Below are 65,509 nucleotides of genomic sequence, written 5' to 3'. Positions count from 1 at the left end.
ATAAATCCATCTGACACATTTTCTCTGTTTCCTGGTAAATGAATGAGCTCGTCTCCGTCAACAGCAGCAGCTGTACGGATGTTACACACAAATCGGTGACCGCATGCCTTGCCAAAATCCAGCAATCTGCTTTTGATGGCACTGGTTTGGTTTTGTTGCACTTGTGCAACATGGCAGAGATCGACAGAGAGACAGAGAGTATATTCAGTATTCTCATCATATATGGATTTATTGGAGAAGGAAGATATGTTTGGTGAATCCCAGCACTGCTCCACAACACTCCGATAGGCAGAAACCTTGGTGAGGGGATTACGTAGGCTGTGTGATTCCTCACAAATGTGTTTTAATCTTCAGTAACGCAAAGGTATATTTATATAAGGTTAACAGAATACCTTTCTAAATGGTAGTACTCCTGTAATGTTACCCAACACTGCTTGTAATAGTTAACATGAACAGTAGTGATAACTAAGGCCAAACGGAATCTGCAGGTTTTTTTCTGTTTTTCTGCTGTGACTCCGGAGGAAAATCTGCGTTTTGTTTCTCTCTTTTAAGGTTTTAGACAGTTATCCAGGACTATAATCAATGTGTTTAAGAAACAGTGAACATGGACACAGTACTATTCTACTCACTGGAGAGCCTTCAGTCCAGAGAACTGCTGCAGTGCTGGACCGTTTAGGCTGTTGAAATGCAGGTCCAGTTCTTGGAGATGGAGGGATGGATGAGAACGTAGAGCTGAGGCCAGAACTTCACAGCATCTCTCCGACAGCCAGCAGTTCATCAGTCTAGATAAAGAATCAAACATCAGATATTACATTATGCCTGGATAGTCATCTGTTCAAGACGAATCTGTCTGATATTTCATATAATAATATATCCCGCTCTTGGCCTGTTATAGCGCCACCAACAGGTGGAATTTAGCAAAACACATTTTTGGAACAAAATGCCTCAAATCATCCAATTGCCATCAAAGGCATAAGAAGAAATGTCACCCTTTTCACATTGGCCTATTATAGCGCCACCAGGAGGCCACAACCTGACCTGGCCTGGTAGAGACCTGTGCCCCGAGGGGCACTTTATCTAGTTCAACATGCTGTCAATCATATTCACACTCTTCTAATAAGGTCTCACTACTGTATTCATATAACATTTACATTCTGCTAAATTAATCTGACCTGAGAGTCTCCAGACAACAGTGAGGGCTCTTCAGTCCAGCACACAGCAGATCCAGTGAAGCAGATCCAGATTCCTGGCTCAGGTCGTTGTAACTCACGTCCAGATGTTTTAAATGTGAAGGATTGGAGCTGAGAGCTGAAGCCACAACTCCAAAGTGTGCCTCACTGAGGCCACATCCAACAAGTCTGTAAATACACAATAAATACATAATCTGACATTATTTAAACAAATCATACAACAGGTATAGTTCCGACCAGACAATCTGATTGGTTGGAAATAGGCTCTCTGGCTGTGCTCAAATTAGCACGACAGCTACCAGCTCAGCAGAGCCTGCTAAGCTATAGTGGCTAGGCTATCAGTTTGCAAGATGGAGTGCTATACTCTTGTACCTTTTACTGTTTTGTATGTCTATGGAGACTCTAATAGACCCCCAGGTGTTGTGTATGTGTCTATGGAGTTAACATTACTCTAATAGACCCCCAGGTGTTCTGTATGTGTCTATGGAGTTAACATTACTCTAATAGACCCCCAGGTGTTCTGTATGTGTCAATGGAGTTAACATTACTCTAATAGACCCCCAGGTGTTCTGTATGTGTTTATGGAGTTAACATTACTCTAATAGACCCCCAGGTGTTTTGTATGTGTCTCTTAAACCCCAGGGGGGTCCAGGAGGGGAAATCAAAAATTTCGGAGTTGGAACCTGTTGGAACCTCACTACTGTATTCATATAACATTTACATTCTGGTAAATTAATCTGACCTGAGAATCTCCAGACAACAGTGAGGGCTCTTCAGTCCAGCACACAGCAGCTCCAGTGATTTCTTGCTCAGGTTGTTGTAACTCACGTCCAGATGTTTTAAATGTGAAGGATTGGAGCTGAGAGCTGAAGCCACAACTCCAAAGTGTGTCTCACTGAGCTCACATCCAACAAGTCTGTAAATACACAATACATACATAATCTGACATTATTTAAACAAATCATACAACAGGTATAGTTCCGACCAGACAATCTGATTGGTTGAAATAGGCTCTCTGGCTGTGCTCAAATTAGCATGACAGCTACCAGCTCAGCAGAGCCTGCTAAGCTATAGCGGCTAGGCTATCTGTGTGCGTGCGTTCCTGCCTCTGTGTGCCTGCGTGTGCGTGTGTTACTAACCTTGCTTTTTTGAAGATCCTCACAGCTGGGATGAGTCTCAGTTGCCCCGCCCAGTCTGTGTTGTATGTGCCCAGGTCGAACTCTTCCAGAACCTCCTCTGACATCTCCAACATGGAGGCGAGAGCTGAACACTGGGTCTCAGAGAGTTTCTTCCCTGAGCTGCTCTCTGACTCCAGGTACTGTTGGATCCCCTGACTTACTGACGGGTCGTTCATCTCCATCAGACATTGGAAGATGTTGATGCATCTGTCAGGAGAGAAGTCGTCATCATTCATCTCCTTCAGGTTGTTGATGGCTCTTTGGATCTCCTCTGGACTGTTCTTTGTCTGACCCAGCAGGCCTCCTAACAGATTCTGGTTGGACTGCAGTGAGAGACCATGAAGGAAGCGGACAAAGAGGTCCAGGTGGCCACTCTCACTCTTCAGGGATTTTTTCATGGCTCTCTGCAGGAAGTCATCCAGGGTCATTTCTTCTTCTCCTCCCAGGAATGTCTTCAGTACCTCCTTCTTCTTCTTCTTCTTCTTCTTCTGTGTGAAACAGTGGAACAGGTAGACTGCAGCCATGAACTCCTGGATGCTCAGGTGAACAAAGCAGTAGACTGTTTTCTGGTAAGAAGCACCGTCTACTCTGAAGAATGATGTGCACATGCCTGACTTTAGCACGGCCTTGTTCACATCAAGACCACAGGCTTCCAGGTCTTTCTGGTAGAACAGGATCTGATCTTCGATCAGTTGGTTAAATGCCAACTCGCCCAGCTTCAGAATGAACCGTTTTTCTGCCTTTGTGAGCTTCTCTTTTCTCTTTTTCGTCATCTTGCCTGATTTACCATACTTCTTCTCCATCTGCTTCATCATAGCCATCAGGAATTCACAGTACATCTGAGCCAGGGTCTCAGGGAGCTGGTCTTCCATGTTTCTGTGCTGCACAACAAAAGCAAGGATCCAACAGAAGACTGGGATTTCACACATAGTGGAGAGGATCTTTGATTTCTTGATGTGTGAGATGATTAAGCTGGTCATCATGTTGGCCTTGTCCTCATCATTGAAGATCTTCATGAACCTCTTCTTGAAGTACTCCCTCTTCTGGTCATCTGTGATGAACCCTCTTATTTCTGTCATCCTGTCAACAAGGTTCAGTCGATCAGGGATCTGATCCACTGCTGCAGGCCGTGAGGTGATCCAGATGCGAGCGGAGGGAAGCAGTTCACCCTTGATCAGGTTTACAATCAGCTCCTTGACCGGCAGGGATTCCTCAACATTCGTGATGATGGAATCTTTCTCGAAATCCAACGGAATCCTGTTTTCATCGAGCCCATCAATCATGAACATGACTTTGCAGGGACATGTTTTGTAGTTGTTTGACTCCTGCACAATTCTGAAGATGTCATTCAGTGCTTCTTCCGTAATCCCTCTGGTTTCCTTGACACATTCGTGAAGTAGCTTCGCCAGAGAAAGGCTTTCTCCCTCGAGAAGATTTAACTGGCGGAACGTCAATGGGAACACGAGATGGGGGTCTCGGGGGAAACGGTCCATGGTCCAGTCGTGAATAAATTTGTGTAAGAGGAAGGATTTTCCAATTCCTGCGACACCAACAGTGAGCACTACTCTTTCATTTATTCCAGAATTATACAATTCCCAGAGTTGGATTGGTTCGTCCAGTCCTGCCCTGTTCATCTCCATCTGTCTGACCTCATGATACCTGTGCATGCTTGTGAAGCTGGTGTTTATGTTGTAGATCGGGACACAGACGTCGTCAAACTTCATCTTGGACTCATTGTCCAATTTTACACATAGATATGTGTCATTCATCTTGTTCTGAAGCGTGCGTTCGTAGCCTGCTATTTTCACCAACAGATCTGTAATGAACAAAGCAATTCTTAAACAGCTTCAGGAGAAAGAGATCTGCCAGATCAAGCTCTACAAAACAATATAACATTTACCACTTCAATCTTTCTTTTCAATAACATGTTTGTTAACAATGTTGTTAAACTCCAAGTCTGGCAGAATTAACTATGGACCTTCTGATTCCCAGAATGCCTCTCTACCCATTCAGATATGTCTGCCCCTGTTTCCATGACCATGTTTCTTAGACCTTTCTGCTGTGATAAGACACTTATTGTCAGCTCACCTTCAGCAGCGGCAGATGCAGCTTCTTTATGTTGTGATGGAAGAGACTGAGTGGACCTGCTGTGGAATGAAAAACATGTTATACTGACTATGAATTCATCTACCAATCCTATAGATATACTACATGTTATACTGACTATGAATTCATCTACCAATCAAATAGAAATACTACATGTTATGCTGACTATGTATTCATATACCAATGTCGCAATGTTAGCATCACAATGCGTGCTACATGTAACGTTAATATCACAATGCGTGCTACATAACTAAAAAGTGCTAAAAACAACACTGCTATTTTAAAAGGATCTCTGGCTAATAAGACTTATACGCCTAAAAACATTATACTTGCCCTCTATAACTAACCAGGGATCCTTTTAAGAATCAGGATCAACGTGTACATTATCTTGTTATGATGTTAAAATGTACATTAACTTGTATTATCTTACAGAACTTCATAGAAAATTAATTTAAATCACAATTACTCACAGATCCTCTAGAAGGAAATTCTCGTGTGTCTCAAGACATTGGTGGAAAATGTCTTTAGACGTGCTGGAGTTCAGGAGCGCATAGAGTTCCCTCATCCTCTCCTCAATGGTGGACTTGGACCTCACTTTATTGTAGTCCTCTGTGGTGATGATCGTCTTCTCAAGGAGCAGATCCAGGATGGGATTCACCCTGGTCACTCTCTGAATGAGCGCTGCCCGGTGTTGGTCAACAAAGTGACCCGCTGAAGATAAGTGGAATGAACATTGGTTGGTAGTTGTTGTTGTTGGTGAAACTGCCAGTATTTCCCTCCACATTAATGTCTTCTTCCCTCTAAGACCCCCTTTACACGAGAACGATGTTCATAAGAACGGCAGAAAAACGTATCGCTTGCTGGGGTCCGCTTAGATGAGAATGGCGTTTTCCAAAACACAACAAAGTGAAACCACCTATCAAAGAGTGGAAGTCTTTGTATTGTGGAGTCGCGCTCGCGCCCCCCCCCCGACAAGGTGAGTGCCCCCAAAAGGGAGAGAAAAAGAAAGTTAACACTGTGCGCCGACTAGAGCACACCTCCAGGGAGGAGCTACCTACTAGAGCACGCCTCCAGGGAGGAGCTACCTACTAGAGCACGCCTCCAGGGAGGAGCTACCTACTAGAGCACGCCTCCAGGGAGGAGCGCACTGACAGCGCTCGTCTGTATGTTTTTCTGTCCTGAACTAATGGAACTCTCTTGCAGTGACAAGGAGACCGCCAAGGACAAGAATCCTATTCTGTTCATTATTGTGCCCTCCCAGGCTTACAGTACGTTGAGTCTGACTCTCATTATTGTGCCCTCCCAGGCTTACAGTACGTTGAGTCTGACTCTCATTATTGTGCCCTCCCAGGCTTACAGTACGTTGAGTCTGACTTGCTCCGCCCGTCAGTCAGTCAGTCAGTCAGTCAGTCAGTCAGTCAGCCAGCCAGCCGGCCAGCTGGTCAGCCGGTCAGTCAGCTAGAAAGCCAGTCAGTCAGTCAGTCGGTCAGTCAGTCAGTCAGCCAGTCAGCCAGTCAGTCAGCTACACACACACACACACACACACACACACACACACACAGTCAGCTCACCTTCAGCTGCTCCTGTAGACGTTGCACTTGACATTGGTGGGTCAGCGGCTGTAGCTCCATGCTGGTCTGATGTCAGAAAAGACAAAAGTCCAAAGTAAGAGCTTGAACAGATCTACAAGCTCACACTATTAAATATAAAAGGTTTTAAAGTTAAATCTGACTTCCCTAAGCCTGCAGTGCAGACACCCTGTTACATGTATTTTTCAGAATGGACAAAATTATTATAATTTTTCAATACAGAATGAGATCATATCGACATCGGTAATATCGGTTATATCGGCCATAACTGCAATGAATTATATCGGATGTCGATATCGCCCAAAATGTCTCATCGGCACATCCCCAATAGAGTCAATAATCAGTTTATAAGACATCTATTCATAGAGTCAATAATCAGTTTATAAGACATCTATTCATAGATCTATTCATAGACTCAACACAGCTGAGAACAGTTGAATCAGGGGAGGATTATCCGACGATCCTGTTGGGCCCAGGCCCTGCAGGGGCCTCTGAGCTAGGAGGGGCCTCTGAGCTAGGAGGGGCCTCTGAGCTAGGAGGGGACTCTGAGCTTCAGCCTCTGTGTGTCACACGGAGGCTCAAGCTCAGCCCCCCCCCCCCCCCCCTAGCTCAGATAGCATAGAGATGATTGTCTCTATGCTATTATAGAGACAATAATCAGTTTATAAAACATTATCAGTTTATAAGACATAATCAGCTCACCTTTAGCTCTGCCTGGAGCTTTATGCTGGAGATGAACATAAAAGAGAACAGATTAGATGAGACACACAAACAACTGAGGAGGCCTTTCTATTCTTTTTGAGGGGCGCTGGCACCTCCTATGTGTCCAGCTTTGAGGGTTTGTGTAAACACAAACATTGTGTAAACACAAACATTGTGTAAACACAAACATTCTCTTAATCCAGAGCGATTTACAGTAAGCAAGAACGGCATGGTAATACATCATACATACATACATACATACATACAATAGTCATCATGAATCATATACATAAGTTAGGAAGCTAACAGTGGCTTGCACCAGGCTGGGGGCGGGGCCGAGTCCAGGTTGACTAGAGCTAAATTCCAAGACCGCAACTTTCACACTCGCTCACTCTCCTCGCGTCCTCCACTCGCTCCTCGGCTCCGCCCCCAGCGAGGAGGAGAGGAGGAGAAGAGGATTCGATGCGAGGACAGAGTGGTGGTCGAATTTTCCTCTAGAATCGGGATGTACTACGCTGTCATTTCAAAGCGACGGCACATTCCGCGATCACTAATGACGTGTATCAATTAAATTCAATTCGAAGGTCTTTATTGGCATGGGATTACATACGTTTACATTGCCAAAGCAAAAGTGGTGGAACAATACAGTGTCACACAGCTGGATCACTGGAACTCCGAACAGAGCCGTACAGTCTACAGAATAGACAATTCATCATTTTGTGCATGTAACCGAGGCCAATGTGTATGTATTGGTAACATGTGCAAGGCAAGGCTATTTATTCCTGAAATAGTGAATAAGCGCCAGGATGCGCACACGTATAAATCACCCCCCCCCCCTCCTCCGACGGTCTTTGCAAATAACGGACAATATAACAGGAATTAGGTATAGTCTCTCTGACTTACATATTCAGTTCAGTCCACATATAAATAAATACATTTTTGTCACCGTCATTCATAGCAGTCTGTGCATTCAGGCATGCACAGAGAGAAATTAACTATAGCTTTTGAGGTGCGCACAATATTATAGCCGGCCTAATTTATATATCCTACTTTTATTATGTTTAATCACACAACGCAATAAAGCCAGTGGCTTGTTGTGGTCCTTTCACTTTCACATAATTATGTAGGCTAGATAGGCTACTTTATCATTCTGAAGCTCTATTCATTCAGCGAAAATGTCTCTCTTCAACAAACAGCAAAGCTTTTTAGTGTGTGTGTGTGTGTGTGTGTGTGCACGCACGCACAGTGTTCAACAGTGTTTTCTGTGCCACATGTGGAGGAGGTGGACTTATGTCACTGGAGAAGGAAAAAAACATGTACACGTGATGCGGAAATACGCTGCGAGGAGACAACATACCCCACCGAGATGTACACTCGCTCTATGCGGTCTCGGAGAGCCCACTCGGCTCCTCCACTCGCCTCCTCGATGGAGCACTTTAACAATCGGAACGTTAACCATTTCCGGATCACGCTGGAATGACCCCGAGTGACCGAGTGGGAGTGAGCGAGTGGCCGAGATTTGGGGTATTGGAATTTGGCCTAGGGAACCAGGCTGGGGGCGGGGCCGAGTCCAGGTTGACTAGGGCACCAGGCTGGGGGCGGGGCCGAGTCCAGGTTGACTAGGGCACCAGGCTGGGGGCGGGGCCGCGTCCAGGTTGACTAGGGAACCAGGCTGGGGGCGGGGCCGAGTCCGTCCGTGCATTTTTTTGGCTTGGAATAGAATGTAGAACAGTGGTTCTCAACCAGTGGTCCGGGGACCACCGGCGGTCCTTGAGGGGGTTCCAGGTGGTCCTCATGCAGCTAAATGATGGAGAGTTGGTAACCAAATGGACCCTTAACTCTTGAGAGTTTAAAATGAATTAATTTTCAGGGCAAGACCCCGTTTAAAAAGACATGCATATACTGACCCCCATGTAATGCCTCAGTATTATTTGTATAGCGTAAACTCAACGTCAACTTAACTCTGAGAGTACAAATTTCGCACTTGAGTCCCGTGACCGGGCCATCTAGCTCTCTGTCTCCCCCGCTGACATGCCCTCAACCACGGCTAAGTTCAGCCTGCTGCAGAGCCCTGCTCACAGGTTGAGTAGCAGCACTGCACCGGGGTAAAATGCATATCCGTCTTCAAATATCCTATGTACCACAACATCAGCGACGTAGAGTCTGTGGGGGCCACGGGGCCATGGCCCCCATGAAGAATCCTAGGGCCCCTTTCGGCCCCCATGAAGATTTTCGTGGACATTTTACATTTACATTACATATTTTCTGGGAATTCCGAACATTTTGGACCTCTCCGCCGGCAATCTGAGAATCCCATCGTCAAATATTCGGGAAAACAGCGCCTCCCCTGTTGTTCCTCAGGCAACAGTCTGTCTTGAGAGACACCGGCCGTCCAAGAGGTGTTAAAAAGTGCTAATCGGGTTTCTTTTGTAGTTGTTCTTGAGGCGTGACATAAAGGGCGCGTTCGGAAATACCACACCGGAGCACACTCGCCTATTAGTTTGCATTGCACAGTGGGCTCAGTGCGCTATTTCCGAACGCGCCCAATAACACTGATCAAGAATTCACCAAAGAGACCTAACCACAGACTAGTGAGACTACACACTGACTCGAGAAAAGACCCATATCGTCCAAAATAGGCTGATCAGTCGCTGTCTGTGTATAGGCTAATTCATTGGTAAAAGTATGCTAAAGAACTCATTTTTAGACCATTTGGGAAAGAAATAAATAAATAAATCCGCGGCGGCGGCCTCGCTTAGCTCGGCCGCGACAGTCCCCCCCCAACGCAATTCTGTAGCCTACCCAAAGGTAAAACGCACCCGCCGCCAGCTATGATCTCTCTCTCTCTCTCTCTCCGTATCTCTCTATATCTCCCTCTCTCTCTCTCCCTCCCTCCCTCTCTCTCTCTCTCTCTCTCTCATAATAAAAATAATATAGGGGAGGATGGGGGAAGATGAACCGTCGGGTAAGTTGAACCACCCCCTGTATCTTTAAAACTACACACATGAGTTGTCATGTGACCTCAAAATCAGGACACACCCACCATTTCAACCTGACTGTGAAGATGAGAGACACATGGACAAAGTGGAAAGTACATTTATACACAAAAAAGTGTTTTTTGCTGGTCAAAGTAAAAAAATAAACTTTTCTGGAATAATCATTTTTATATTAAAGCAAAAGCACCCAGGTCTAAACTTATATATCATGCATGTTGGTGATATACCAATGTATAAAACCCATGTGAATCATTTAGCTAAACATTATCCTGGAGCATTAAGCTAGCCATGTTTTGTCAAAAAGTGGCCATGGGGCAAGTTGAACCAATTCCTTGGGGTAAATTGAGCCAATTTTCTTAATGTGAATCACCATTCATATTTTTGTATTAAGTATTAGATACTCAAATTATACTGAATGACCTTTAATTTGGATGTTTGCAAATGTTTGCAAATTTGCTATATTGTATTAACAATATTGCAAATATTATAAGGTTCTGAATAACAAACTTTATTTAATTGTCTTTATATTGTTTAAATAATAAATAAACAGATAAATAAGACTATTTGCAAAAGGGAAAACTGTTATTAAATTATTTTCAATACGTGAATACATTATCTGTTCAAGTTTAAGCTCTTTACATTAAAATATCATGTGGTTAAATTTTGGATCAACTTACCCCTTACCTGGGGCAAATTGAGCCACTTTTTTTTTTTTTTTGAAAAGGTCATATTTTCATGGCCCTTTGTCATAGCTGCTTACTCATCATTTCAATTGATAGAGGACATCCTGGAATATGTGTAGATCATTAGATTTGACTGCCATCTCATTTTGCCTTGCTTCCAGGACAACTTAAGTAAAAAGTGGTTCATCTTCCCCCATCCTCCCCTAGTCCTGAAAGTCCTCACCTTGGCTTGGACATTGGCCTATAGAAGCTGCTTTAAAAGTACCAGCGAAAACAACTTATTTTTTTTCGCGCTGCGGCGGGCGGGGGGGGGGGGGGGGGTTGCGGGGAGGCGGGGCTGCGGGGGGGGACGGGGGGGACGGGCCCCCATGAGGATTGATCAAACTCTTCGGCTCTGCACAACATTGTTCAAGTACGTGTGTTTATGCTTAGTCGTTGTAATAATCAATATCGCTATGATGATTTATCGCCGTGCATGTAGTCTAGTAGTCTAGTCTCCTCACTGGTCAGCAAAAACACCTTGAAGACCTTAACAGGAGCCCTCGTACAAGGTTTCTTTGACTATGCATCCACCTCTTGGTACCACAGCACCTCAAAGGCCCTTAAAACAAGGCTCCAGACCTCCCAAAACAAACTGGTCAGGCTCCTACTTGGCCTCACCCCCCGAACCCACCTCACCCCTGCCCACTTTGACAGGCTGGGATGGCTTAGGGTCGACGACAGAGTACAGCATCTTGCAATGGGTCTGGTCCACAAGATTCGATACACCACCAAGATACCCATGTACCTGTCTAAATACTTCCTTAGTGTAAACGAAGTCCACACCCACAACACCAGAGGGAGTACAACAAACCATGTACAACCCAGATTCGGCACAAACAAGGGACTAAATTCTTTTCGCTCCTATGCCACCAAAATGTGGAACGCCCTACCAACAGTCATTAAGACATGTGAATCCCTTGACTCCTTCAAAACCGCTCTCAAAGGGCACCTACGGATGGCTGCAATTCGAAACTGGCCTCTGTAAAATCTGAATCCCCCCCCACCCCCCCCACCCCATTTTCCCTCACTGTATATTGTATCTTTTCCCTTTTTTGCTTCCCATATGATGAATTTAGCTACATAGAAATGTCTATTTGTATGTCTCTAAATGTTTGTATGTCTTTAAATGTTTTGATGAATTGAACAATGTGGACCCTGTTGTAAACAAGTGTAATGCTTAATTGGGTCGTCCACTCACAGTTGACAGTCTTTGTATTGAGTTTGTGCTTAAAATGTACTGTAAATTCTACAAACTGTTAATAAATATTTCAATCAATCAATCAATAGCCCGTCTCAGATGCCCCGTCTCACCGCCGGGGCACTGAGCCTAGTCTTCTGGTCATGCAGGCTGCAGTGCATGTGCACACACACACACACACACACACACACACACACACACACACACTGCGGACACTAGGACGTCGGAGCAGCCGTTCTGACCCTATTTGAGATTTAAACGTTTATTTTCTTAGCCCATGGAGTAAAGAGAAAGTTCCCCTTGCATGACTTTGTCTAAATATTCGATTGAAATCATCTCTGTTTAGCAGACTAAAGTGAGCTGCCAGTGCTTCCAGCAAGAAAGGAGGAAGTACTGTGGTGACAGAGCAAGAAAGGAGGAAGCACTGTGGTGGTCTGTGCACATAACCGAGCCCAGGAAGTCACTGAGCCAGACGCGCCGACCACTTTTAGTTTTGCCAACTTAGCGGATTTGAGGCTGAGAAGGAAAATTAAGAAAAATGAGGGTTTTATCTCTGGCGCCTGTCAACACGATTAGTCCCCAATTTCACCAGAAAAAGTAGCTAGATTTCTCGCCAGAAGCTTTTCACTAATTCAGTCGCTAGGGGGGTCTGGAAAGAAGCTAAATATGGCAACAAATCCGCTAAATTGGCAACACTAGTCAGCTCGCCTAGATACTAGGTCACGTCAGAGCCTGAGATATATTCATTCAGACCACGTGATGTACCTTATCAGCAATGTTAATTTATCCCTTTAATACACTCTCTGGGTGCCTAAAGCCCTTGAATATGATTAAGGATTATTTTCATTATGGTAATCTCACACTTCAATATCGCACATACCATACCTGTAACTTTTATTGAACCTCAAAAAAGTTACATAAGTTTAGCCCAGGCCCCAGGGCTGGGCAACTTTGACGATGGAGAGAGCCACTATATTTCCACACTCACTCCAGAGGGGCCACATTGCAAACTGTCGTAACAAAAATAGCCGATCTACAAGCTCAAAGCGTGACACGTTTTGAGCTTGTAGATCAGCTATATTTGCTATTATTTGAATTGAAATCCTGAATTATTTCTTGCCATTTTTGCATTGCAATCCTGAAAATAACCCTTTTATTTAATTTCAAATTATAGTTATAGTTATGTTAACTTTACAAACTAAATCCAAATATATTGGACACAAAAAAAGACAATAACAGACTGAAGTAATTCAAGCGGGTCATGTTTGCATGTTTGGAATTGTAACAGCTGAAATCAATAATATATCAGTATTCTGATATCAACCTGTGGGCCACATTAAGTGAAGGTGGGGGCCGCATGTGGCCCCCGGGCCGCCAGTTGTCCATGTATGGTTTAGCCTTTGCGTTTGCCTGTGAGGTCATCGGCGCTTTAGCCTACAGTCTTTATACTAACAGTGAATGTTTGCAATACATTTAAACAACTCAGCTCTGGTCTTCAGTTAGTCTGCTTTGTAAATAAACGTACCTTTCGTCTGCGTCTGCCTGGGATGTTCCCCATGTTGATGTCTTCCTTGTTGCTTCTTCTTACAGTTCTGGTGAAAAATGACAACAGTGACGTTTATGCAAATTGGGTTGATGTAGATGTAACAGACGTGATCTTGCGTTGTGTTATGAAGTACCATAGACCAGGATCTCAGCAGTGAGTAGATTTATTCTGTACAAAAGACAATGAATTCAATGCTCTGCTCTGACTCGTATGTTTTCCACAATACATTTGCTGGAAATTAAGCAGATGCAGTACCATGAAAACACAGTATGTGTCTTAACAACTTTGGGTACATATATGTATCAATATATTACACAATTGTAATTGAAAATAATAAAATAATCTGCAGAGCAAAATAAACACAACCTACCGATTTCAAAGCCAATACGAAATAGGAAGTGCGGTAGGTTAGGTAATTTCCTTAAAGGCAACTGCCTGAACTCTTAAAGTCACAGAACACTGGATCACAATACAATATAATGCCTGGGCAAGTGGAAGCACGTTACATAGACAGTAGGAATGAGACCGGGTTGGTTGTGTTCCAATCCAAACCAATCCACTTTATTTATATAGCACGTTTTAAAACTCAGAGTTTATAAAGTGCTGTACAGGAGAAAAAAGCGCTATCCAATGGCAGTGTTATTATGGGCTGGCTGTTTTTCTACTGTGTTTCATTTCCCTATAAGGTCTGGCTTCCTGGGCTGCGACGTGCTATAATCTACCTCCTGTGGAACTACACACCTTGGGGTCATCTCCTCATCAAGCCCGGCTGATAAAAACCCTGGCTCTTCACTCCAGCCCTTTGTCAGTTGCCGATGGGTAAAGTCACTGACACTGTGTCTCTGAGCTCGATGTTTTTTGCTTGCGATCAACTTTATTCTAATTCCTCGTCTCCTTGTGCCCCCAGTGTTCTACGACTGCTGCCTGCCTGCCGACCAGCCCAACATAGCCCCAGTACTGTTAACTCCATACTAAACACCTGGGGGATATTAGAGTAATATTAACTCCATACTAAACACCTGGGGGATATTAGAGTAATATTAACACCATACAAAACACCTGGGGGTCTATTAGAGTAATGTTAACTCCTTACAAAACACCTGGGGGTCTATTAGAGTAATATTAACTCCTTACAAAACACCTGGGGGATATTAGAGTAATATTAACACCATACTAAACACCTGGGGGTCTATTAGAGTACTGCTAACTCCATACTAAACACCTGGGGGTCTATTAGAGTAATGTTAACTCCATACTAAACACCTGGGGGATATTAGAGTAATATTAACTCCATTCTACAAATATCTTCTAAATCACGACAGTTTTCTGAAAAACTAAATGTTTCTCTGTCAGTTGTGCTCAAACTATTTCATGTCAAGGACCCCAACAATTATTATGTGTATTTGGCCTCCGACCCCCATCTCAAAATATGACCCTCCAGAAGCAAAGATGAGTTAAAATGTTCGCTCTGAAACAATATATATTCAAAATTTGCGCTACGATCTTTCAAAAACAGCAGAACTACAAGCTCGTAGCACGGCACTCGGTGCTGCGCTATGAGCTTGTAGATCTGCTGTTATTCAATAGCTAAAGTATAACATAATGCTTAAAACACCAAAAGGGGTTCCCACCCAGAATGGGTTTTGGGGGTCCTTGAAATTAAAAAAAAAGTTTGAGCACCACCACTGTACTGTATGTACACTAAATGGAACAGAGCCTTAATTAGTATCAATCTCATCGGTAACACCTGAGATTAAGGAAGCAGGGTGTAGTGTGTGTGCGTGTGCGCTCGCGCGTGCGTGCGTCCATATAGCAGCATGCTTTCAGATTTTACAGAGGCCAGTTTCGAATTGCAGCCATCCGTAGGTGCCCTTTGAGAGCGGTTTTGAAGGAGTCAAGGGATTCACATGTCTTAATGACTGTTGGTAGGGCGTTCCACATTTTGGTTTATTTATTTGTTTATCGGCTAAAGTTAAATTATTTGAAAAGGTTTTTCAAAATAGTAAAACAAAAACAAATACATTTAGGGATAAGGGGTAAGGTGTGGCACAAGATAGGGCCCCTAGTGTCCCATGAAAACATCCTGTAATATAATACTGTAAAAAACACTTATGTTGTCAAAAAACATGAAAAGATGGTTTTTGATTTCAAAACATCTTTATTGACACAAATGCATAACGATTTCCATCGTGCGTGCGTGCGTCCGTTGGGAGGAGAGCAGATATAATTATTACAGAAAAACTAAATAAAAAATACATTTATTATGCCTAATACAATTTCCAATGAACCATACATTCTTACCCTCTGGTAACACTACTGTCTTTCAAATCGCACATCAAACAAATCTCAAAGACTGCCTTTTTTCACCTGCGAAATATTGCAAAGGTTAGGCACATCCTGTCCAAAAATTACGCAGAAAAACTTGTCCACGCATTTGTTACCTCAAGGCTGGACTACTGCAACTCGCTATTATCAGGCTGCCCAGGTAAGTCTCTGAAAAGCCTACAGCTAGTTCAAAATGCTGCGGCGCGTGTGCTGACAGGTACCAGAAGAAGAGACCATATCACTCCTTCACTGGCCTCCCTACACTGGCTCCCGGTCAAACACAGAATAGAGTTCAAAATTCTTCTCCTCACCTACAAAGCTCTCAATGGTCAGGCACCACAATATCTCAAAGATCTTCTCCCGGCTTCGGTCCGTTGGGCTGACACGCTCTGCACATTCAAGACTAGGTTGAAAACCTTTCTCTACGACAAAGCCTATAGCTAGAGTTGTCTCCAAGTCTAGCTGGATACCATAGTCGTACATTGTTGTGTGGGTCTGTCTCCCAGCAGTACTTGTAATATACACTATATAGGCTCCAGTAAGGCCTGCCACTAATCCAACATCCGGGGAATCTCTCCCCGGAGTCTCTTTTCGTCCTCCCCGTCGCAGTTCTGTGGACCTCTAATATTAACCCCCAACTGACTGCCGAGTGTGACCGTGGATCAGGCCTCTTCATGGAGCCCACCAGAAGTGTGACCCGGACCCGGCCTCACAGAGCTCGACCTCGACCAGATGTGGACCAGATGTGGACCAGACCCCTCCACGGAGCCCACCTGTCTATTTCTGTCTATTTCTCTCTGTCTATCTCTCTCTCTCTCCCTCTACCCCCCCCCCCCCCCCCCCCCTCCCCCCGACACAGTCGAGGCAGATGGCCGCCCACCCTAGAGTCGGGTTCTGCCTGACGTTTCTTCCTAAAGGGGAGTTTTTGGTTACCATTGTCGCAATATTGCTTGCTCTGGGTGGGTCTTTGTTGGTTGTAAAGTGTCTTGGAGACAACTTGTTGTGATTTGACACTATAATAAAATTGAATTGAATTTAAATTGAATATAGAAGGTGGATCCTCTGCATCAGTATCCTGATCCACTCCCTCATCAATGGATCCACTGAGGTCAAACACAAAGGTCATAGGTCACAAAGCGAAGCACACAGTCAATCCATTCAGTTCAACAGTAGAAGAATGACCACATCCTATAGTATAGATATAGACAGAGCAGCCAGAGCGCTCACACTGGGGCCTGGGGATGGTGGGCAACGTTGTTATTATTATAATTTAGCGCCCATGTTGGGTCTGTTGGGTCAAGAGCGCCCTTTGTGGGTGATTCAGATTGCACCTCTAAAGTATGCCTGTGTTCAAAGAAGCTAACAACTTACATTCAATTATAATCAGTGTTTTGCTGCCATTTGAATGCCATCATGAAAGCGCTGGAAAAGATTATGGTTCATCATGCACGAATGGAAACAAATGTACCCTTACGAGTCCATTTGGTACCATTTGTACACACTCAGATGTATGGGGGTCCTTGAAAATAAAAAAGTTAGACAACCACTGTCCTAGTGGACTCATAATGTGCCGTAGTGTCATAGTAAATCAGCGTCAAAACATATTATGAAGAAATCCTGGAGACTGACATTCAGTAATTGGGTCTTAGATCAAAATAAGAACATTATAATGGTGTGTAAAACAGAAAATCTAACATTTTGCCATACAATTTGTCCGTGTACGGACATATTGATGATGACCTCTGGTAACATTTAGAAAATACACATTAAAATAAATCCAACACAACTTTCTGTGGAGCCATCTATGAAATCTTGGCAGAAGTTTGATCTGCGACACAATTGTATCTGTACATTGATATACCAGGTAATCAATGAACCTTAAGTAGCAACTTGGCAAGATATCTAAATTAAAATTTTAACGTAATCCATTCATTATGTGGCTAGCCCCCCCAATTAATGCATGGCTTTTGAAGATTAGTCATGTCACAAGTGGCAGCCAAGTCTATGGACCTTTTAATGTTAGTTTAGAACACTAATGACGTAAATCATTTGCCAGCCAACTCTATGAACTTTAATGTTGGCAAACGTACATTGTTTGCCAACAGTGAGATCCACGACTTACCAGGAAGAAGAGAAGCTCAGTCTTGGTCTGGGTTCAGCTTGAGGTGGTGAGAAGACAAGACAGTCTTCTCCAGTGTGAGATGTCAGCCAGATGTGCAGTGACTCTTCTCCAGTGTGAGATGTCAGCCAGATGTGCAGTGACTCTTCTCCAGTGTGAGATGTCAGCCAGATGTGCAGTGATGGGCTGTTCAACCTGAGTGGCAGAGAAGTGGAGAGAGCAAAACTGTTGAGTTTTAACAATCAACCAATAGGAAGTGTTTTTATTTCAGTTGATTAGCTCCACTGAGACAGAGCAACATCATTTGAGAGAGAGAAAAGAGCTTCATTAACCCTTAACCGAGTTCTCGGCTGCAGCCGTTACCTTCTCGAGTACATGGCCGTGAATAATATGATGACACAGCAGCAGCAGCGGTCATCATCAGAGCCCGACCTCCCCTCAGAGACCCGGGAGAAAAAATCACGCCTACTACAGACCGCATGCTATAGGGTGCCAATCTTTCACGATTTGAGGATTTGAAAAAAAGGTGAAAATCACGGAAAAGCGACAGGCTATATAGTCCATGGTCTCGGACCGCATGCTAATAGGGTGCCATTTTTCACGATTATGGAGGATTTGAAATCACAGAAAAGCGACAGGCTACATTGATGTCAGTGTGGAAAGCAAAGTGTCACAGTAAAGACTAATGTGGGATTTGAACCCTTGACCTTTGCATCACAAGGACAGCAACCATCATGCTGAGCTAACTGCCGGTATCTACATTGCAGCCTGTCTGTGCCACTTGATGTAAGTGTGGAAAGCAAAGTCACAGTAAAGACTAAAATTACTAAAATGAAGCTTTTTTTGGTGATACTTGAGGAAAAGACAGGTGGATTGACTCAAAAAAATTGAAAGCACCAATAGCGGTCTTTTTGCTAACCCTAACCCTATGGGCAGAGTGGTGAAAATCACGGAAAAACGAAAGGCTATAGTCCATGGTCTCGGACCACATGCTATAGGGTGCCAATTTTTCACGATTTAGGAGGATTTGAAAAATAGGTGAAAATCACAGAAAAACGAAAGGCTATAGTCCATGCATGGTCTCGGTTCGCATGCTATAGGGTGCCAATTTTTCACGATTAAAAAAAAAAGGTGAAAATCACGGAAAAGCGACAGGCTATAGTCCATGGTCTCGGACCGCATGCTAGTAGGCCTATGCTAATGTTTATGTAGCAGGGCTAATATATTATAGGGGATAATGACTACACCATCCTCACAGATAGGAGTGAGGGATCCTACAAACACATTAACCATATATTGTATTTATATTGAACAAGATAAGTGAACAAAGGTAAGGTACCCCAAATTGGTTAAGTGTTCAGAATGAACAGAACCAAAAGGTTTATTCAACATCAAGTTTATTGAAAAAGTCGTGTTAAAATACGAAGGGAAGGAGGGGTTATTATAATCATAAAAATTGGGACTATAAGCCCACAAGTTGGTCATAAGCAGTGAAGGCTTCATGGCCTACTGGGGCCTCTAAACTAATCACACACAGCAAATAAACAAATCAAAATAAGATAAATATGCCAACCAAATTCACATAAAGTATTGCGCCTGTGGGTCGCAGATTACTATGAAAACCTGTAAAACCTGTCTGTGTTGCCATGAGTCCCTGTACACTTAAGACACTGCCCCCGCTGCCACCCTTAGATCTCCATATATGGAGCTGACCTGTGTTAATGCAATCTGTCGGTGCGCACTTATAACACAGTTAAACACAATAATGAGACAGACACAATTCAGAGCTTCAAGGTATTGGAATAGAATGTAGGCTTTTCGAATACGGGGACAGCATTTTGGCAACCACGAAGGGACAAGGTGGGTCCTAACACATGTCACACAAGTCACAGGTCAAATGTCAGTGGGAACAGAAAACAGCTTCTCATGGCTTGGTTTATGACGTCCTTAAATATACAACTCAGGTATCCCACATTTCCTTGACACCTGTTCCGACATTCCATATGTTGATCTGACCACATCAAACCCTATAGGCCTACGCTCAAGACAAACTCCATATAAATATAAATACCTTTTGAAATGTCTATGGGGAAAATGCATTGGGAATCCTTTCCTGGGCCTGGCGTCGTCATGAAAGGGGATGGGACTGCGACGCTGCGACGCTCTAGGGAGACCATCGAGAGGCATCCTAACCAGATGTCCGAACCACCTAAGCTGGCTCCATTCCAGGCAAAGAAACAGTTATTCCTGAATTAGGCTACAGTAAGTTTCATGCATGGTGCACATAACATAAAGGGCCACTAGGGGGAGCCAAGGTACAGTGTAACACAGTGGAATAGCTATAGTCTAACTCTAACTAAATCATTTAAAATATAAACTTAGAAACCATTTGATGAATCAACATCAATAGAGCATGTAACAAAATATTCTTTCGTTTTGGGTCAGGGGAGGGTAAATGTCATCAAATGATTTGGTTAAAGATCTAAAAAAGGCCAGGTAAATGATTGAGAGTTCTTACCAACTCTCCATCATTTAGCTGGGGTCCTGGGGGCCACCTGGAACACTCTCAACTCTCCATCATTTAGCTGGGGTCCTGGGGGCCACCTGGAACACTCAACTCTCCATCATTTAGCTGAGGTCCTGGGGGCCACATGGAACACTCACTCTCCATCATTTAGCTGGGGTCCTGGGGGCCACCTGGAACACTCTCAACTCTCCATCATTTAGCTGGGGTCCTGGGGGCCACCTGGAACACTCTCAACTCTCCATCATTTAGCTGGGGTCCTGGGGGCCACCTGGAACACTCAACTCTCCATCATTTAGCTGGGGTCCTGGGGGCCACCTGGAACACTCAACTCTCCATCATTTAGCTGGGGTCCTGGGGGCCACCTGGAACCCTCTCAAGTCTCCATCATTTAGCTGGGGTCCTGGGGGCCACATGGAACACTCAACTCTCCATCATTTAGCTGGGGTCCTGGGGGCCACCTGGAACACTCTCAACTCTCCATCATTTAGCTGGGGTCCTGGGGGCCACCTGGAACACTCTCAACTCTCCATCATTTAGCTGGGGTCCTGGGGGCCACCTGGAACACTCAACTCTCCATCATTTAGCTGGGGTCCTGGGGGCCACCTGGAACACTCAACTCTCCATCATTTAGCTGGGGTCCTGGGGGCCACCTGGAACACTCAACTCTCCATCATTTAGCTGGGGTCCTGGGGGCCACCTGGAACACTCAACTCTCCATCATTTAGCTGGGGTCCTGGGGGCCACCTGGAACCCTCTCAAGTCTCCATCATTTAGCTGAGGACCACCTGGAACCCTCTCATGGACCACTGCTCTATACAACTAGTAGTAGCGCCACCTAGCATCAGCTCCCAGTACTTCACCGCACGACTTGCCGCACCCAAGCCGTGGAACTCATATGCTGAGTTGGCGCTGCCCGGGATCGAACCCACGACCTTGTGATGCAGCGGTGAGAGCTCTACCCACTGAGCGACCCGTCCCGGACACCCCTGGATGGGACGTGTATGATAACATTCTTAGCAGTACTAAACAATAAATGCACCATGTATGAATTTCATATCGGTTTCTATATTTAAAGAAAAAACATGTCACTCCTAGTAGGTTGGGGGGAGCTCTGCAAGGCAATGGTAGGAGAAATCACTCTGAATTCACTGGAAAGCCTAATTTTCACCATAGAGGGATATGTACACAACCTTATTTTCTCTTAAAACATTGGTCTTTTTAATTAAGTATGAACTATAGAAAACATCTAGATCTAGACAGACAGACTCGCATCAGACTCACAGACAGACAGACAGACAGACGACAACATCAGTTTCAGGTTGTTATTTTATTTATTCCACAGCTCTGCTTCCACCACTTATTGATTTAATAGAATAAATGCATTCAGGTTTTATTTATTTAATTAAACGTGTCCCTGGTTGTTGTTGACATTTACATACAATGTAAAAGATTGAATGCTTCATCAGGAAAATAGGAGAAATTAGAAAATAGATTTCTTTTCTTTTTTTTCTTTCCTTTTTTTTTATTGTACAGTTGTCATTAAGTGCCTTGTTTCTGTATAGTTCAAGAAGCGATACTTTATAAGCATAAAACAAACACGTGTCTGTCTGTCTGTAATTACACAAACTAGTCTGTCAACATCCTTCTCTAAATGTGACGTCGCCACTTCCTGTATTAATTTACATCAGGGAGGAGTTGCTTTGTTTTATTTTTATCGTTTTTAAATAAAAATGCAGGTGCGTTAAAAACACTCATATTAAACCAGTGGTTCTCAACCTGTGGATCGGGTGACGAAGTTAAGACCTTTAAGACCTTTTCGATACCCAAAAAGAAACCAAAGAAAAAGACCCCAGTTCAAATAGGATTATTGTTGGGGGTCCCCAGTTCAAATAGGATTAATGTGGGGGGTCCCCAGTTCAAATAGGATTAATGTGGGGGGTCCCCAGTTCAAATAGGATTATTGTTGGGGGTCTCCAGTTCAAATAGGATTATTGTTGGGGGTCCCCAGTTCAAATAGGATTAATGTGGGGGGTCCACAGTTCAAATAGGATTATTGTTGGGGGTCTCCAGTTCAAATAGGATTATTGTTGGGGGTTCCACAGTTCAAATATGATTATTGTTGGGGGTTCCACAGTTCAAATAGGATTATTGCTGGGGGGTCCCCAGTTCAAATAGGATTGGTTTTGGGGGTGTTGGGGGCCTGAAAAGGTTGAGAACCACTGTATTATAGGACAAGTTACACGTTACTCCGACAGGCTCAACTTGACCTGAAAGTCTCCGGTTGCAAGTTTGTTACCAATAACTGTACACAGTTTACACCAGAGGATGAGTGTTGGTCTGGACAATGAGTGTTGATCTGGACAACAGTGTTGATTTCGTCGACTAAGACTATGACGAAAAATGTCCGTCGACTACCCATTTTCCCTGAAGAAAACTAAATAAAAACTAAGCTATCATGACTAAATGTATTGACAATTTCGCTAGACTAAAATGTCAGCGAGGGACTAGTAGACAAGAGATCATTTTATGTTTGGTTGCACTCGCGTGTTGCACTCTGAAAATAGCCGATCTACAAGCACACAACGCGTCGCAGCGCGCGTTTGTAGATCGGCTATTTTCAGCCACCCGACCAAAAGTATTACATTCTGCCATCACAACACCATCGTGGCCCGCAAAAATGCAATTGTGTCGACAAAAAACTAAACACAAAAATATTTCAGATGACTAAAACGTGACTAACACTAAATGTTTTATTCCACAGACCATGACTTCAATCTAAAAGCGCTGACAAAATCAACACTGCTGTACACAGTTCACACCAGGAGGACGAGTGCCGTTTTGTACATGCAGAATATAAAAAAACCTTCCGTTTAGAGGGTCTTTGTACACAAGGAGCCACACAGACGTACAGCAGGCCAGTGGTTCCCAAAATCTATCATTAATGGCATTTCTATCTCTGAGACCACCAATTTATATTGTAAAATCAAAGTTAATTTAACTCTGAGAGAATGGTTCCATTTGTACACTCTCTGAGTTACAGACCCAGTTTACTATCATTTAGCTGGGGACCCCCCCCTGGAACTCCCTCAAGGACCCCACTTTGGGAACCACTGCTGTAGGCCAGATTTGCGCGACAGAAAAACAGCTTGTCTACAAGCTCAGGACCTCGTAAGATGTGCCGTTTAGGGATCGTGCCGTTGTCGCACAACTCAGCATAAATGTGACTCTAGAGAAAAGGCAAGGTTAGTATAGTACACACACAGTGTACTATGGGTAGTAGTAGTAAGTAGTAGTAAGTAGTTAGTAGTACACACACACAGTGCACTATGACGAAATGGTTAGTCGATCGTACAAACACAACATGGCGGACGGAGGATGTTGGACATGGTTACAGCCCATATATGGGCCATACAGGGACATGGGTACAGCCCATATATGGGCCATACAGGGACATGGGTACAGCCCATAGAGTATATATGAATAGAGAAGGCACCCAGAGAAAACCATGAGGCGAAATGGACATTGTGGCCGAATGAAGGTATTGCAGCCTGGCCCCAAACACATGAACGCGCTGGTCCGTTGACTATCATTGTGCACGTTCACGACGGCAGCACGCTCGTTCGCGTTTGTGCACGTTCAACGGTAGCGCGTTCATGTGTTTGGGGCCAATCCATCCCAGAATGCTCTCTGTTCCTACCCGGAAGGAGGAGTGAAATCGCCTCATGCGCTTTTGAGCAACATAATGCAAGTGGATGGGAGGAGACCTCGTGTGTCTTCTCTATTCATATATACTCTAAGGTACAGCCCAGCCCGGAGATTCAGATCCTGAGCAGTAACGTCAGTCAGGGCTGGGACATTATCCCCAAATAATAATATCTACGAATCAACACAAAACAAAATACCAATAGATTTAGTATAATAATCTACTAAATCGATCGATTACTCGGGAGGCATTATAGAATTTATTTTTCACCGATCATAAAAAAAACGAATCGAAAGTTAGAAACAATAGCGATGTTTAGTTTAGTATTTAATTTATTTGAAGGCCCGTCGGCCAGCCCGGACACCAATGCAAAAGCCTGCGTCTTCATACAGCCAAGCGTACAGTACCACTACTGTACTACTAACCATAAGCCTAACCGTACAGCTACAGTTTGTGTTGTATTTTTATGTTGTTTTTTTAATCGGGTGAAATGCATAACGTGTCCTCAAGGAATTCTCCCTTTTCAAAGAAGTTTTTTGCTTCTTCCCAGTAATAAAATATTATTCTTTTGATTCTAATGGTTTGACTTCTCAAATATTTAAACCGTGGTGTATGTACAGTATACTGTACGTGCGCAACGGATGGCATGGGTTAGGCCTAGGCTAGTCGATGCCAGACTGTTGCCTCTCGCAATGTACTTATGCTTCCGTCGTACAGTCTATCTGGAGCAACTGAAGCTCTGATCGCGAGTAGAATATGAATGCTTCCGTTATACAGTCTGGAGAAACAGAAGCTCTGATCCTGAGTAAAATATAAATGCTTCCGTTATACAGTCTGGAGAAACAGAAGCTCTGATCGTGAGTAAAATATAAATGCTTCCGTCATACAGTCTGTCTGGAGCAACTGAAGTTCTGATCACAAGTAAAATAGAAATGCTTCCGTTATACAGTCTGGAGAAACAGAAGCTCTGATCGTGAGTAAAATATAAATGCTTCCGTCATACAGTCTGTCTGGAGCAACTGAAGTTCTGATCACGAGTAAAATAGAAATGCTTCCGTTATACAGTCTGGAGCAACGGAAGCTCTGATCATGAGTCAAATATCAATGCTTCCGTCGTACAGTCTGGAGCAACGGAAGCTCTGATCATGAGTCAAATATAAATGCTTCCGTCGTACAGTCTGGAGCAACGGAAGCTCTGATCATGAGTCAAATATAAATGCTTTCGTCGTACAGTCTGGAGCAACGGAAGCTCTGATCATGAGTCAAATATCAATGCTTCCGTCGTACAGTCTGGAGCAACGGAAGCTCTGATCATGAGTCAAATATAAATGCTTCCGTCGTACAGTCTGGAGCAACGGAAGCTCTGATCATGAGTCAAATATAAATGCTTCCGTCGTACAGTCTGGAGCAACGGAAGCTCTGATCATGAGTCAAATATAAATGCTTCCGTCGTACAGTCTGGAGCAACGGAAGCTCTGATCATGAGTCAAATATAAATGCTTCCGTCGTACAGTCTGGAGCAACGGAAGCTCTGATCATGAGTCAAATATAAATGCTTCCGTCGTACAGTCTGGAGCAACGGAAGCTCTGATCATGAGTAAAATATAAAGCGGAAGTGGAGCCTCCTCGTCTTTACAGTCGTAATATGAATAGAAATCATCCAATCATATATAGTTTGATGCTTAGCAGAAAAGGAAAAAATTAAATAAAATCTAAGATATTTTAAAATATATTTATATGAACGGAAATGACAAACAGATTACTCAGATTTCGGGAGGTGTAGTTTCAGACTCTATATAGCATTCAGAAGGTGTAGTTCCAGACTCTATATAACATTCAGGAGATGTAGTTCCAGACTCTATATAGCATTCAGGAAGTGTAGTTCCAGACTCTATATAGCATTCAGGAAGTGTAGTTCCAGACTCTATATAACATTCAGGAGGTGTAGTTCCAGACTCTATATAGCATTCAGGAAGTGTAGTTCCAGACTCTATATAGCATTCAGGAAGTGTAGTTCCAGACTCTATATAACATTCAGGAGATGTAGTTCCAGACTCTATATAACATTCAGGAGGTGTAGTTCCAGACTCTATATAGCATTCAGGAGGTGTAGTTCCAGACTCTATATAGCATTCAGGAAGTGTAGTTCCAGACTCTATATAGCATTCAGGAAGTGTAGTTCCAGACTCTATAGAGCATTCAGGTGTAGTTTCAGACTCTATATAACATTCAGGAAGTGTAGTTCCAGACTCTAAAGAGCATTCAGGAGGTGTAGTTCCAGACTCTATAGAGCATTCAGGAGGTGTAGTTCCAGACTCTATATAGCATTCAGAGATTATGAAATTATGACAGATGTCCTGCCGATTCTTACCGATTCTGTTATTATACAGATTAATCCATTTTGGGCGGAACCCTTTTTGGTGTTTTAAGCATTATGTTATGCTTTAGCTATTTAAAAATAGCAGATCTACAAGCTCATAGCACGGCACTGAGTGCCACGCTACGAGCTTGTAGGTCTGCAATCTTTTTTAAATCGAAGAACGACTGACATAGAAACATAGCTTTTCAGAAAACTGTCAGGATTTAGACATTTTTAGAATCTGATCTCAGGTCAAAATGGGTTAAACGCTGTCTTCAAACATTATAGAAATACACAAAACAAAAGCAAACGGAGCCGTTGACGGTGACATTACTATTGTCTCATCAATATTAAATAATCAGGATTATTTTTTAGACCGATCCGATACCGATACGGCCGATTTCCATATGTTACCGATTATATCGTGCACCACTAATACCGCTGGGTATATATATATATATACACATATATATATACACACACATACACACAATTTCGTATATAAAATCAGGTTCCAGGGCTTTAACCATAAAATGCATGCCCCCCCCCCCTCCCCACTCTGACCGTCAAATTCAATAATTTATATTACATATTAATAGATTTAAAATCCTTCTCTGGATCCTTCTCTGTTTGAACAACAGACCTCCGGTAAGTCACTGAAAACAGCATGTTGAGACCCTGTGAGGACGCGTCTGTGTCACCTTATAGCTTTAAACCACTTTGACCACCGTTTTAAACTTTAGCCGTGGGATAAATAGCAGATCTACAAGCTTGCTATTTTCTTTTTGAAAAATCGTGAAAATGTGTGCAAAAACCTTGACGCGACAGAGGTACGGCCGACAACAATCAAACTGTCTCTTGGGGGTTTTGTAACCACATGAACCCCCCCCCCCCTGGTAGCGTCCCTATTCTGTGGCATGTCATAGTAATAGGCCCAACATTCTGCCAAATAAAAAGATAAATAAAATAAAACAAAACAAGCGAACATTCTGATAAAACGTCCAGTGTGCTCACAGAGCTCACAGCAACGGGGCCAAAGCGTCGGTCGTCTGTTTTCGACTCGCAACGTGAGCACAAATATCATAGGAGTTAAGTGGTTTTTAACATTAAGCGCTAGTAGTGATGCACCGAATATTCGTCCGCAAGAAAATATTCTACTCGTCCGAAAATGGCTAAAAATGCATTTTCGGCCTATTCGGTTTCAGCTCCTGAATAGGCAGAAAATATATCACACCGAGAAGAGTCAAAACACGGGGTTACCTACGTTTTTGTTTGCGATGACGTGATCAAAATGCGGCTACAAGCACATCGTGAGTAGTAGTAGTATTGAAGTTCTGCCATTTTTGCCAGTCAGGTAGCTTTAGGTACGGCCATACCTATAGGCCTACCTACAAAAACTGTAATAAAAGGAAGAACAAATATATAATATTAACCCATTTTGGTGGTGGTGGTTCTTCAAATTTTCAAAAATAACAGACCTACAAGCTCGTAGCGCGCTATGAGCTTGTAGATCTGCTATTTTTCAATAGCTAACACCAAAAGGGGTTCCCGGGTTAATCATATTATTCGGCTATTCGGCTTTCCGCCAACCGTTTCCTATATTCGGAATTCGGTTTGATTGATTTTTTTTTTAGAGCCAAATTCAAAAAGGCAAAGAAGCGAGGGTACCTAAATTTACAGTTTTGTTGTGACGGAAACGTGGCTTCAAGCACGCCGCGCACACATGCCTGTACTTATGGCAACAAAGGTATGGCCATGACAGCAACTGGTAAAAGATATATATAACCGTAATCATATTCAGCTATTCGGTTTTCGGCCCAGAATTTCCCTTTCGGTGCATCCCTAGTTAGCGCTAATGTTAGCGCTCCGATCGGCCGACTTGCGTCACGCTGAGCTGCGGTTCTGGCTGCTTGGCTGGCGTAGCAGTGGGTATTATGTACATGTATATATCAGTAGGTATGCATATAAACATGTATCTAGATAGTATATCAGTAGGTATGTATGTATCTATTTCAGTAGCTATGTATATAAATGTACTTGCAATGTACAGATTCAGACTAAAACAATGGGGTTTTGGATCGGTGGGGGAATAGGGGGGAGGTTGTTCCTGGGTTAGGGGGGCGGGGGCAACAGGGTAGAAGCTAGGAGGACTCCTCTGGTTGGTGCAGGGGGAGAGACGGGGGCGTGTCCGTAGCTCCCGAGGTGGTGGTCCCTCCCACAACGGAGCCGACTAGGCCCCGCCCTGCCTCCTCGTCCAGTTCGCTTTGGTCCAGGAGCTCAAAGTCCTCTTCCTCGACGGTCGTCGCGGCAACGACGGCCGTCTGTCCCGGCTCGTCCCCGCCGGGCGTTTTGGTGAAGGTCGTAGCGGCGCGCTGATCAGCCGCGCCGCCATCCTCCTCCGTGGGCAGAGCGCCGGCGACGCTCGTCTCCCGCTCGCCGGGCGCCGTCTCGCTGGGGAGGAACGGGTCCTTTGAGCCGGAACGCAGGGTCTCCGTGGTCTCGCCGGGGAGGAAGTGGTCCAGAGAGGAGGAAACGACCGCTGGTTCCGGCTCGTCTTCCACGCCCCCGGGGGGTGTGTCAGTGGTGAAGGTGGTGGAACGACAGGCGGCGGCGGTCTCCTCCGGTGTCGTCTCCGTGGGGAGGGAGTGTTCCAGGGAGGAGAGGGTCTCTACGGCGGGCTGGTCCTCCAAGCCGGAATGCAGCAGAGGGAGGTGGTCCTCCGAGCCGGAACGTGTCAGGGCCGACAGAGTGTTCTGCACCACCGCGGAGATGGCCGTGCTCACGATCTCCTCGCTGAGCGCCTCCAGGGAGCGGTGGTGCTGCGGGACGACGTCGTCGGGCGGGGAGGAGGAGGCTCCTAATCTCTCCCCCTCCTCCTCCTGCACCCCCACGGCCCCCAGGAGCAGCGCTGCGGTGGCCCCGCCCCCTAACCCGCCGTCGCCTCCCGCCGCGTGTCCGTTGAAGTGCGTGTTGACGAAGTGGAGCGGAGAGGCGAGCTGCTGCAGCAGGCTGAGGGGACGCTCCCCATCTGAAGCCTGCAGGGGCCCCTGGTGAGGCCCCTGGACCTGGGGGGGCCCTTGGGGGCCACGCGGGGGGACGTGGAACAGGCTGTGCTCCACGGAGGGAACCTCCTGGACGGCCGGGAGGAACTCGGTCAGGTCAGATGTCAGAAGGTCGGAGGTCAGACAGGATTCGTCCGGCTCACTGTGGACACTCTGCACGTCCAGATCTGACCAGGGGGAGGAGACAAAAAACACACGTTATACACTACATACTAGGCATGTGGAAAATAATCGATACGTATCGATTCATCGATTATGACGTGCGCGATGCGAGTGAATCGGTCCATTCACTGTGTATCGGTAAAATTGACAGGTGAAATCTCGATGCATCGTTCGCGGAGTGCTTGCATCGGTAAAATCCGTGGTTGCACCGTTTTTTCATGGTAAATTTCACCCTATCCTGTGTTTCCGAGGCGCATTGAACGGATCAGAAAAGGAAGAAAAAAAAAAGGTCTCTCGCAGCCATAGCTCGCAGCGCACACACAGGGCACGTTCGGAAATAGCGCACTGAGCCCACTGTGCAATGCAAACTAATAGGAGAGAGTGCTCCGGTGTGGTATTTCCGAACGCGCCCACAGTCAGTGAACAGAAGCTACCGTACGACGGTGCAGTCAGAGTAGACACGTTGAGACAACAAACAGACTCAGACTATAAAGAGCACACGCGACTAACAGAAGTGAGCCCCACGCATTAAACAAGAAGCACCACCTTTACTCTTTAGCTTTATAAAATAGCTGTCCGAGTAGCTTTGTCCGTCGATCAGTTGACTTTTCACTGTAGCGCTGCGTGCTGGACTGCTCGTATCTGATCCACACAGCTGTGCTTGCTGATTATCCGACGCAAATCTGCGTCGCGATCCTCATCAATTTGTAATTAAAGAAAGCTTCTGCAGTCTGCACACACGTGTAAAACAACAACAACGCCACAGCAGGGTGTAGTAGTACTGCTTGTATTGCGTTTAAAGTAGTTTACAACTTTCCACTGTCCAGCTTTCCCCTGCTGTTCTCTGGGATAGAACTTAGAAGCCTTATTTATATTCTGCAGCAAGACGGTGTCGCACGCCTAAAATTGCAGATCCACAAGCTCACAGCGGGGCGTGGATGAGACGCGTTGTGAGCTTGTAGGCCTACATCTGCTATGTATTTATAACGTTAATAATACATGCAGGCCAGGGTCTTCAATGTTTTTCAGGTCAAGCCAAGGACCACTTAGCTGAGAGTGAGAGATCAAGTGGGGACCCCCACTATACATAGGCAATTATATTATAAAACTGTTGCAGATTAAACTAGACATAGACTTGTTTGACAGCACTATACAAGTGTGACCTGTAATTTTTGTTTTGTTTATTTGTTTCTTTTCTATTTATATGTTGGTAACATTAATTGATGAACGATAGGCTATTACATTTTAATCTCTTGAACCCTCTATACTCAAAACTTCAAATTGACCTTTGAGATATAATAATTATACTATAGCCTATGATTATTAGTAATCTAACAATTCCACAATAACCAGCAGAGAGCAGACCCTTTGTTTACTTACATAATTCTATAGCCTAAGTTGGGTTGTTTGAGATGCAGAGCTATAATACTAACCTACAGTAAAACAATAAATTCCTTTGAATTTAAATGTAATGCTTTTTGACATGTTTTGGGAAATTAATAGAGCTTTAATATAAATCCTTTCTATTGTGATGAATCGCCATCAAATCGCATCGTATCGGTCGAGGGGTGAATCGCATCGTATCGCATTGATTTGAACTATATGGTTATCGCATCGCATCGCATCGGGAAGAGGGAGAATCGTATCGCATCGTATCGCCAGGGGATTCCATGTATCTCTAATGTATCGTATCGCTGGCAGTGCATCGAGATGCATATCGAATCGTGAGATGAGACGAGATTCACATGCCTACTACATACATTCATAGTAGTTTGTGTAGAGTCTACACAAACTACTATAAACAGTGCACGTCCACATCTGAGAAAATAAAACACAGTTTATAGAGCACTGGTTCCCACACCTTTTAAACTAATTAATGACCTCAGTTAATTTGACAGCCCTAGTAAATATTAGTCTGAAGTTCCAAACTAATATCACGTACATATTAGGCGCAATTCATACTCCTATTTTAGAGCAGAATAAAAGTCGGTTCGGCTCTGTAGAGCCTACAATGTGACGTAATTTGTGGTTCGGGGGGGGGGGGGGGTATGAATCGGCCCTTAGTCTCATCAAGTAGCATCATTACCTTCAGACAGGTTAGGGGTCGTTGCCCGGGATACGGAGAAGCCTCCGCTCTCTAAGATGGACGCCTCCTCGTCCGACAGCTCAGAGTCCGTGATGGCCATGGCTAGCGCTGTTAGCTTAGCATCCACCTGGTGACGACATCATCATGACAAGACTACAGTCACATTTCCAATAAATAAAGGGAGCCTCAACCAAAGCCCCCAGTAAGGCTATCCAACGTTGAAGATGCCACTACCACCTACTGGTAAAATGTGGAATTGCAGCACTTTAATGGAGGTGGACGGACGTTCATGACCTCAAAATTGAGGTCTGGAGCTCAGCTCCCGCTCGCTCAGGCCATTGAGTTATAATTGTACTTCCGGAAGTCTTGAAAACGCCACTGAGCAACTTCCACTGAAATGAATAGCTTGGGTGGCGGGGCTAGCGCTCCGGTTCGGTCTCTATCCTTTATAGCTCTATATGGCCTCTACAGCCAGCGGTGCCCGTTGGGCACTGGCCTACTTGGAACGATGCAAGTTAGAAATGCATGCCCCTACTATCTAAACTGAAAGATGGATACAATGTATGTAACCTAGATACCATACCCTGATGGAAAATGCTGTTTATTTTATTTTATTTATTTTATTATTATTTTTTTTTTTTTCTTCTTACTATGTTCATTAGTACTTTCAAAACTAGTTTACTAATTACTTTTACTGTCTTGTACTGTCTGTCTTTGTTTTATTTGTCTTGTTCTGACCTTGATTGGGGGGGAGGGGGGATATTTACATGTCGGATACAACAAAATGTACACATATTTTTTTTCATTTATTCATCAATAAAAATCAAAATAAAGTGTTAAAAAAAAAGAAATGCATGCCCCACCCAGATATTATGTCTGTGTCCCTTTTTATGCCCATATATGGAGTCCATGCAGACGTCAGGATGATGTCAGAACAGGCCAGCTCCATATAGGGGCCCTGGGCAGGGGCCCTGCATGTCGAGAGCCTGTGGAGAGGTCTTTTTGTGGCGGTTCTTGACAACCGTGGGTCCGACGAACTCGACACCGAGCACTGCACCCCCCTGTGGTGAGGCGGAACGTGTGTGTCGAATTTGAAGGTGGGTGGGCTCTCGAGTTACGTGGATTACACACATACAGACAGACGTACAGAGACGTGGTGCATTTATAGATAAAACATCTCACACGTTTTGTAAACATTTAGATATTTGATATTCATCTTAGCTGCCCCGCCCCCTTCCTATACAAACGCACTGTAAATTCGAACTCCATTTTAACGATGAAACAGTCACCTGGTGATGGATGTTTGAATACGCAATTATTATTCACAATCTAGATCTAGTGCACAAATAGAACCCTCGCAGGTCCATTTGGTTTCACTCCATGTGTACGCTCTCAAGAGTTACAGACCTGTAAGGGTCCATTTGGTTCCATGTGTTACAGGTACACTGAACACACACACTGAACTGTGTGTGTGTGTGTGTGTGTGTGTGTGTGTGTGTGTGTGTGTGTGTGTGTGTGTGTGTGTGTGTGTGTTCTGGCTGTTACAGTAGGTTCCGTGTGAACTGATGTGATATGTTCTGCTATGCTACAGCGCTTCAGTCTAACGACATTAAGACCACATTGTCACATGGTGGGACCACCGCTAACCTCATGTCACATGCACACGCACACGCACACAGTAACTGCGTTGGCGTGTCAGCGTGTGTAACTCACCGTGGGAGCGAAACAAGACAGTTCCTCTTCTTCACTGTCGCTCTCAGTCTCTACTCGAGGCTCATCGCCAGACGACTCCAGTTCCTTCTTCACCTCCCTGAGAAGAGCTATTACTGCCACACACACACACACACACACACACACACACACACACACACACACACACACACACACACACACACACACACACACACACACACACACAGTGTGTTTAGTGAATGATAAGGGGACGTCGCAGGACAACAGAAGTAGCTGCACATTGATACGTCGAACTGTTTACTTCTTTTCTTCCCAACCCACACCACAGACCAATCAGATCACCACCTGTTTACATGTCACGCCTACCTTGGAGATGGGAGCCTTTCCAGACTGAGTATAGAGCGTCGCAGCTCCGCCCCCTCGAGAGACCCGGAAAATAAATCCCTGTTCATTTTCCTCAGACTTTTCAGAAAGTATTTATTTAAAGACGTTTACGCCGCGGACAAAGACAACTCTTGTCGTGACAAATCATGACAACAAACAACATTTTTCGGGCTGAACAAATAATTAGAAAGAAGGCAGGTTACAGGCAGGGAAAAATGCATTGGGATTCATTTCCTGGGCCTGGCGTCGTCACGTCATGAAGGGGGCGGGACTGCGACGCTCTATTGAAGTGACAAAACAAATCCCTGGAACGCAGGCTTCATGTGCTGTGTAGTTAGTTATCTAGTCGGTCAGGTAGGTAGGTAGGTAGGTAGGTAGGTAGGTGGGAACCCCTTTTGGTGTTAGCATTACGTTATCCTTTAGCTATTGAAAAATAGCAGATCTACAAGCTCAAGAGATTGTAGGTCTGCTATTTTTTGAAAAATCGACTGACACAGAAACATAGCTTTTTCAGAAAACTGTCAGGACGTAGAAGACATTTAGAATCTGATCTCAGGTCAGAATGGGTTAAGTAACTTACTCCGCTTGTCGTGCCGGCGTCCGGCCGCTCCTCCCTTCATGCTGTAGTCCAGTTTCATCAGGATGGGTTCCAGACCCGTGTACATCCTCTGGATCAGCTCATGGTACACCACCAAGGGCCACAGTAACACGCTGAGGGCTACACACACATGCACACACACGCGCACACGCACACACACTTTACAATTTAGGCATTTAGCAGACGCTCTTAATCCAGAGCGACTTACATTTAAGCAAGAACAAAAAGCATGGGAATACATCACATAAAAGCATTTATCATGAAACATGCGTAAGCTAAGAAAGTAACAGTGGAATATCTATATAATGAAACCACACACACACACACACACACACACACACACACACACACAACGAGAAAATCGTGAACACAAACAGTATATGTATATGCACAAACAATCATTTTGGATTTGTTTACAAACATTGTGGGTCTGTTTACAAACATTAGATGTTTGTTTACAAAAATGGGTTTGTTCACAAACATTATGGGTTTGTTTAAAAACATGTAGTGTGTGTTTACAAACATTTAGGGGTTGTTTACAAACGGTTGACGTTCGTTTACACCATTCTGGGTTTATTTACAAACATTTCAGATTTGTTTACAGACATTTTGAGTTTGTTCACAAACGTTGTGGATTTGTTTACAAATAGTTTGCATTTTGTGTTTGTTGATAAACATTGTGGATTTGTTTATGAACATTTTGTGTTTGTTTACACACACACACACACACACACACACACACACACACACACACACACACACACACACACTGTTAACACTCCGAGCGTCATAAACGGAGGTCTCCACTCTCCAGATAAAATTATGGTTAAACATTACTTCATTTACAAGAAGTCTACACAATTGGAGAATGTAGAAGAATTGTAATTTTGATCAACGTTTTGCTTAGTTGGTTAATTTAACAGACAGAAATCCAACAGCAAGTGATTTTATCCACATGTTCCAACAGGTTTACTGTCTGTCTGTCTGTCTGTCTGACGGACGGACGCGTTCTCCAAGCCAATTAATATGTGAGAAACAACCAATTATAGCAGGCGGTTACCATAGGGATGCAGTCACTGCCAGGTGGCTCACCACACCCATTTAGACCTGAGGACAATTCTACAAATGCCTTCTAAGGGCCGATTCATACTCCTATTTTACCGCTGTTTCGGCGCTGTAGTGCCGAAATGATTTCGGCTCGTCAGAAATTTTCAGTAGCACCGAAGAACCGACTTTAGGACGGTACCCGCAGGGCTCCAGCGTGCGACCTATTAGGTCGCATATGCGACTTAATTTCTTATGGTGATACTTAAAATGTAATGAGGTCGCACCGGTGATACTTGGAAATGTGCGGAAAAAAGAAAGAAAAACGATCCGTTTATTTATTTATTTTTACTCCGTCTCAACACTGAGGCACGGGCACCGGGCGGCTATTAGTAGTGCGATAATAAAGTATTACTTTGTTTTGGCTCAATCGAATCCCCTCTCTTTCTCTCTCTCTCTGCCTGCCTGCAAAGTCAATGCAAAGACGATAATTGCGCAAACAGGCGCAGCGCGACCTGCCGCTGTACAAACTGGACGAACCGAGGCGAATATATATTCAGGTCTGAACGCAGTTTATCCGACACAAATTAACTAATCTTTCTCAGCTGTACAATTTCACTGGAGCGCAGCGCGCATATCTAACTGCATGATGATTAGTCATGATCTACACAGACAGCCGACTCCCGACCATAGACTGTAAGCTCCCGACCCAAACAATAAGTGAGGAGGTAAACTTGTTGTTTGATTAAACATATAATGTGCCACGAAAAATAGCTTCCAAAGCTTGTTATGTTTGCATCGAGGAGGTAGCCTGTGTCCATACATGATGATCGGCCAACAAAATACATTAATCTCCCTCCCAGTGAGTGAAGAGCACTGATGCCTGATTTATTCTTCGTCGTACCAAGTGTGTGCTGAAAATGGCTGATCTACAAGCTCACAACGCGTCGCGTCCGCGACATGTTGTGAGCTTGTAGATCAGCTATTTTCAGCACGCGGAGATATGCAGGCTCTGAGAGCATTTAGAAACCTTTGCCTTCACAATAAAAGTATGAAGCTTTCACAAGTTGGCCAACTTGGCCCATGAAGACAAGGAAAAGGATTAAGAATTCGGTGGCACTTCACATTGCAAAAGATTTTTTCCAAAATGTAAAAATATTATAATAAGGAATTAATTTGGATAATCGTAATGGGATATTGTACAAATTGTCACTTTATTAATCCCAAAGGTTTGGACTGCATTTAATTTTCAACACAAAACCTTAAAATGACTTTCTGTGTGTGGAATATAAATATTGCCTATAGACTGAGTGACTTTGTGTTGGGTTCAAACCATCTACAGTGTTTTGAAGTATAACCAGGTAGGTTGCTGTTTTTCACACAGTGACCTTTGTAGGGGGGTTTTATGATTCAAACCTTTAATGGTGGAAACCACTACAAAAATAAATGGCGCCCTATGTGGGGGCACGATAAGATCATGTAATAATACCACGCTATACAAAGAAAAAAATGGTGCTACCTAATTTCTGGTGGCGCTACCAAATGAAAAGGTAGGTGGCACCAGTGCTACCTGTGAAAAAGTTAGTCTGGAGCCCTGGGTACCCGCCCCCCCGAACCTCAAATGACGTCAAATTGTAGGCTCTACAGCGCAGAGTATGAATCGGCCCTAAATCCTGGCAGTTTTCTGAAAAACCCTATGTTTCCATGTCAGACGTTCTCAAACATGTTCATGTCAAGGACCCCCAAAAGTATATGTAAATGGCCGCCGACCCCCATCTGAGAATATGTATTTCTAGGGACCCCCCCAAGAAGCAAAGATTTGAATTAAAAACTGAAATAATATATATTCAAAAGATGTGCGCCATATTTTCACGATTCTTCAAAAATAGCAGACCTATACAAGCTCGTAGCGCGCCACTCGGTGCCGCGCTATGAGCTTGTAGATCTGCTATTTTTCAATAACTGAAGTATAACATAATGCATGAAACACCAAAAAGGGTTCCCGTCCAGAATGGTAACAATTAAAACACAGGTGAGCTGCCAGGTGACTCACCAACACGCCCCAAAAATTATCTTCATTTGTCCACCGACCCCCATCTGAAAATATGTTGTTCAGGGAACCCCCTCAGAATTAAAGATTTTAGTTTAAAAAAATCTCTTTTTAGAGGCACAATTTGAGGAACATTTTCACGATTTTTCAAAAATAGGGGTTCCCGCCCAAAATGGGTTAAAGTTACCTTTGAACAGCCACTGCACCGACAAGTTCCTTGTGATGAAAATCCACTTAAAAACGGTGTAATGACTTGTCGTAGTTTAACAAAGTGCCGACCACAACAAGCGCACCACCTTCCCCATTGTAATGAATGGGGACTCCATTTCCCATAATCCCTTTGCATGCCGGAGCGACGGACCCTTTTGCGATGACCGTCATCAAAACGCGTCTCATATCCCATTCTGTCCGGTGGATTGCCCGTATGACTTAAAAACTGAAAAATTGTGAAAATGTGTGCAAATCATTTATATATTCATTCACAGCAAACGTTTTTAACTCATATCTTTGCTTCTGGGGGGGGGGGGGGGGGGGGGTTCCTGGAACAACATATGTTCAGATGGGGGTTGGTGGGCAAATAGATTTCTGGGCTCCTTGACATGAACATGTTTGAGAAACCACTGACATAGAAACATACGTATATGTTATTCACGTATACGTATACGTATACGTATATTCAGAAAACTGTCATGATTTAGACATTTTATAGAATCTGATCTGAGTACTAAATGGGTTAAAAGGTCAAACTCATAACAGACACTCATAACAGACACTGTCAGGTGAGCTGCCGCGCCCTTTACAGGTAACAAGATCACTGGCGTGGGAATGCAGTTTCTTGTTATAAGCCACTTTGGGCTTGTTCTTTTTTTGCAGGTCTTGATTCTAAAGTGTAGTTGCTAATTCTGGGCTTGCTTTTTTTTACTTCTGTAAAGTGTACTTGTACATATAGGTTAGTTGCGGGTCTTGTTTCTAAAGTGTAGTTGTTTATTTTGGGCTTGCTGTGTATTTCTGTTTAAAACAGTTTTCATGTCAAGGAAAAATCCCCCCAAATGGATTTGTCTGCCGAGTAGAGCCCCATCTGAGAGAGACAGAGAGAGAGAGAGAGAGAGAGAGAGAGAGAGAGAGAGAGAGAGAGAGAGAGAGAGAGAGAGAGAGAGAGAGAGAGAGAGGGACACTCACCCATGATGTAGGAGATCATGATTCCTGGCACATAGTGTCCAACCACGGCTAGCACTGCACAGCCACTGAACACCATGATGCAGAACTAGAGACAGAGAGACAGAGAGAGCGAGAGAGAGAGAGAGAGAGAGAGAGAGAGGGGTGTTACTGCAACTTTAACCGCATGCAATTTACAAATATAGTTGAACTATAGTGGCCCGGAGTAGAGTCGCTGCTTCTTCGCCTGGAGAGGAGCCAGCTTAGGTGGTTCGGGGCATCTGGTTAGGATGCCTCTCGGGCGTCTCCCTGCTAGGGAGGTCCTCGAGGCACGTCCCACTGGGAGGAGACCCCGGGGCATCTGGTTAGGATGCCTCTCGGGCGTCTCCCTAGGGAGGTCCTCGAGGCGCGTCCCGCTGGGAGGAGACCCCTGGGGCATCTGGTTAGGATGCCTCTCAGGCGTCTCCCTAGGGAGGTCCTCGAGGCATGTCCCTTTGGGAGGAGACCCCGGGGCAGACCAAGGATCACGTCCCACTGGGAGGAGACCCCGGAGCAGACCAAGGCGCAGTTGGAGGAAACACATCGACTCACTGGCCTTGGAACGTCTCGGAATCCCCCAGGAGGAAGTCACTAATGTTGCTCTGTTGCTCTGGAGGGGAGGGAAGTCTGGAGCACTCTGGTGGAGCTGTTGCCCCCGCAACCCGACTAAGGATAAGAGGTTGAAGATGGATGGATGAATGGATGGATAGTGGCCCTCTGGAGTGAGTGTGGAACTATAGTGGCCCTCTGGAGTGAGTGTGGAACTATAGTGGCCCTCTGGAGTGAGTGTGGAACTATAGTGACCCTCTGGAGTGAGTGTGGAACTATAGAGCGTCGCAGTCCCACCCCCTTTCAGAACGACGAGTGGCCCAGGAAATGAATCCCAATGCATTTTTCCCATAGGCTTTTCTTAAAGTATTTATTTAAAGACGGTTACGCCGCGGACAAAGCCAACTCGGATCGTGACAAATCATGACAATGAACACAATATTTTGGGCCGATCAAATCATTAGAAAGAAAATAATAAAGGCAGGAGACAACACTATTTGTTTTGTTTTTCTTCTTATAAATTATTTGATCGGCCCAAAACATTGTGTTCATTGTCATGCTTTGTCACGATCCGAGTTGGCTTTGTCCGCAGCGTAACCGTCTTTAAATAAATACTTTAAGAAAAGCCTATGGGAAAAATGCATTGGGATTCATTTCCTGGGCCACTTGTCGTTCTGAAAGGGGGAGGGACTGCGACGCTCTATAGTGGCCCTCTGGAGTGAGTGTGGAACTACAGTATAGTGGCCCTCTGGAGTGAGTGTGGAACTATAGTGGCCCTCTGGAGTGAGTGTGGAACTATAGTGGCCCTCTGGAGTGAGTGTGGAACTATAGTGGCCCTCTGGAGTGAGTGTGGAACTATAGTGGCCCTCTGGAGTGAGTGTGGAACTATAGTGGCCCTCTGGAGTGAGTGTGGAACTATAGTGGCCCTCTGGAGTGAGTGTGGAACTATAGTGGCCCTCTGGAGTGAGTGTGGAACTATAGAAGCCTTCTGGAGTGAGTGTGGAACTATAGAAGCCCTCTGGAGCGAGTGTGGAACTATAGAAGCCCCCTGGAGTGAGTGTGGAGACACAGTGGCCCTCTCTCTCCAGTACAGTATTAAGGGTGATCTGGTCTCTCTCTCTCTGGTTACTTTATGTAAAGTATGCTCTCTCTACCTTGCCGTGGTGTTGTCTCTTGTACTGTAGCGCCTCCTGCAGGAAGAGGCAGCAGGTCAGGTAACTGTCGGCCAGGTGGAGAGAGAGGTCAGGAATGCTGAGGAGACCGGGGGGATGGGCGGGGTCCCTGAGGGGCGCGCGCACACACACACACACGCACAAATAAGAACACATTTTAATCATGGTGTGACAGGAGAAGGAGAATGCATGCTAAGAACACAAGCATGCATTATGACGATGACCTGACAGGAGAACACATTTAATGTGACTATGATTATTAATCACAATCTGTGATGATGTGATTGTGGTTGTAATCATAACGTGACAGAAGGAGTTGAACAGACATTAGAACATTAGATCTATAGATCTACACATAGAGACGTATATACCTCTGCACTTGGCTGGGCTCGGGATCCTCGGGGAGAGCTGCAGACGAGAGAATAAAAACATGCAATTGTTGTCAAATCACGTATCAAACACATAACCTTACATCAGTGGTTCAAATCACGTATCAAACACATAACCTTACATCAGTGGTTCAAATCACGTATCAAACACATAACCTTACATCAGTGGTTCAAATCACGTATCAAACACATAACCTTACATCAGTGGTTCAAATCAAGTATCAAACACATAACCTTACATCAGTGGTTCAAATCACGTATCAAACATAACCTTACATCAGTGGTTCAAATCATGTATCAAACACATAACCTTACATCAGTGGTTCAAATCACGTATCAAACACATAACCTTACATCAGTGGTTCAAATCACGTATCAAACACATAACCTTACATCAGTGGTTCAAATCATGTATCAAACACATAACCTTACATCAGTGGTTCAAATCACGTATCAAACACATAACCTTACATCAGTGGTTCAAATCACGTATCAAACACATAACCTTACATCAGTGGTTCAAATCACGTATCAAACACATAACCTTACATCAGTGGTTCAAATCACGTATCAAACACATAACCTTACATCAGTGGTTCAAATCACGTATCAAACATATCTCTGGGGGTCCCAGCGATAGGAATGCCATTAAATGGGGGTCCGTAAACTAATGCATGTCAAACTGGGGGTCCTTGAAATTAAACGGGTTGAGAATCAATGCTAGAGCCGTAACATTCTTCTCTTATGGGGGTCCCTGGTATGTGTTTTCAAATGGGGGTCCGCGGCCCGGGGGTAATTAGTGTCCATTTGGGGGTCCTTGACATGAAAAACTTTGGGAACCAGTGACCTACATGCACCACATGCACCGCATGCACACACGCACACACACACACGCACACACAAACACAGTCACTCAGTCACACAGTCACTCAGTCACCAGGAAATGTTCTAGCTACATAACACTAAACACTAGGAAAGCAGTAATTCAAGCTCTAGTGTTATCACATCTTGAGTATTGCCCAGTCATCTGGTCATCGGCGACAAAAACAGACATACATAAATTACAAATAGCTCAAAACAAAGCTGCCAGATTAGCTCTCCAGTGTTCCAACAGGACACACATTACAGAAATGCACAGAAATCTATCATGGCTTACTGTTGAGAATAGATTACATTCACGTATTCTTAGAAATGTATTAATGGACAAAAAACCACAGTATTTCTCTGAACAGGTAGCACATGTAAGAGACGAACATAACCATATGACTAGACAAGCCAGTTCGGGTGTTTTGGTGGCACCTAAACCAAGAACAAATATTCTTAAATCTTCTATTATCAGCAGTAACGGGTTGGAATGCACTACCAAAGTGTATAACCAATACAAATACAAAATTCATGTTTAAAATCAAGTTAAAAGAACACCTTATGTAAACCATACTGCAGTAACCCTGGGAAAATAACAATTCAAATGTATAATGTGTTGAAAGTGATTTTTTGCTATATGTTTTTGTTTTTTATTTCTCCTATGTTTTTTATTTTCTTTTATATTTTATTTTACTATGTTTTATTTTGAGTTAGTGTTTGTAAACAATTGTAAGTATTGCCTTTGTTAAATGTTAAATGTTTGTCTGTGTCGGACCCCAGGAAGACTAGCTTTTGTCAAGGCAAAAGCTAATGGGGATCCTTATAAACAATAAACAATAAACAACAGCTAGCTAAAGCCAGAAGTACTGTGAACTCATGACTCTTGCTAAACTTTAACAAACATATTCGGCTGGCCTTTTTTTTTATCCAAGAGGAGATTAAGACATTATTATGAGATTAAAGACACTACAAAACATGTTATTAACTTATTACAGCCAACGGCTAAACGAAAACACAGCTGACTAATAATGAATGTGAATGTCAGATGATTCCAGTTAAATTAACTCAAACTAGAGTATAAACTGGTTTTCAGCACAAACTGTACACCCGAGGCCGTACTAATCTTCTGATACCATACAAATCAGTGTTATTTTTGGCAGCAAATTTAGATTTTAGTTTTAGTCATAGTCTCTCGAATAGTTTTAATATAGTTTTAGTCACATTTTAGTCACCTGGAATGTTTTAGTTAGTCTAGTTTTGGTCGACTAAATCTACAGTTGATTAGTCGAACAAAATGTGTTTTGGCGGGCCTTGATGCCGTCATAATGACTGTTATTTCACTTGCTGAAAATAGCCGATCTACAAGCTCACAACACGTCGCAGAATAACCAATGACTTATACTGGATCTCTTGTCCACTATAGTCCCTTCCTAACATTTTAGTCTAGTTTTTATCTGTTGACGAAATTGCCAATATATTGAGTCTTAGTTTTAGTCATCATAGCTTAATTTTCATTTACCGGTAGTTTCCATTTAGTTTTCGTCAGTGGTAGTCGACGAAAAAATGTCGTCTTAGTTTTAGTCGACGAAAATAAACACTATAGCGCCTCAAATTCAATATCGACCTTTATTTTTCATATCGGTATCGACTATCGGCGAATATGCCAGTCTGACCACCGATCTGACACAGGGGTTAGGGGTCGACACTATGGCAGGTAAATAAAATGTTGGGGCATGTGGAGTTTGCTTTGGAGTTGCCCCGAACTGCAAGTGCACATTTGAGTGAAGAGTCCTGCTATAAACACAACACGAGATATAGCTATAAACACAACATGAGATCACTACACTGGTGTCGGTATCACAGAAATTGTAGCATCGGGATCGGAAACGAAATAAATGTATGGGGACATCCCTAGTTGATACCATGGAAGAGTCACATAGAGACTACTGCTACTACTACTACACATACAGTACCTACTAGTAAGACGCGCAAACGCGGGAAGCGAACGCAGCTCGTGTGTGGTTGTGTGTGTGTGTGTGTGTGTGTGTGTGTGTGTGTGTGTGTGTGTGTGTGTGTGCTACAGCTGCGCCCTGTGTGTGTGTGGGTGTGTGTGCGCTACAGCTGCGCCCTCTGGTGGCGGGCGGGTGGTGTCACAGCGGGACAGACACACAGACACACACACAGACATGATCTGCAGGGTCTCATAGTTAGTGCTCATTGCGTTCGCAAATAGTTAGTGCTCACTGCATTCGCAATCACTGCGTTCGCAATCACTGCGTTCGCAACTAGTGTACTACTAATGCAGTACTAATGTAACTCACCGCTGATGAGGACCAGCTTGTGCTTCCATCTCTCCAACAGCATCAGGCCCAGTAGAGACAAACTGATCAGGAAGAGAGGTCGCAGCGACATGGAGGACACCAGCCTGTAATACATACAATACATACATTAATACATTATGCCTGACGATTCTACAAAATGTCTTCAGTGTCAGTGGTTCTCAAACATTTCCATGTCAAGGACCCCCAAAGATATATGTAATTGGCCGCCGTCCCCCGTCTCAAAATATGTTGTTCCAGGGACCCCCCCCCCCCCCCCAGAAGCAACGATTTGAGTTAAAAAATGTTTGCTGTGAAAGAATATATATTCAAAGATGTGCGCCACATTTTAACGATAAAAAATAAATAGCAGACCTACAAGCTGGTAGCGCTATGAGCTTGTAGATCTGCTATTTTTCAATAGCTAAAGTATAACATAATGCTTAGAACACCAAAAGGGGTTCCCGTACAGAATGGGTTAATGCATCATAAAATACTGTATAATACTTTGTAATACAGCATGAGTCCCAGTGGAGAACAGAGGACGAAACCAGTCTGTTGAATACATACAAACATATATTGTTGAACATCTGCATTACTTAACCCAGTGGTTCCCAAACCTTTTCATGTCAAGTTGACACTAATCAGCCCGCGGACCCCCCATTAGAAAACATGCCAGGGACCCCCATAAGAGAATATTTTTACGGCTCTAGCAGGGATTCTCAACCCGTTTAATTTCAAGGACCCTCAGTTTGACATGCATTTAGGCTATGGTCCCCCATTTAATGGCATTTCTATCTCTGAGACCCCAACTTATATTGTAAAATCAAAGTCAAAACGATTTGTACACTCTCAGACCCATAAGGGTCCATTTGGTTCCTATAACTATCATTTAGCTGGGGACCCCCTGGAACTCCCTCAAGGACCCCTGGGGCCCTGGGGGTCCGCGGACCCCACTTTGGGAACCACTGACTTAAACCCGAAAAGGCCATCGATGCTTAAAATACTCCCCATTTAAAGCAAGTGAAATATATCCTTGTGCACGATACTTGATCTGTAAAGCAGTGGTACCCAAAGTGGGGTCCGGGGACCCCCAGGGGATCTTGAGGGAGTTCCAGGGGGTCCCCCCGCTAAATGATGGTTTGGAACCAAATGGACCGTTATGGGTCTGTAACTCTGAGTGTACAAATGGAACCAAACGGACCCACACTCTCGGAGTTTACATTGATTTTACAATATAAATTGGGGGTCCCCGAAGTAGAAATGCCATTAAATGGGGGTCCGTAGCCTAATGCATGTCAAACCTGAGGGTCCCAGAATGGTCTGTATATGGCCACCGACCCCCATCTGAAAATATGTTGTTCCAGGGACCCCCATCCCCAGAAGCAACGATTTGAGTTAAAACGTTCGCTGTGATAGAATATATTCAAAGATTTGTTTGAAGCTCGTAGCGCGGCACTCGGTGCCGCGCTACGCTTGTAGATCTGCTATTTTTCAATAGCTAAAGTATAACATAATGCTTCAAACACCAAAAGGGATGGGTTCAGAATGGGTTAAGAGTGGATTCGAATCGACGCGCACGGCCACACTCGCATGTATGTGCACGCACGCACACACACAAGGAAGCACTAAGGTAATACTATCGACAATAATAATGTTACATGGTTGAAGAGAGAACCAGTCAGCCAGAATGTCATGGTTCACATCAGGCCAGCATTCAGCTCTGCTCAGCCGCAGTAAAAATAAACATGGGTGACATGTTTGACATGAGCAGCTTTCAGCTACAACACAGTGAATAGATCAACATTAGTCAGGTAGGGTGGGGCGCCATCATCATCGTACATCGATGTCATCCTCAAGAAGGTCCCTTATTAGCCAAGCTATGAATCTACACTAATAGCTGAATATAGGGGAGGCTAGCGCCCTATATGAAAAGAGTTGAGCCAGAAGGCAAAGCTCTCCGTCTACAATCTTTCTTCCTACTCTCACCTTCTTGGTCATGAAGTGTGGGTCATGACCAAAAGAATAAGGCCGCGAATACAAGCGGCCGAAATGAGTTTTCTCCGACGGGTGGCTGGCATCTTCAGTCACGCGAGGGAGACTCAGAGTAGAGCCGCTGCTTCTTCGCCTGGAAAGGAGCCAGCTTAGGTGGTTCGGGGCATCTGGTTAGGATGCCTCTCGGCCGTCCTCGATGCACTTCCCATTGGGAGGAGACCCCGGGGCAGACCAAGGTGGAGGGATTACATCGACTAACTGGCCTTGGAACGCCTCGGGATCCCCCAGGAGGAAATCACTAGTCAAAATATTCTTTAGCTTTGGGTCTGAGATGCTAAACGTCATCAAATGGTGGTCCGTGGCTCAAATGCTGAATAAATATTTAATGGGCCCTAAAACCACTGACAGAGCATATGTATCATATTATATATTTATCAAAGCAATGTATTCAGTGTATTAGTATAATGTAGTATTTACCAGAACGGTGTATTCAGTGTATTAGCATATATAATGTAGTATTTACCAGAACAGTGTGTTCAGTGTATTAGTGTATAATGTAGCATTTTGTATTTATACCAGAACAGTGTGTTCAGTGTATTAGTGTATAATGTAGCATTTTGTATTTATACCAGAACAGTGTGTTCAGTGTATTAGTGTATAATGTAGCATTTTGTATTTACCAGAACAGTGTGTTCAGTGTCAGCCGTCAGGGCCACAGTGAGGCTTGTACAGCGGTCTGTATCAGTGTATATATAATGTATAATATTTACCAGAACAGGGTGTTCAGCGTCAGGGCCACGATGAGGCTGTAGAGCGGTCTCTCCCACACCAACAGCCGCTGCAGAGCCATCAGCAGGCCGCCGTAGGGCCGCAGCCAGCCCTGGAGCTTCTGGCGGAGCGCCTCCAGCCGCAGCTCGCCCTCCAGCCCGGCCTGCTGCTCCTCCAGGGCGGCCTCCCGGTCATCCTCCAGCCTCTCTGCTGCTCCCCCGGCCTCTCCAGCCCTGTCGGCCCGCAGAGGAGAGTGCGTCTCCCCGCTACCACCTCCTCCGCAGCCGGGGACAGGCAGTCTCTCTGCTCCCCCGGCCTCTCCGGCCCTGTCGGCCCGCAGAGGAGTCTCCGTCTCCCCGCTGCCGCCACCACCTCCTCCTCCTCCAGTACCCGGGCGTCCGTGGACCACCAGCAGGGACTCCACGCCTCCTCCTTCGCTCGCCATTGTTTTTGTTTTGGTTGTTTTCTTCGCTCTTCTTCTTTTTGCCCCCCCACACCTCCACCTCTCTCTCTCTCTCTCTCTCTCTCTCTCTCGCTTCGCTCTGTTTGTTGTTGTGTTTCTGTGACGTGCGCTTGCGTCAGGGAGGGTTGCCACGTCGTGTTGGAGAAATAAGCAGCTAGGGGTCCATGAAAACAATTAAGCCCAAAAGATTACCTTTTATACAGATATATATACATTTTAAAGGCTATTTGAAAATAGCAGATCTACAAGTTCACAACGCGGTGCGATGTCACCTTTTTTTTAACAACACAAATCTTGTATGGGCCGGCCCAGGGGTTCCTGGCATAATATGTTTTCAGATGGGGGTCCGCAGACAGAACTAAAACACATCGCATGGATGGATGCACCTGGGACGTATATCCACAGCAGTGTTGGGCAGTAACTCCTCAATTTTCTGATTTAAACATATATTTTTTAAATAACCTTCATTGTAACATCGATACAGTCAAATATATATTGTCAATGTTACATCAGCAGCAATGGAGGGTGGACATTTTGTTTCTAGCATTATGTTATACTTTAGCTGTTAAAAAAATAGCAGATCTACAAGCTCGTAGAGCGGCACTCTCTGCACTGCTCACCCGGGTGCCGGCTGCCAACCATCTCTTGGGTGGTCACCAGACTATACCTGGTTGTCACATAGTCTATTATGAGTCACTATATAAATAGAACTACTAAGAACTTAAAAACATTGCATGGATGCACCTGGGACGTATCCTCAGTGATGTAGGCCTAGCCTGGTTAATAAACCAGACTAATATCGCACGGATCCGCGGGATATTAGTCTGGGGAGGCTCAGCTTGGATTTCATTTCCAGGGAAACATTTTCTCTTTGACGCAATTGGTCAGAGCTACTGTCAGTCAAAGGTCTCAAGCATTGAACGTCACTGTACCAAAGCCCGCCCATATTGCATACCGTGTCCCTATTGGGCGCACACGTTCTCGTGTGTAGAAAATGGGCGTACAATTGAGCCTCTCCAGACCGAAATCCGCCGGTAGGCAATTTTTTTTTGCCAACGGCTGATTCGGTCTGGTTTATTAACCAGGCTAATGTAGGCCTATCCCAAGGTCATCATGGTTTAGGGTCTCGCAACATCATAAACAACGACACTTTAGAAACAAGCCCAAATAAACAACTACACTTTAGAAACAACTTAAACAAGATCAAGTAAACAACTACACTTTAGAAACAAGACCAAATAAACAACTACACTTTAGAAACAAGCCCACATAAACAACTACACCGCAAACAAGCAACAAAGGGCACCTACGGACGGCTGCAATTCGAAACTGGCCCCAGTAAAATCTGAATCCCCCCCCCCCCGCCCCCTTTTTCCCCTCACTGTATATTTTTCTTTTCCCTTTTTGCTTCCTTTATGATGAATTCCTGTTCTGTTCTTTAACTATATAGAAGTGTCTATTTGTACGTCTCTAAATGTTTTGATGAATTGAACATGGACCCTGTTATAAACGAGTGTAATGCTTAATTGGGTCGTCCACTCACAGTTTGATTGATTGATTGAAATATTTATTAACAGTTTGTAGAATTTACAGTACATTTTAAGCACAAACTCAATACAAAGACTGTCAACTGTGAGTGGACGACCCAATTAAGCATTACACTTGTTTACAACAGGGTCCACATTGTTCAATTCATCAAAACATTTAAAGACATACAAACATTTAGAGACATACAAATAGACATTTCTATGTAGCTAAATTCATCCTATGGGAAGCAAAAAAGGGAAAAGATACAATATACAGTGAGGGAAAATGGGGTGGGGGGGGTGGGGGGGATTCAGATTTTACAGAGGCCAGTTTCGAATTGCAGCCATCCGTAGGTGCCCTTTGAGAGCGGTTTTGAAGGAGTCAAGGGATTCACATGTCTTAATGACTGTTGGTAGGGCGTTCCACATTTTGGTGGCATAGGAGCGAAAAGAATTTAGTCCCTTGTTTGTGCCGAATCTGGGTTGTACATGGTTTGTTGCACTCCCTCTGGTGTTGTGGGTGTGGACTTCGTTTACATTAAGGAAGTATTTAGACAGGTACATGGGTATCTTGGTGGTGTATCGAATCTTGTGGACCAGACCCATTGCAAGATGCTGTACTCTGTCGACGACCCTAAGCCATCCCAGCCTGTCAAAGTGGGCAGGGGTGAGGTGGGTTCGGGGGGTGAGGCCAAGTAGGAGCCTGACCAGTTTGTTTTGGGAGGTCTGGAGCCTTGTTTTAAGGGCCTTTGAGGTGCTGTGGTACCAAGAGGTGGATGCATAGTCAAAGAAACCTTGTACGAGGGCTCCTGTTAAGGTCTTCAAGGTGTTTTTGCTGACCAGTGAGGAGATCCTGTAAAGGAATCTTGTTCTTTGATTGACTTTTTTGATTACGTTGGTGGCCATCTTATCACCGGAAAGATTGGCCTCCAGGATGGAACCTAGGTAGGTAATTTGATCTTTTCGTGTGATAATATTGTCACCCACTCTAACCAAGAAGCCATCTGCCTTGCTGAGATTACTATTTGATCTGAAGAGGATGGATTCAGTTTTTCCCAGGTGTAAGGATAGTTTGTTATCAGCGAGCCAGGTGCAGATTCTACCGAGTTCAGAGCTGAGGGTCTTTTCAACCTGCAGTTTGTTCCTGTCCGAGACCAGCAGTGCTGAGTCATCTGCGAACAGGAACAAGTTGCAGTCACAAGCTGAAGTCATGTCATTAACATATATTAGGAACAGTAAAGGCCCTAGTATGCTTCCTTGTGGGACGCCACAGCTCACTGGGAGGGGAGGGGACAGTGTTCCGTTCACCTCCACCATCTGTTCTCTCCCCTCCAGGTAGGATGGCAGTTAACAGTCTTTGTATTGAGTTTGTGCTTGAAATGTACTATAATTCTGCAAACTGTTAATAAATATTTCAATCAATCAATCAAAACTACTGTACCATTTACAATCACAAGCAACTTTACGAAAATAATGGAAAATAAGTCACCTAAAGTAGCTTATAATAAACAGACATGGCAACACTGTGGAGGATATCACGGGAGATGGGATGGGTACGTGACGTCACGGATTAAAGGTAGAAATTGCGCCCCATAGCCCGGAGGAGTGACGGTCGGTCGGTCGTGGCTGTGATTAGCTGGCTGGTTGTCCGGGGCGACGCCAGAGCAGAGATATAATAAGGTTATTATAGCCAATGGAATATTATACAACCACCCTAAATAGGACTAAAGTAGATCTTTACTGCACATGTAAGTCTTGTATAGTCTTTGAGAAAATAATGCTGCATGCCATTTGTCCCACAAACACAATTCTGTACCTATTATTAAACTCCTCTCACATCACCAAAGAATAATTTACACATTATTCACATTTTACAGCTTAGTGTGCAATATAGGCTAAATGTAGGCTTTGCCGCCATCTAGTGTTGCTGAAAATGAGCACCTGTGCTCAGCTACTTCCCTGGTTAAAGAAAAAAAAAGAGAAAAAAATGGAAATGCAAGAAAGAAAGAAATGTGAAATGGGGTAATGTCAAATGTCAAGCTGGGGGCGCACTTGGAAAGATACGGCTTTTGGTGACTAGTTTTTTTAATTTTGGCGTGGTGTTAGGTATGGGTATAATGATTTAAAAAAGCTGTGCAAATGTATTGGGAGCGCCCCCTAGTGGTCTGTTTACACAGATTCAAATATTAGACACTATTAGGTATGGTTGAAAACCAAAATAATTGAGAAGAGATTTTTCAATGGATTCTGTTACTATTGGGTGTGCTAAATAACATAGTAAAACTTTAGGAAAAACGAACAACCAGAAAGGCATCGTTTTCAAGATGGCGTCCACGGTGGAAGATGGGAAATTGTGCAGATCTGTGTTGATCACATGACTATGGAGATAGTGTATACCGAATTGTGTGATGTATGGATAAACTGCCTCCCCCTGGCCAGCCGGGGCGCCTGATGGAGGGGAAAGGAACTGGTTGGAATAACGTGTTCCTTCCACGCGCTACGTCCAACCAGGGAAACTCCCCCCTGTCAGGTGTAAAGGAGCAACTTGGACACTCAGGCATGAAGGAAGCATGAGTTCAAGTCCGTTGCTCTCCCCTTGTCCCCCATATATGGGGACTAGGTTGGTGGAGGGTGTGTAGAGCCCAGGATCACACTAGATGATTGACACAGGGGTGAAAAATGGGTTACAGAAATCGTGGGATAAAAAAGAAAAAAAAAGAAAGTATGGATAAAATGTGTACGAGTTATCTACAGAAATGTGCTTTCCTAAATCGGCCTCATGGTGGCGCTATAACAGGCCGTTGAGGAATATTTGGGGCAGAGGTTCGTCGTTGGCATGCAGGGAGTGTGTGTGCACAGTTTAGCATGGATCGGACCAACGGTGCCAGAGATTATACCTGATAACGGACGGAAGGACACACGGACGGAGTGCAAAACATACTCTCTCCCCATGCCTTCGGCCTGGTGGAGACAATGATAAATGATGAATGATAAATGATGATAAATGATAGCTGAATGATAGATACTAACAATAAATAATAATAAAACTTTATTTGTATAGCACCTTTCATGTCATGAAATGCAGCTCAAAGTGATTTACAGAGCAATGGAGAAAGAAAAGAAAAGAAAAGCAAGGCATAAACATTAAAAAAACAAGAAGCAGTATTGCAATATAGTGAGGACATGAATAACAAAAAAAATAAAAGATCAACTAAAAGCAAGGGTGTAGAAGTGGGTCTTGAGCTGTGCTTTAAAAATGTCTACAGAGGCTGCCTGTCGAAGGTACAGTGGGATCTCCTCTCCTCTCCTCTCCCCTCCTCTCCCCTCCCCTCCCCTCCCCTCCCCTCCCCTCCCCTCCCCTCCCCTCCCCTCTCCTCTCCTCTCCTCCCCTCCCCTCCCAACAGGAGTCCATCAACGACATGAGTGATGAGCTCCAGGAGAACCACAGAGAGACGGAGATGGAGGTCAGAGAGCAGCTGGACCATGAGCTCCATGAAGCTCCGTGAGGCTGACCACCGACTGGACGCTGCCCAGGAGACCATGGCTGACTTACTACCAGATTACTATCAACAAGTACCGAGAGCTCAAAAACATTAAACATGTATATAAGAGTGGCCAGCGCCACTCAAAAAATATATATACGGTAGACAAATATTATGGGGATGATCAATATTACATTTTATCCAAAATGACATCACAGTAGGCCTACTGATGTCATAGGTCTACAGGAACTATGATAATGATACTAAGAAATAATGGATGCTACGGGTAAATGCCTATATATGTATGGTGTGGCATACCCTGAGGCGAATGTGTTCCAAGCAGGCCTCGTTCCCTCTTAGGGAATTAACCAAGTACATGTTGTTATAATTCAAATGTGTAGGTATAAATGGAGGAGTATAATTAAAACAACATGTTTTCACTTTTATTCTCATGGGGCAGAAATGGCGTCCGCCAGCAGCCTCCATTCTGCAGTTCCTGTGTTCCATCTGTCTGGACGTGTTCACTGATCCGATCACCACCCCGTGTGGACACAACTACTGCAAAGCCTGCATCACACAGCACTGGGACAGCACTGAGGTGTGCAAGTGTCAGGCATGTCGCGCGTAATTGTAGAACGCAGGGCATTCACTGTGAAGAGTGCGGGCGCAGGCACCACAAAACAGTTGGATGGGAAATAAAAAAATACACCATTTATCAAATGTAGCCGTTTACATAAATATCTAATAATATTACATAGATATGTTGAAATGTAGGCCTATTGTTATAAGAGTTGAAAAGATAAATAAATAAATGATATATAGCATATAGGCCTACATTTAAACTATAGGCTATAGCCTACTATAGGCAGCATAGTGGCCTACATATATGTAACAAAACCTTCTATAGGAGACCAGAATGCTACGTTAATAAAGTTCTCGCAGAGATGGCTGATCAGTTCAGGAAGTCAAAGGAGCGCAAAATAACGTCCAACGCAAAGCAAGAACCTGCTAAACCAGATGAAGTGTCCTGTGACATCTGTACTGAGACCAAGATCAAAGCTCTGAAGACCTGCCTGGTCTGTCAGATCTCACCTGAGACTCACAGCATTAAAACGACACAAACTAATCGACCCTGTGAAGAACCTGGAGGACATCATGTGTAAGAAACATGACAGACCTCTGGAGCCGTTCTGTAAGACCGACTGTCAGTTCTGCACTCAGTTAGAGCACAAGTCACATCGCATTGTGTCTCTGAAAGAGGAATACGGTTTTACAGAAGGCTGAACTGACAATGACAGAGTCTGAAGTTCAGAAGATGATCGGGGAGAGAAGCCTGAAGATTCAGGAGGTCAAACACACAGTGGAGCTCAGCAAGCAAGATGCAGACAGAGTGCAGGTCTTCACTGCTCTGGTGAGATGTATTGAGAGAAGCCAGGCTGAGCTCATTGATGTAATTGAAGAGAAGCAGACGGCAACAGAGAAACAGGCTGAAGGCTTCATCAATGAGCTGCAACAGGACATCACTCAGTTGGAGAAGAGAAGCTCTGAGCTGAAGAAGCTCTCCCACACTGAAGACCACCTCCACCTCCTCCAGAACGTCACATCCAACACCCCTCCACCCATCAAGGACTGGACAAAGGTCAATGTCCATCAGTCTTCATACGTGGGGACCGTGAGGACAGCTGTGTCTCAGCTGGAGAAGACACTCGGTGAAGAGATGAAGAAGCTGTGTGATGCTGAGCTGAGGAGGATCCAACAATATGCTGTGGATGTGACTCTGGACCCTGACACAACAGTTTTACTATGAGGTTCATGTTGGAGGGAAGACTGAGTGGGATCTAGGAGTGGCCAGAGAGTCCATCAACAGGAAAGGACAAATCTCACTGAGCCCCAACAATGGTTACTGGACTATAGCGTTGAGGAATGGAAATCATTACAAGGCTAAAGCAAGCCATCCTGTCCTCCTCCCTGTAAGAGAGGCGCTCCAGACACTGGGAGTGGTTGTGGATTATGAGGAGGGTCTGGTCTCCTTTTATGATGTGGAGACCAGAGTTCACCTCTACTCTTGCACTGGCTGCTCCTTCACTGAGAAACTATATCCATACTTCAGTCCCTTTGTTAATGATGGTGGTAACAACTCTGGTCCTCTGATCATCTCTCCTGTCAATCATTCAGATTATTATTCTTCTTTGTTTTAGGGCCCTACGCTATAGCTTTGTGTGTACCACATTGTAATGATGTGTAAAGCAGTAACAGGTGGAGAGGTGATTCTGGTGGAATAAAAGACGTGATGTCCGCCATCCAGCATTGCTTTGTTTTCATTCTGCATGCATAGCGCGTCAGGTGGCTCGGCAAAAAAAAAGGTAAAAACACTGAAATACACAAATTATCTTGTTTACTATGTGGGTCTAATACAAATAATGTGTTTGTTACTGCCTCTGGGGCGGGGTATAGGCCAATATAACGGCATAAAACCGCCCCAAAACGGCCCAAAACAGCCAAAATGTTGCAAACATTTACGTACGCATGTGAAGGGGGGCCCTTCGAGCTTCAATGCCCAGGGGCCCTCAGGTGTTATTCCGGCCCTGAATGAATTAATCAATATCCGATCGTTTCGACCTTGTAGATCAAGCTCAGGCACATTCAACCGAGGTCACCATGGCAGGTACGTGTGTGTGTGTGTGTGTTCTCTATTGTTGTTTTCTGGCTCCATGTCTAGATGGTGAAGAGTGAAGAGAGTGTAATTGCATCAACTGATGATTGAATCATCTTCCAGGAACAGAGATCCTTGACACTCCCCCCGATGGTGGCTCTCCCGGTTCTGCGATCGGTTTGGGCTCCAGTGAAGCTGAGGTCACGCTCTCTGACCCCAGCCAAGCAGATGACAGTGCTCTAGGCGGACAGGTGTCTCCAGGGGCCAAAAAGGACACATTACTTAACCCATTCTGACCTGAGATCAGATTCATACGAGGTTTCCGCCGGACACACACTGGTCTGATTAAACCCATTCTGACCTGAGATCAGATTAAAAAAATGTCAGTCGTTCTTCGATTTTTTTCAAAAATAGCAGACCTACAAGCTCGTATCGCGCCACTCGGTGGCGCGATATGAGCTTGTAGATCTGCTATTTTTAAATAGCTAAAGCATAACATGATGCTGACACCAAAATGGGTGCCCGGTCAGAATGGGATAAGCAAGGCCGGCCCCAGCAGGGGTCGGGGATTTGCCGCTACTCAGAAGAGATCGAGAGCCGCTGACAATACTGGACGGGCCAGGAGGCCGGGTGCTGTTCCCATTGTCGGCACCAGTGCTGTGAGTACAATCAAAACAGTGCAGACCAAACGTGTATTTGCATCTAGATTCGCACCAGAGCTGGATGCTGACACGCTATCTGCGTATTTAAAAGATAAACTTAAGAGGGAGGTCGCCTGTCAGAAAATCGTCAGTGCACAAAGCCCATTTGGCTCTTTTAAAGTGACAGCGGAGTGTAAAGACGTTGGTGAAATGTACACTCCCGAGCTCTGGCCTGAAGGAGCGTTTGTCCGGCGGCATTATGAACCGCGTAGGGCTGTGGCTAACGGGGCTAATCTGGAGCTTGCTACTGTGGATGTAAATAGTGTGCAGAAGGAGGCTACGGCCAGACCATCCACCTCCTAGGTAATATTATGCGTGTTGGATTTTATAACTGTCGGGGGCTGCGGCTTGGTAACACTGCAGGAGACTGTGCCAGGCGTTTGCATGTTGATAACTTGTTGCTAAAATGCGATATCCTCTGCCTTCAAGAAAGAAATTTAGCCAAGCAGGACTTGGGACAGTTGAACTGCTTTAATGACAATTTTCACGGAGCTGGTGAGTCCACAACTGACCTCACGATGGGTATAGTGAGAGGAAGTAGGAGCAGGAGGAGTGGCTATATTGTGGCGCATAAACTTGGACCCTGTGATAAATGTCGTCAGGCTTGACACTGACTGGTGTATTGCTGTGCAGTGTAGGATCAAGAGCAAAGGGACAGTTGTGAATTTGAGGGACTCCCTTTTTTGCGGAGCCTGGGAGTCGACGGGCGCTGATGATATAACTCTATGGCCTAGACCTTGTTTGATCAGCTATTTTTGCTATTATTGTCTCCACCAGGCCAAAGGCATGGGGAGAGAGTATGTTTTGCACACTTTGTGTGTGTGAGTGTGTGTCTGTCTACCAGCTAATCTCTGGCACAGTTAACCCGGTCGATGCCAACTTTTGCACACACACTCCCTGGATGCCAACGATGAACCTCTGCCCCAAATTTTCCAGAACGGCCTGTTATAGCACCACCAGGAGGCTGACTTTTTACACCTCCAGATTCTATCCAAAAACCCTGCAAATCGTTACACAGTATCTCTATAGTCATGTGTTCAAGAAGCATCTGTCCAATATTTCATATTCCATCTGAATTTGCTAACATTGGCTTTCAAAGTTTGCAGGATTGGCCCGTTTTGAACAAAAAAGCCTCAAATCATGAACGCAGTGTGAAATCTTTCACGCACTTTCCTACTAGGCAGAGGAATATATCCCACTCTTTTCACATTGGCCTGTTATGGCGCCACAGGTGGATTTTTGCGTAACACATTTTTGGAACAAAATTGTCAAGGCAGACAGGGAACACAGATGCAGACAGATCAGACAAGGTAACGTGGTATGATGCAAAAAAATCCTCACTCCAAAACACAGAAGTTCTTCCAAATGTTCAAGGCAAAAATTAACTCAAGTGCAAAACAAAAGTCCCAGTTTCCAAAGCAGAAAATATACTTAGGTCTTCTGTTGGAGCTGCATGGAGAGGTCAGAGGTGGTCAGGCTGGCAGGCAGGCACTGAGGAAGGAGACCAACAATTAGGAGCAGGCTAGTACAGGAGCGGAATATGTTCTTAAGTCTGACCTACAACTGACCTAGTACAAAAGCACAGAGGTGTGCACTGGCCGAAGAGGATCTATCACTGAGCACTGCGTGCCGTCACAGCCAGGTATATAGCCCAACACACACCGTCTGTGAAGCGGGTGCGCAGCAACGCGGCACAGTATTGCCGCGCGTCATAGCCGCATAGCAACACCCACAGGACGTGGCGCGCAGCTGGCCAGCCACGCCCATGGATTCCCGGATGGAGGCCGTGCGGCAACGCATGGAAAATATAACAGCGGTGCATCGGAGCGTCGGGCGAGGCGTGAACGCACGCCTGACGCCGCCGGTGTGGGATAGGTTCATTGACGGTTTAAGTAGCCAGCCAGGTGATTGCGAGATGGGGACCAGCCAGGTAATCGCCAGGACACACCTCCCCACAGGTAGAATGCAACTCTAACCTAAAGGACATAGAAATAAAAAGTCAGAACAGACAGACATTCAAGCTGCGTACAGAAGAACGGCGCTACCAGGGCCAGATTAACCCCCATGAATGCCCCTGTGCAGATCATTTTGAATGGGTCGGACCCACGGTTGTCCAGAACCTCCACAAAAAAGATGATATTTGGTCGACTAAAACTAGACACTAAACCATTCCAGGTGACTAAAATGTGACTAAAACTATAATGTAAACTATTCAAAAGACCGACTAAAACTAAAATACAAATTTGCTGCCAAAAACAACACCCTCTATGATGGTGGGACAGACAGTGTGGAGTTGAACGGTGTTTTTGCGCCGCCGAGCGCTGCCGTGGAAAATGGAAACAAAATGAATGGTTCAAAGTCACTTTCAAATGTCGACGGTTCAAAAATGGATGAGCAACAAAAAATAAAAAGGGGAAATCAAACTCACTGCAAAAGCACTGGCAAATAAATATGTAACTTTACAAAAGGGAACGCAAAGCAATGGTTCACAGAATGAAAGAAATGACAAATTCAATGACAGTTCTCATGCAAAAGGGATTCAAATGCCTCAACTGGAAGCTCAAATGAAGATGGTTCATGGAAAATCACTCAATTACACCAAACCCTGATTCCCTCAATGCCAGGAGGAGGGCCATAACGAATGGTACTCGAATGCAATAATGGCTTCATGGAGGATGCAAACTAAACGGCTCACTGAAATGGAGTCACCAAAGTGCAATATACTCTGTAGTCTGTACATGAGGCTTCCACAATATGTAACATCACAACAGCATGAATGAAAGTGAGACTCCTCATGGGTCATCACACGCTGTACAAAATGTTGAAAACAAGATGACGTAAGCCCAAGTGACACTGTGTCTAATGTTTGGAGCAGCTATGGGGAGGGGAGGGGGCGGGGGTCTGACAGGCCGAGCTCCGACGCTAAATCCACTGTTGCAGAAGGAGGAGAGAGAGGACACTGGAGCAACACGGACAGTTTAAGCCTTTTCATGAGGTGCTAGTATACAAAACGACTAACGTTTGGACCTCTGTGGTCTTCAGAGTCATGACTCTGAAGACCGACCGAGAGAGAGAACAAAGAAAAGGTCACACACTCAGTGCCGATGAAAGATCTTTTGTGCCCGATACAAAGAAGACCCAAAACGGCTCAGCAACAAACCAAGCACCCAGCAACACAAAACCGACCAAACCACCCAGCATTACAAATTAATCACCCAGCAGTACAGAGCATTCACCCAGCAGTACAGAGCATTCACCCAGCAATACAGAGCATTCACCCAGCAATACAAATTAATCACCCAGCAGTACAGAGCATTCAACCAGCAGTAAAGAGCATTCACCCAGCAATACAGAGCATTCACCCAGCAGTACAGAGCATTCACCCAGCAATACAGAGCATTCACCCAGCAGTACAAATTAATCACCCAGCAGTACAGAGCATTCACCCAGCAGTACAGAGCATTCACCCAGCAATACAGAGCATTCACCCAGCAATACAGAGCATTCACCCAGCAATACAGAGCATTCATCCAGCAATACAGAGCATTCACCCAGCAATACAGAGCATTCAACCAGAAATACAGAGCATTCACCCAGCAATACAGAGCATTGAACCAGAAATACAGAGCATTCACCCAGCAATACAGAGCATTGAACCAGAAATACAGAGCATTCAACCAGCAATACAGAGCATTCAACCAGCAATACAGAGCATTCAACCAGAAATACAGAGCATTCACCCAGCAATACAGAGCATTCATCCAGCAATACAGAGCATTGAACCAGAAATACAGAGCATTGATTCAACCAGCAATACAGAGCATTCAACCAGCAATACAGCCCAACCACCCAGCAATACAGAGCATTCACGATTTGGCAAGACCACACTTTCATCATCAAGGCTTTAGAGCACAGCATTGAACCCTACTACAGGCATCAAGGCTTTAGAGCACAGCATTGAACCCTACTACAGGCTGCCTGCACTGTCTTGAACAGGACACCAGGGGGCAGAGCACAGCATTGAACTCTATACTACAGGCTGCCTGCACTGTCTTTAGAGCACAGCGTTGAACCCTACTACAGGCTGCCTGTAATGTCTTGAACAGGACACCAGGGGGCAGCACAGCATTGAACCCTACGACAGGCTGCACCATCAAGGCTTTAGAGCACAGCATTGAACCCTACTACAGGCTGCCTGCACTGTCTTGAACAGGACACCAGGGGGCAGCACAGGGAGCTTGTCAGGCCTTTGAGGTGTAGCGTTATATAGACCAGGACCATTGGAGTAGTTAGACAGGTACATGGGTGTCTGTATGAAGCAGTGAGACAGGTACTGAAGCAGTGAGACAGGTACATGGGTGTCTGTGTGAAGCAGTGAGACAGGTACATGGGTGTCTGTGTGAAGCAGTGAGACAGGTACATGGGTGTCTGTGTGAAGCAGTGAGACAGGTACTGAAGCAGTGAGACAGGTACATGGGTGTCTGTGTGAAGCAGTGAGTCATGCACTGAAGCAGTGAGACAGGTTCATGGGTGTCTGTGTGAAGCAGTGAGACATGTTCATGGGTGTCTGTGTGAAGCAGTGAGACAGGTTCATGGGTGTCTGTGTGAAGCAGTGAGACAGGTTCATGGGTGTCTGTGTGAAGCAGTGAGACAGGTACATGGGTGTCTGTGTGAAGCAGTGAGACATGTACTGAAGCAGTGAGACAGGTTCATGGGTGTCTGTGTGAAGCAGTGAGACAGGTACATGGGTGTCTGTGTGAAGCAGTGAGACAGTTACGTATCTGTGGTGCATCTTGCCCCTCAACAATGTCCCTGTTACAGGACTTCAGCCCCTGCCCCTCAACAACGTCCCTGTTACAGGACTTCAGCCCCTGCCTCTCAACAACGTCCCTGACACAGAGTAACGGCCGTACAAGGAAAGATGTTGAATATGAAGGTCAATATGTTGTCAGCATGCATCCAGGTAGTAGAGCAGCAAATGCACAGTGTGTGAGGTAGCTACAGTACTGTTCATACTGTACCGTGCTGTACTTGTACTACTCGCAGTGTTGGAACTAACTCGCTTACATTAAGCACTTTACATAATATAACAAAACTACTTTTAGCTGTAACTTGTAATGTAACTTTACATTTTCCAATTCAGTAATGCCATTATAGTTACTGTGTTTTCAATGGGTGAGTTAGTAGTTACCCACATTGCGTAATGTATAATCCAAAAGAACCGTGCATGGGCAGCTAGGGCATCAGTAGCCTATTATATCCATATAATTTTGGGCGGGAACCCCTTTTGTTGTTTTAAATATTATGTTATCATTTATTCTTCAGATGGGGGTCGGCAGCCAATTACATATAATTCTGGGAACCACTGATAAAGAAACATAGGGTTTTCAGAAAACTGGATTTGGAAGATTTCTTTTTAGAATCTGGTCTCAGGTCTAAATGGGTAAATTAGTCCACGCCTATACAGCCTGTCTAAGCATCACAATCAATCAAACAAACAGAGCTCAATAAAACAACACAACATCACAACACACAGCTTCATCCTGACTATAGTTGTCGCTTCACAAACTTCTCACAGGAATATCAAAGTCAAATTAGCACAAACAGGTCCATCAATTCCTTCATGCTAAGCAGCTAATTATCTATGGTTAGCCAACACACCTGTAGAATCTCACCTGTTTGGTAGCATGGAGATTAAGTCTTGTTTTAGAAGCTGTTTTTTCCACCGCCCTAGTAAACACAGACGACTCCACTCCACGTCGACTAAAGTTACATGTTGAGTTGTTTATTAGACTTTGTTTACTTCCAAACTAAAGGAGAGCCTGTGTAACAAACACCAAACTGTGTGTGTGTGTGTGTGTGTGTGTGTGTGTGTGTGTGTGTGTGTGAGCTGATTGGGGGCGGGGCCATTATTATGGATCCCACCACAGCTCCAGGCAAACCCCGCGCCCCCCTGCTGCTCTGTAGCCAGCTGATTGGTCCCAGCAGTGAAAACACTGCAAAGACACGCCCCTTCCATTTGAAGAAGAAGAATTAGATTCACAAATTCATAATTCAGTGCTCGCCTTAATTCAGCAAAAGTCACATAATTTACCTAAATAAAAATATCAATACGGCAATGCAGAAATAGAGTAGTAGATTTAGGAAAAGTACCAAAGTATTGGTGTCAGTATCGGGGCCTCGGGATGGTCCAAACGTGGCTCGGGTCCACCCAGGGCACCGCCACATCTGGCCTTCATGTTTCCAGCTTAAATATGGCCTATTTCCAGCTTTTGAATCAAGGCATTATTGAAGCCTTTCAGTGGAGACTATGGAGGATGTTTGACAGAAGGCATTATGGAACAATATCGAACTGTGAAGGACGTTTTGGACACAATTATTATCTGTACAGTACAGAGGAGACATACTGACAGAGGAGGAGACATCTCCTCCTCTGTACCGAGGACTATTGTGGTATCCACATAATATTCATAATAACTAGGCTATGTCAAATGTTCAATTAGGCTACATTTTGGTCAACTATACATTTCTGTGCTTATTTGATCATCATGGGTGAGAAGGAGACCCTGCAGTACTGTTTGAGGCTCTGTGAGGTGTGGGAGAAATGTAGCATTCTATTGTCTCAAGGAACCTTCTGGGACGTTTCTGAGCAACACAATGTTTCTTTTCACGTTGTATGTAAACTTTCTACCTCCACCCTATTGTTCAACTGTTTGATGTCAAACGTCTTAACTGGCTCCAGGCTCAGGGTCCACGGCGAAGCTCTCTGTCTCTGTCTTGGTTTCAATAAATGCAATGGTACATCACACTATAATAAATAATATATAATAAATGGTACATCACACTAATAAATAATAAATGGTACATCACACTATAATAAATAATAAATGGTACTCGAGGAAATCTCTCTCTGCCTGCGTTTCTTCATTTTCATCTGATGCGTTGATGACAAGGTTTTCAATAGAGAACATTATTTTTCTATAGTTTAGTTAGTTGTAACACGACACTATTTATTATTATTTTTTGCGGCTTACGCCTTTTATTGATTTTTGAAGGGACAGACAGTAGGCTGACAGGAAACGGGAGAGAGATGGGGGGATGACATGCAGTAAAGGCCGTGTCGGGTTCGGGAGTCGAACCCGCGGCACACTGCGACTGGATTACCAGTCCGGTGCCCAGACCGTTACGCCACGGCCTGGGCAATACACAACACTATTACAAGAGGACAGGAAGGTGGAAGGAAAGAAGACCGTACGGTGGACTCCATGTTGCTCCCTGGAAGGAAAGAAGACCGTACGGTGGACTCCATGTTGCTCCTTGGAAGGAAAGAAGACCGTACGGTGGACTCCATGTTGCTCCCTGGAAGGAAAGAAGACTGTACGGTGGACTCCATGTTGCTCCCTGGAAGGAAAGAAGCCCGTACGGTGGACTCCATGTTGCTCCCTGGAAGGAAAGAAGACTGTACGGTGGACTCCATGTTGCTCCCTGGAAGGAAAGAAGACCGTACGGTGGACTCCATGTTGCTCCCTGGAAGGAAAGAAGACCGTACGGTGGACTCCATGTTGCTCCCTGGAAGGAAAGAAGACCGTACGGTGGACTCCATGTTGCTCCCTGGAAGGAAAGAAGACCGTACGGTGGACTCCATGTTGCTCCCTGGAAGGAAAGAAGACTGTACGGTGGACTCCATGTTGCTCCCTGGAAATGAAAGAAGACCGTACGGTGGACTCCATGTTGCTCCCTGGAAGGAAAGAATATAGCAACATGGAGTCCACGGTACGGTCTTCTGTCCTTCCAGGGAGCAACATGTATGTAGGGCTGTGCCCTGAATGCATTATCCAATAGAATCACTGTATGTGGGGCTGTGCCCTGAATGCATTATCCAATAGAATCACTGTATGTGGGGCTGTGCCCTGAATGCATTATCCAATAGAATCACTGTATGTGGGGCTGTGCCCTGAATGCATTAGCCAATAGAATCACTGTATGTGGGGCTGTGCCCTGAATGCATTAGCCAATAGAATCACTGTATGTGGGGCTGTGCCCTGAATGCATTATCCAATAGAATCACTGTATGTATGTAGGGCTGTGCCCTGAATGCATTAGCCAATAGAATCACTGTATGTAGGGCTGTGCTCTGAATGCATTAGCCAATAGAATCACTGTATGTGGGGCTGTGCCCTGAATGCATTAGCCAATAGAATCACTGTATGTATAGGGCTGTGCTCTGAATGCATTAGCCAATAGAATCACTGTATGTATGTAGGGCTGTGCCCTGAATGCATTATCCAATATAATCACTGTATGTAGGGCTGTGCTCTGAATGCATTAGCCAATAGAATCACTGTATGTATGTAGGGCTGTGCCCTGAATGCATTAGCCAATAGAATCACTGTATGTATGTAGGGCTGTGCCCTGAATGCATTAGCCAATAGAAAGGCGGCGGGGGTGTGTCTCACAGAAGGAAACAACATGGGCACATCTTACAAATCTATTTATTTAAAAACATCATAAAATCTGAAATCACAATAATAATAAAATTACAAAAAACTAAAAACGGACATCGAGGATGCGTGACCAGTGCACTGACTTGACTGCTGTGTGTGTGTGTGTGTGTGTGCATGCGCGTGTTTGTGCGTGCGTGTATGCGTGTGCACACTGCATGTGTGGTGTTAAGCACCAGACTAAGATGTAAACACACACACACACACACACACGCACGCACGCACGCACGCAGTGTTTAAAGTGTCAAGTCATTGCATTAATTGCTGCATCATCGTCATTTAGGGCCGACACTCATTTTTACAAAATAAAAATAAAAATAAGAACTGTATATTGCTCACAGTGTGCGTTCATTACCTCAGGCCTTATCTTATCTTATCGTCCCTTCTTCCTTTAACCACTTAAACCCTTTTAAGGTTTTAAGGTTTAATTTAGCCCATTTAGACCTGAGGACGATTCTACAAATGTCTTCTAAATCCTGACAGTTTTCTGAAAAACCCTAAGTTTCTATATCAGTTGTTCTCAAACTATTTCATGTCAAGGACCCCCAAAAATATCTGTAATTGGCCGCCGACCACCATCTGAAAATATGTTGTTTCAAGGACCCCCACCCCCCCCCCAGTAGCAAAGATTTGAGTTAAAAATATTCACTCTGAAAGAATATATATTCAAACATTTTCACAAATTTTCAAAAATAGCAGACCTACAAGTTCGTAGCGCGCTACGAGCTTGTAGGTCTGCTATTTTGTTGGTCCCTGGAACAACACATTTTCAGATTGGGGGTCGGCGGCAAAATACATATATTTTTGGGGCTCCTTCTCATGAAAATGTTTGAGAAACACCGACATAGAAACATGGGTTTTCAGAAAACCGTCAGGATTTAGAAGACATTTGTAGAACCGGCCTCGGGTCGAGACCGGTCCCGATCAATCGACTCAGTATTCTTTATAAATTATTGCACGAGTTACAGTACGTAGAGGCTTGAAGTGGTTAAGGAGCAGGGGGAGTCAAGATGGCCGCCCGGTGGGAGCCAAGATGGCCACCCGGTGGGAGCCAAGATGGCCGCCCGGTGGGAGGAGAACACAGTTGGAAATGGTTTGGCTCTCATGCAGATTCCACACTAACTCTTTTAATCATTTGGAGAGTTTTTACTCATTCATATCCGGCGTCCGTCTGCACGCCATTATCGTTTAAAAAAAAAAGAAAATGCAATATTATTTGAAACTGAGCAATAGAAAAGAAGTCATGAACAGAATAAATCGGTATGATTTGGACACGGTTACGGTTAGCTGCAGTAGGATCACCTCACCGGGCCTTTGTGCACAACTCTCTCTCTCTCACGATTCAGTGGTTTTCAACCCTTTTCACGTCAAGGTCTGTTATTTATTTATTCGGCATTTGAGCCACGGACCACCATTTGATGACCTTTAGCCTCTCAAACCCCAAATAAAAACAAAAATTGTCGTTCCAACCTTTCCATGCTGTATTGATGTTGGTACCATTAGGAGAGACAACAGGCAAACGTTGATCACGATAACAATTCTTCTACATTCTCCTAATTGTGTAGATGCAGAATACAGATGTTTAACGAAAAT

The 65,509-nt window shown here is 44.6% G+C and overlaps 1 protein-coding gene and 1 pseudogene across 2 annotated transcripts; one reads left to right on the top strand and one right to left on the bottom strand.

Moving 5' to 3' along the window:
• Positions 1 to 22,228: 22,228 nt before the first annotated feature.
• Positions 22,229 to 47,100, bottom strand: retreg2 (reticulophagy regulator family member 2). Its single transcript, XM_083758579.1, has 9 exons — positions 46,593 to 47,100; positions 43,831 to 43,934; positions 40,628 to 40,664; positions 40,239 to 40,365; positions 38,521 to 38,605; positions 34,230 to 34,367; positions 33,287 to 33,399; positions 31,574 to 31,700; positions 22,229 to 29,492 (listed from the first exon to the last, which is right to left on the bottom strand). Exons 1-9 carry the CDS (start codon positions 47,033 to 47,035, stop codon positions 28,405 to 28,407), a joined length of 2,262 nt encoding a protein of 753 aa, XP_083614705.1. The 5' UTR covers positions 47,036 to 47,100; the 3' UTR covers positions 22,229 to 28,404.
• Positions 47,101 to 53,005: 5,905 nt separating this feature from the next.
• LOC310854004 (nuclear factor 7, ovary-like) lies at positions 53,006 to 60,319 on the top strand (annotated as a pseudogene). The gene is made up of 3 exons: positions 53,006 to 53,826; positions 53,858 to 54,191; positions 60,237 to 60,319. The product of its transcript is annotated as a nuclear factor 7, ovary-like (transcript).
• Positions 60,320 to 65,509: the final 5,190 nt, after the last annotated feature.

This window comes from Protomyctophum parallelum (genome assembly GCF_964188405.1).
Source record: "Protomyctophum parallelum genome assembly, chromosome: 23".
NCBI lineage: Eukaryota > Metazoa > Chordata > Actinopteri > Myctophiformes > Myctophidae > Protomyctophum > Protomyctophum parallelum.
The sequence above is the reverse complement of the archived record's forward strand: the minus strand, read 5'-3'. Positions and strand labels throughout refer to the sequence as shown.

Coding starts and splice junctions, on each gene's coding strand:
- retreg2 (XM_083758579.1), bottom strand. CDS start 47,035: ATGGCGAGCGAAGGAGGAGGCGTGGAGTCCCTGCTGGTGGTCCACGGA. Junction 40,366..40,627: donor GAGCCCAGCCAAGTGCAGAG/GTATATACGTCT, acceptor CGCGCCCCTCAG/GGACCCCGCCCATCCCCCCG. Junction 33,400..34,229: donor ACGCCGGCACGACAAGCGGA/GTAAGTTACTTA, acceptor TGTGTGTGGCAG/TAATAGCTCTTCTCAGGGAG.